This window comes from Eubalaena glacialis, chromosome 19, assembly GCF_028564815.1.
Source record: "Eubalaena glacialis isolate mEubGla1 chromosome 19, mEubGla1.1.hap2.+ XY, whole genome shotgun sequence".
Lineage (NCBI taxonomy): Eukaryota > Metazoa > Chordata > Mammalia > Artiodactyla > Balaenidae > Eubalaena > Eubalaena glacialis.
The window spans coordinates 29,236,805-29,308,893 of record NC_083734.1 but is presented as its reverse complement, the minus strand read 5'-3'; the positions used below and the strand labels follow the sequence as shown (position 1 = coordinate 29,308,893).

The 72,089-nt window shown below is 41.0% G+C and overlaps 1 protein-coding gene across 1 annotated transcript; it reads left to right on the top strand.

Annotated features, from left to right (window-relative positions):
• The first annotated feature begins 28,172 nt into the window (after positions 1–28,172).
• PCTP (phosphatidylcholine transfer protein) lies at positions 28,173–59,727 on the top strand. The gene is given in 7 exon segments (XM_061176076.1): positions 28,173–28,313; positions 52,080–52,191; positions 54,661–54,740; positions 57,224–57,263; positions 57,266–57,394; positions 58,276–58,343; positions 59,522–59,727. Coding segments are annotated over 7 exon segments (636 nt in total). The 3' UTR covers positions 59,588–59,727.
• Positions 59,728–72,089: the final 12,362 nt, after the last annotated feature.

Sequence of the window (72,089 nt, the reverse complement as noted above, 5' to 3'; positions counted from 1 at the left end):
TTTATTTGTTATATACAAAGTCTTTTCTCCTAAAAGAATATAAGCTTATTAGAGTAGAGGTGTGAATGTGATGCCTTTTGAAAATCCCAAAGCCCTTAGTACCATAATCATTTTCATTATAGCAAGCACACATTTGGGTCTTACATGTGCCATCATCTCCTCTGAGCACTTTTCACACATCTCGTTTAGTCCTGATAACAACAACCTATGCAATACTTCCTATCATTAATATTTTATGCAAGTGGAAACCGAGTCCTAGAGAGTTTTAAGTGATATTCCCAAGGTCTCCTGGTTTAAACCAATGAGATGTTAGCTTCTGAGTTCTCCCCAGGTCCTGAACAATTTCTCCCAGGTGTTTTTGCCTCGCTCAGGTGCCAAGGAAGTAGGTATAATGTGCAATCTGAATACAGCACCTGGATGGTGAGGGTTGTTGTCTGATGATTCACACTTTTAAATAAAATAATAAAGCCCTTGCCTGGACAACTTCACTGCCCCAGTCAAGCTGCGATGTGGCCACTGCAGTTCTAAAATACACTTGGGTGATACTCCAGCTTGACTAGCATAATTTGCATATTCTTTGGGAAGTTCTGCATGGTGGCCTTGTGAACACAGTCCTTGTTCCGCACCTGCCAAAAGTTGGCTCCTGCTTTGGCTCCCTCCCCGGTTGCTCTTTGCTGGAAGCAGCACAGGGGAGGGTGTGATGCCTTCTCCTTTAGTTACAAATCTAAACTAAAAAGAGACAAACTGGGTGAGTGGCCCAAACCGAAGTCTTGATTCAACCATTATTTACTGAGCACTTAATATATATCAGACATTTCCCTGTATCTTATTACAGTGGATCATCCCAGGGGCCCTGTAGGGTGAGTGTCACCATCTATGCTTTACAGATGGGTCAGTAGATTCAGATGTGCTAAGTACTTGTCAAAGTCATTCAGCTACTAGAATGGAAGGGATCCAATTCCAAGTTCCCTGCTCTTGCTGCTACCTCAGGGTGCTTTTAGCTCACTTTTCAGTGAATAAAGTGAAGAGTGGAGGGGAAATATAACAAACATGAGGATCATAATAACAAACATCACTGCTAACATTTATTGAGTTCTCACCATGTTCTGGGCACCATGGGAACACTTTACAAGCATCATTTCATTTCATTCTCACAACAACCATGTGAAGTAGGCTCCAGTACTTCCCTTATGTTACAAAGAAGGAAAACGATGCTTAGGGATGTTGTCATTAGACCAAGATAACAAACGATAGCACCAAGATTTGAGTCCAGGCATTTTGTCACTATAGCTTGTTGTGACAGCTATACATAAACATACAATATGTGGGTTCTGAATTGGATTCTTCCCCTGCCCTGGATCTTGAGGGTGAGCATCAAGAAAGGGGTGAGACAAGCAATTTCAGAAAATAGGTCATACTGCCAACATTGCCAACAGAACCCATTCAACCAAAGTCACAATTCTCAACCCATACCTCCATGTTCTAAGGCTGAGTTAGGAAAATTGCAGACAGACTCTGGGGCAGATGGTGGAGTTATTGAGATGCAGCGTCACCTGGCCTGGAGGTCAGGATGCCCAGGCCAGTTACCTGTGTCAGGAAGTCCTTCTTATCCCATTTGGTTGGGAGTCAACTGGGGAAGAAATGTGGGTGCATGCCTCAGCCTTTGAAAATTCACAACCCTGTTATTGAGATATGAGAAGGACCCTTAGGTTAGTAGCGTTCTGATACCCCTTCTGAAAATGAACCAGTGGTGTGCCCTCTGCAGCCATGGGGATTGTCATTCTTCCCCAAGAGAACAGTGGACTCTCCTTGCATAATGATTGAGAATAGAGTCATGCTTGACAAGAGAGAAAGGGAAGAAAGAGGAATGGCAGATTGAGGATTAGTTTTATGTTAGTTTTGTGTGAGTATATTATTTGTTACACATTTTACTTTCCCTCCCCAGTAAAAAAAAAGGCATCATTTAAACAATCTTATAACATCATTAGAAGTTTAACAAAGAAACTACTCACATTCTACTTTTGTTCTTTATGTTCTCTGTTAGAATTTGCTCATATATTGTCCATTTTTATGTGTCTGTAGTCATAGACTAGAATGAGTGTTTTTCCATGCTGTCCCATATTCTTAAAAATATTTATTAGAAAATAACTCAATGTGTGGATTACCCAGACCTATTACTTTTTTCTCTCTTCTCTTCATTGATATCTTTGATGTCTGTGTCTCCATTCTAGAATGAGAGTTTATTCATATCCACTCCAGAGGCTGCAAAAAGCCTGAAAATCAAGGAAAATATGAATTTTTCTACTCTGTCATATAGTCATGACTCCCACTAAAAATAAGACAGCTGTTAGATAGGAGAAGGGAGAAGTAAAAAAAAAGTTCAAAAGAGCTTTTCTTTTTGTGTGGGGGGGAGTATACATATATTTTTAAATTTTTTTTTAATTTTTAAATTTTATTTTATTTATTTTTTTATACAGCAGGTTCTTATTAGTCATCAATTTTATACACATCAGTGTATACATGTCAATCCCAATCGCCCAATTCATCACACCACCACCCCCAACCCCTGCCGCTTTCCCCTTTTGGTGTCCATACGTTTGTTCTCTACATCTGTGTCTCAATTTCTGCCCTGCAATCCGGTTCATCTGTACCATTTTTCTAGGTTCCACATATATGCGTTAATATACGATATTTGTTTTTCTCTTGCTGACTTACCTCACTCTGTATGACAGTCTCTAGATCCATCCACGTCTCAACAAATGACCCAATTTCTTTTCTTTTTATGGCTGAGTAATATTCCATTGTATATATGTACCACATCTTCTTATCCATTCGTCTGTCGATGGGCATTTAGGTTGCTTCCATGACCTGTCTATTGTAAATAGTGCTGCAATGAACATTTGGGTGCATGTGCCTTTTTTTTTTTTTTTTTTCATTTTTAAAAAAAATTTTATTGGAGTATAGTTGATTTAAAACATTGTGTTAGTTTCTACTGTACAGCAAAGTGATTCAGTTTTACATATAAATATATCCACTCTTTTTTACATTTTTTTCCCATATAGGTCATTACAAAGTATTAAGTAGAGTTCCCTGTGCTATACAGTAGGTCCTTATTAGATATCTATTTTATACATAGTAGTGTGTATATGTCAATCCCAATCTCTCAATTTATCCCTCCCCCATTCTCTTACTGACACAATGTATCAGTGCTCATACAACTGATGAACCATAATAACTTACAAATGTGTTAATGATATACATTGTCAATATTCTTTTTTGTTCTATAATACTGGTATAAAAAACAAGGTTCATGAAAACAGTGGCCCTTAGAAATTCAAAAGACAACTTCTGAAACTATACAGCCCTCAACTTTATACACATATTTCTTTTTTTTTTTTTTTTTTTTTTTTGGAGAGAAAAGTTTTATCTAATACAGATTGATAGTTTTTTTTTTTTTTAAACATCTTTATTGAAGTATAATTGCTTTACAATGGTGTGTTAGCTTCTGCTTTATAACAAAGTGAATCAGTTATACATATACATATGTTCCCATATCTCTTCCCTCTTGCATCTCCCTCCCTCCCACCCTCCCTATCCCACCCCTCTAGGTGGTCACAAAGCACCGAGCTGATCTCCCTGTGCTATGCGGCTGCTTCCCACTAGCTATCTATTTTACATTTGGTAGTGTATATATGTCCATGACACTCTCTCACCCTGTCACATCTCACCCCTCCCCCTCCCCATATCCTCAAGTCCATTCTCTAGTAGGTCTGTGTCTTTATTCCCATCTTGCCACTAGGTTCTTCATGACCTTTTTTTTTTTTTTCCTTAGATTCCATATATATGTGTTAGCATACTGTATTTCTTTTTCTCTTTCTGACTTACTTCACTCTGTATGACAGACTCTAACTCCATCCACCTCATTACAAACACCTCCATTTCATTTCTTTTTATGGCTGAGTAATATTCCATTGTATATATGTGCCACATCTTCTTTATCCATTCATCCGATGATGGACACCTAGGTTGCTTCCATGTCCTGGCTATCGTAAACAGAGCTGCAATGAATATTTTGGTACATGACTCTTTCTGAATTATGGTTTTCTCAGGGTATATGCCCAGTAGTGGGATTGCTGGGTCGTATGGTAGTTCTATTTTTAGTTTTTTAAGGAACCTCCATACTGTTCTCCATAGTGGCTGTATCAATTTACATTCCCACCAACAGTGCAAGAGTGTTCCCTTTTCTCCACACCCTCTCCAGCATTTATTGTTTCTAGATTTTTTGATGATGGCCATTCTGACCGGTGTGAGATGATACCTCATTGTAGTTTTAATTTGCATTTCTCTAATGATTAATGATGTTGAGCATTCTTTCATGTGTCTGTTGGCAATCTGTATATCTTCTTTGGAGAAATGTCTATTTAGGTCTTCTGCCCATTTTTGGATTGGGTTGTTTGTTTTTTTGTTATTGAGCTGCATGAGCTGCTTGTAAATCTTGGAGATTAATCCTTTGTCAGTTGCTTCATTTGCAAATATTTTCTCCCATTCTGAGGGTTGTCTTTTGGTCTTGTTTATGGTTTCCTTTGCTGTGCAAAAGCTTTTAAGTTTCATTAGGTCCCATTTGTTTATTTGTGTTTTTATTTCCATTTCTCTAGGACCTGGGTCAAAAAGGATTTTGCTGTGATTTATGTCATAGAGTGTTCTGCCTATGTTTTCCTCTAAGAGTTTGATAGTGTCTGGCCTTACACTTAGGTCTTTAATCCATTTTGAGTTTATTTTTGTGTATGGTGTCAGGGAGTGTTCTAATTTCATACTTTTACATGTACCTGTCCAATTTTCCCAGCACCACTTATTGAAGAGGCTGTCTTTTCTCCACTGTATATGCTTGCCTCCTTTATCAAAGATAAGCTGACCATATGTGCGTGGGCTTATCTCTGGGCTTTCTATCCTGTTCCATTGATCTATATTTCTGTTTTTGTGCCAGTACCAAACTGTCTTGATTACTGTAGCTTTGTAATATTGTCTGAAGTCAGGGAGCCTGATTCCTCCAGCTCCGTTTTTCATTCTCAAGATTGCTTTGGCTATTCGGGGTCTTTTGTGTTTCCATACAAATTGTGAAATTTTTTGTTCTAGTTCTGTGAAAAATGCCAGTGGTAGTTTGATAGGGATTGCATTGAATCTGTAGATTGCTTTGGGTAGCAGAGTCATTTTCACAATGTTGATTCTTCCAATCCAAGAACATGGTATATCTCTCCATCTATTTGTATCATCTTTAATTTCTTTCATCAGTGTCCTATAATTTTCTGCATACAGGTCTTTTGTCTCCTTAGGTAGGTTTATTCCTAGATATTTTATTCTTTTTGTTGCAATGGTAAACGGGAGTGTTTTCTTAATTTCACTTTCAGATTTTTCATCATTAGTATACAGGAATGCAAGAGATTTCTGTGCATTAATTTTGTATCCTGCTACTTTACCAAATTCATTGATTAGCTCTAGTAGTTTTCTGGTAGCATCTTTTGGATTCTCTATGTATAGTATCATGTCATCTGCAAACAGTGACAGCTTTACTTCTTCTTTTCCGATTTGGATTCCTTTTATTTCTTTTTCTTCTCTGATTGCTGTGGCTAACACTTCCAAAACTATGTTGAATAATAGTGGTGAGAGTGGGCAACCTTGTCTTGTTCCTGATCTTAGTGGAAATGGTTTCAGTTTTTCACCATTGAGGACAATGTTGGCTGTGGGTTTGTCATATATGGCCTTTATTATGTTGAGGAAAGTTCCCTCTATGCCTACTTTCTGCAGGACTTTTATCATAAATGGGTGTTGAATTTTGTCGAAAGCTTTCTCTGCATCTATTGAGATGATCATATGGTTTTTCTCCTTCAATTTGTTAATATGATGTATCACGTTGATTGATTTGCGTATATTGAAGAATCCTTGCATTCCTGGAATAAACCCCACTTGATCATGGTGTATAATCCTTTTAATGTGCTGTTGGATTCTGTTTGCTAGTATTTTGTTGAGGATTTTTGCATCTATGTTCATCAGTGATATTGGCCTGTAGTTTTCTTTCTTTGTGACATCTTTGTCTGGTTTTGGTATCAGGGTGATGGTGGCCTCGTAGAATGAGTTGGGGAGTGTTCCTCCCTCTGCAATATTTTGGAAGAGTTTGAGAAGGATAGGTGTTAGCTCTTCTCTAAATGTTTGATAGAATTCGCCTGTGAAGCCATCTGGTCCTGGGCTTTTGTGTGTTGGAAGATTTTTAATCACAGTTTCAATTTCAGTGCTTGTGATTGGTCTGTTCATATTTTCTATTTCTTCCTGGTTCAGTCTTGGCAGGTTGTGCATTTCTAAGAATCTGTCCATTTCTTCCAGGTTGTCCATTTTATTGGCATAGAGTTGCTTGTAGTAATCTCTCATGATCGTTTGTATTTCTGCAGTGTCAGTGGTTACTTCTCCTTTTTCATTTCTAATTCTATTAATTTGAGTCTTCTCCCTTTTTCTCTTGATGAGTCTGGCTAATGGTTTATCAATTTTGTTTATCTTCTCAAAGAACCAGCTTTTAGTTTCATTGATTTTTGCTATTGTTTCCTTCATTTCTTTTTCATTGATTTCTGATCTGATCTTTATGATTTCTTTCCTTCTGCTAGCTTTGGGGTTTTTTTGTTCTTCTTTCTCTAATTGCTTTAGGTGCAAGGTTAGGTTGTTTATTCGAGATGTTTCCTGTTTCTTGATGTAGGCTTGTATTGCTATAAACTTCCCTCTTAGAACTGCTTTTGCTGCATCCCATAGGTTTTGGATCGTCGTGTCTCCATTGTCATTTGTTTCTAGGTATTTTTTGATTTCCCCTTTGATTTCTTCAGTGATCACTTCGTTATTAAGTAGTGTATTGTGTAGCCTCCATGTGTTTGTATTTTTTACAGATCTTTTCCTGTAATTGATATCTAGTCTCATAGCGTTGTGGTCGGAAAAGATACTTGATACGATTTCAATTTTTTAAAATTTACCAAGGCTTGATTTGTGACCCAAGATATGATCTATCCTGGAGAATGTTCCATGAGCACTTGAGAAAAATGTGTATTCTCTTGTTTTTGGGTGGAATGTCCTATAAATGTCAATTAAGTCCATCTTGTTTAATGTATCATTTAAAGCTTGTGTTTCCTTATTTATTTTCATTTTGGATGATCTGTCCATTGGTGAAAGTGGGGTGTTAAAGTCCCCTACTATGATTGTGTTACTGTCGATTTCCCCTTTTATGGCTGTTAGTATTTGCCTTATGTATTGAGGTGCTCCTATGTTGGGTGCATAAATATTTACCATTGTTATACCTTCCTCTTGGATCGATCCCTTGATCATTATATAGTGTCCTTCTTTGTCTCTTGTAAGAGTCTTTATTTTAAAGTCTATTTTGTCTGATATGAGAATTACTACTCCAGCTTTCTTTTGATTTCCATTTGCATGGAATATATTTTTCCATCCCCTCACTTTCAGTCTGTATGTGTCTCTAGGTCTGAAGTGGGTCTCTTGCAGACAGCATATATATGGGTCTTGTTTTTGTATCCATTCAGCCAGTCTGTGTCTTTTGGTGGGAGCATTTAAACCATTTACATTTAAGGTAATTATCGATATGTATGTTCCTATTCCCATTTTCTTAAATGTTTTGGGTTTGTTATTGTAGGTGTTTTCCTTGTCTTGTGTTTCTTGCCTAGAGAAGTTCCTTTAGCATTTGTTGTAAAGCTGGTTTAGTGGTGCTGAACTCTCTCAGCTTTTGCTTGTCTGTAAAGGTTTTAATTTCTCCATCAAATCTGAATGAGATCCTTGCTGGGTAGAGTAATCTTGGTTGTAGGTTTTTCTCCTTCATCACTTTAAGTATATCCTGCCACTCCCTTCTGGCTTGCAGAGTTTCTGCTGAAAGATCAGCTGTTAACCTTATGGGGATGCCCTTGTGTGTTATTTGTTGTTTTTCCCTTGCTGCTTTTAATATGTTTTCTTTATATTTAATTTTTGATAGTTTGATTAATATGTGTCTTGGTGTGTTTCTCCTTGGATTTATCCTGTATGGGACTCTCTGCGCTTCCTGGGCTTGATTAACTATTTCCTTTCCCATATTAGGGAAGTTTTCAACTATAATCTCTTCAAGTATTTTCTCAGTCCCTTTCTTTTTCTCTTCTTCTTCTGGGACCCCTATAATTCGAATGTTGTTGCGTTTAATGTTGTCCCAGAGGTCTCTGAGACTGTCCTCAGTTCTTTTCATTCTTTTTTCTTTATTCTGCTCTGCAGTAGTTATTTCCACCATTTTATCTTCCAGGTCACTTATCCGTTCCTCTGCCTCAGTTATTCTGCTATTGATCCCATCTAGAGTATTTTTAATTTCATTTATTGTGCTTTTCATCATTGCTTGGTTCCTCTTTAGTTCTTCTAGGTCCTTGTTAAATGTTTCTTGCATTTTGTCTATTCTATTTCCAAGATTTTGGATCATCCTTACTATCATTATTCTGAGTTCTTTTTCAGGTAGACTACCTATTTCCTCTTCATTTGTTAGGTCTGGTGTGTTTTGACCCTGCTCCTTCATCTGCTGTGTGTTTTTCTGTCTTCTCATTTTGCTTAGCTTACTGTGTTTGGGGTCTCCTTTTCACAGGCTGCAGGTTCGTAGTTCCCGTTGTTTTTGGTATCTGTCCCCAGTGGCTAAGGTTGGTTCAGTGGGTTGTGTAGGTTTCCTGGTGGAGGGAACTAGTGCCTGTGTTCTGGTGGATGGGGCTGGATGTTGTCTTTCTGGTGGGCTCGTCCACGTCTGGTGGTGTGTTTTGGGGTGTCTGTGGCCTTATTATGATTTTAGGCAGCCTCTCTGTTAATGGATGGGGCTGTGTTCCTGTCTTGCTAGTTGTTTGGCATAGGGTATCCAGCACTGTAGCTTGCTGGTCGTTGAGTGAAGCTGGGTCTTGATGGTGAGATGGAGATCTCTGAGAGATTTTCGCCGTTTGGTATTACGTGGAGCTGGGAGGTCTCTTGTGGACCAGTGTCCTGAAGTTGGCTCTCCCACCTCAAAGGCACAGCCCTGATGCCTGGCTGGAGCACCAAGAGCCTTTCATCCACACAGCTCAGAATAAAAGGGAGAAAAAATGGAAAGAAAGAAAGAGGATAAAAAAAATAAAATAAAGCAATTATAATAAAAAATAAGAAAAAAAATTATTAAGAATAAATTTGTTAAGAAAAAATTTTTTTTAATTTTTAAAAATAGATTTATTAATTTTTTATGCTAAAAATAAGAAAAAAATTATTAAGAAAAAATTTATTAAGAAAAAAAATTTTTTTTAATGTTTTAAAAATAGAAAATAAGGAAAAAATTATTAAGAAAACATTTATTAGGGAAAAAAATTTTTTTAAGTAAAAAAAAAAAAAAAAAAACAGAAAAAAGACGGACGGACCTAACCCTAGGACTAACGGTGAGAGCAAAGCTATACAGACAAAATCTCACCCAGAAACATACACATATACACTCACAAAAAAAGGAAAAGGGGAAAAGTTAATATATCCTGCTCCCAAAGTCCACCTCCTAAATTTGGGATGATTCGTTGTCTATTCAGGTATTCAACAGATGCAGGCACATCAAGTTGTTTGTGGAGCTTTAATCCGCTGCTTCTGAGGCTGCTGGGAGAGATTTCCCTTTCTCTTCTTTGTTCGTACAGCTCCCGGGGTTCAGCTTTGGATTTGGACCCGCCTCTGCATGTAGGTCGCCTGAGGGCGTCTGTTCCCCGCCCAGACAGAACGGGGTTAAAGGAACAGCTGATTCGGGGGCTCTGGCTCAGTCAGGCCGGGGGGAGGGAGCGGTACGGAGGAGGCGGGGCGAGCCTGCGGCGGCAGAAGCCGGCGTGACGTTGCAGCAGCCTGAGGCGCGCCGTGCGCTCTCCCGGGGAAGTTGTCCCCGGATTACGGGAGCCTGGCCGTGGCGGGCTGCACAGGCTCCCGGGAGGGGCGGTGTGGAGAATGACCTGTGCTCGCCCACAGGCTTTTTGGTGGCGGCAGCAGCAGCCTCAGCGTCTCATGCACGTCTCTGGGGTCCGCGCTGATAGCCGCGGCTCGCGCTCGTCTCTGGAGTTCGTTTAAGTGGCGCTCTGAATCCCCTCTCCTTGCACGCCGTGAAACAAAGAGGCAAGAAAAAGTCTCCTGCCTCTTCGGCAGCTGCAGACTTTTTCTCCTGCACCCTCCCGGCTAGTTGTGGTGCGCTAGCCCCTTCAGGCTGTGTTCACGCAGCCAACCCCAGTCCTCTCCCTGGGATCCGACCGAAGCCCGCGCCTCAGCTCCCAGCCCCCGCCCGCCCCGGCGGGTGAGCAGACAAGCCTCTCGGGCTGGTGAGTGCTGCTCGGCGCCGAGCCTCTGTGCGGGAATCTCTCCGTTTTTCCCTCTGCGTCCCTGTTGCTGTGGGATCCGCGCTGATAGCCGCGGCTCACGCCCGTCTCTGGAGCTCGTTTAGGCGGCGCTCTGAATCCCCTCTCCTTGCGCGCCGCGAAACAAAGAGGCAAGAAAAAGTCTCTTGGCTCTTCCACAGCCGCAGTCTCTTTCCCGGACTCCCTCCAGGCTAGCACCGAAGCCCGAGCCTCAGCTCCCAGCCCCCGCCCACCCCGGCGGCTGAACAGACAAGCCTCTCGGGCTGGTGAGTGCCGGTCTGCACCGCTCCTCTGTGCGGGAATCTCTCCGCTTTGCCCTCCGTACCACTGTGGCTGCGCTCTCCTCCGTGGCTCTGAAGCTTCCCCCCTCTGCTACCCGCAGTCTCTGCCCACGAAGGGGCTTCCTAGAGTGTGGAAACCTTTCCTCCTTCACAGCTCCCTCCCACTGGTGCAGGTCCCGTCCCTATTCTTTTGTCTCTGTTATTTCTTTTTTCTTTTGCCCTACCCAAGTACGTGGGGATTTTCTTGCCTTTTGGGAGGTCTGACGTCTTCTGCCAGCGTTCAGTGGGTGTTCTGTAGGAGCAGTTCCACGTGTAGATGTATTTCTCATGTATCTGTGGGGAGGAAGGTGATCTCCGCGTCTTATTCTTCCGCCATCTTGCCCCTCCCTCCTGCATGTGCCTTTTTGAAGTATGGTTTTCTCTGGGTATATGCCCAGTAGTGGGATTGCTGGATCATATGGTAATTCTATTTTTAGTTTTTTAAGGAACCTCCATACTATTCTCCATAGTGGCTGTATCGATTTACATTCCCACTAACAGTGCAAGAGGGTTCCCTTTTCTCCACACCCTCTCCAGCACTTGTTGTTTGTAGATTTTCTGATCATGCCCATTCTAACTGGTGTGAGGTGATACCTCATTGTAGTTTTGATTTGCATTTCTCTAATAATTAGTGATGTTGAGCAGATTTTCATGTGCTTCTTGGCCATCTGTATGTCTTCTTTGGAGAAGTGTCTATTTAGGTCTTCTGCCCATTTTTGGATTGGGTTGTTTGTTTTTTTAATATTGAGCTGCATGAGCTGTTTATATATTTTGGAAATTAATCCTTTGTCCATTGATTCATTTGCAAATATTTTCTCCCATTCTGAGGGTGGTCTTTTTGTCTTCTTTATGGTTTCCTTTGCTGTGCAAAAGCTTTTAAGTTTCATTAGGTCTCATTTTTCTTTTTATTTCCATTACTCTAGGAGGTGGATCAAAAAGGATCTTGCTGTGATTTATGTCAAAGAGTGTTCTTCCTATGTTTTCCTCTAAGAGTTTTACAGTGTCCGGTCTCACATTTAGGTCTCTAATCCATTTTGAGTTTATTTTTGTGTATGTTGTTGGGGAGTGTTCTAATTTCATTCTTTTACATGTAGCTGTCCAGTTTTCCCAGCACCACTTATTGAAGAGGTTGTCTTTTCTCCATTATATATTCTTCCCTCCTTCATCAAAGATAAAGTGACCATATGTGCATGGGTTTATCTCTGGCCTTTTTATCCTGTTCCATTGATCTATATTTCTGTTTTTGTGCCAATACCATACTGTCTTGATTAATGTAGCTTTGCAGTATAGTCTGAAGTCAGGGTGTCTGATTCCTCCAGCTCCATTTTTTTCCCTCAAGACTGCTTTGGCTATTTGGGGTCTTTTGTGTCGCCATACAAATTTTAAGATTTTTTGTTCTAGTTCTGTAAAAAATGCCATTGGTAATTTGATAGGAATAGCATTGAATCTGTAGATTGCTTTGGGTAGTATAGTCATTTTCACAATATTTATTCTTCCAATGCAAGAACATGGTTTATCTCTCCATCTGTTGGTATCATCTTTAATTTCTTTCATCAGTGTCTTATAGTTTTCTGCATACAGGTCTTTAGTCTCCCTAGGTAGGTTTATTCCTAGGTATTTTATTCTTTTTGTTGCAGTGCTAAATGGGAGTGTTTCCTTAATTTCTCTTTCAGATTTTTCATCATTGGTGTATAGGACTGCAAGAGATTTCTGTGCATTAATTTTGTATCCTGCAACTTTACCAAATTCATTGATTAGCTCTAGTAGTTTTCTGTTGGCATCTTCAGGATTCTCTATGTAAAGTATCATGTCATCTGTAAACAATGACAGTTTTACTTCTTTTTTTCCAATTTGTATTCCTTTTATTTCTTTTTCTTCTGTGATTGCCGTGGCTAGGACTTCCAAAACTATGTTGAATAAGAGTGGTGAGAGTGGACATCCTTGTCTTTTTTTTTTTTTTTTTTTTTTTTTAATTTATGTTGTGTTGGGTCTTCATTTCTGTGTGAGGGCTTTCTCTAGTTGTGGCAAGCGGGGGCCACTCTTCATCACAGTGCGCGGGCCTCTCATTATCGCGGCCTCTCTTGTTGCAGAGAACAGGCTCCAGACGTGCAGGCTCAGTAATTGTGGCTCACGGGCCCAGCTGCTCCGTGGCATGTGGGATCTTCCCAGACCAGGGCTTGAACCCGTGTCCCCTGCATTGGCAGGTAGCTTCTCAACCACTGCGCCACCAGGGAAGCCCGACATCCTTGTCTTGTTCCTGATTTTAGAGGAATTGCTTTCAGTTTTTCACCATTGAGAATGATGTTTGCTGTGGGTTTGTCGTATATGGCCTTTATTATGTTGAGGTAGGTTTGCTCTATGCCCACATTCTGGAGAGTTTTTATCATAAATGGGTGTTGAATTTTGTCAAAAGCTTTTTCTGCATCTATTGAGATGATCATATGGTTTTTCTCCTTCAATTTGTTAATAAGATATATCACATTGATTGATTTGCATATATTGAAGAATCCTTGCATCCCTGGGATAAATCCCACTTGATCATGGTGTATGATCCTTTTAATGTGTTGTTGGATTCTGTTTGCTAGTATTTTGTTGAGGATTTTTGCATCTATATTCATCAGTGATATTGGTCTGTAATTTTCTTTTTTTGTAGTATCTTTTTCTGGTTTTGGTATCAGGGTGATGGGGGCCTCATAGAATGCGTTTGGGAGTGTTCCATCCTCCACAAATTTTTGGAAGAGTTTGAGAAGGATGGGTGTTAGCTCTTCTCTAAATGTTTGATAGAATTCACCTGTGAAGCCATCTGGTCCTGGACTTGTGTTTGTTGGATGATTTTTAATCACAGTTTCAATTTCATTACTTGTGATTGGTCTGTTCATATTTTCTATTTCTTCCTGGTTCAGTTTTGGAAGGTTATACCTTTCTAAGAATTTGTCCATTTCTTCCAGGTTGTCCATTTTATTGGCCTAGAGTTGCTTGTAGTAGTCTCTTAGGATGCTTTGTATTTCTGTGGTGTCTGTTGTAACTTCTCCTTTTTCATTTCTAATTTTATTGATTTGAGTCCTCTCCCTCTTTTCCTTGATGAGTCTGGCTAATGGTTTATCAATTTTGTTTATCTTCTCAAAGAACCAGCTTTTAGTTTTATTGATCTTTGCTCTTGTTTTCTTTGTTTCTATTTCATTTATTTCTGCTCTCATCTCTATGATTTCTTTCCTTCTGCTAACTCTGGGTTTTGTTTTTTTCTACTCTTTCTTATAGTCATGACTCCCGTTAAAAATAAGACAGCTGTTAGAAAGGAGAAGGGAGAAGTAAAAAAAAAAGGTCAAAAGAGCTTTTTAAGATGAGCTTTCTTTCAAATTATGAAAACCAAAGATGAAGAAACTCACCAACAAGCTGAGGAGCAGCTCTGCACTCTGCAGCCTTGGCAGTGGCCCAGCAGCTGCTCCCAGGGGAGGGCACCTCTGGCTGCACCAGCAGCCTTGCCAAGGCTGGCCAATGGGGAGGGAAAGAAATGCCTCACATTCCTTTGGCTGTGTTTAGTCACTGACTCGGGAAGTAGGTCTGTGTCACTCAGCTAGTAGCATCACTACCTTTGTCTGGGAGGCCAAGGGTTCAAGTCCCACCACAGAATCTTGGCAGCTTCCCAAAGGCAATACTTACCTTGTCATGGAAGGTGGATGGAGGCACGCACTGGAAAAGGGAGCTCTTTCTCCTTGGTTCTTCCAGGAAAATGGAGATCAGAGGAGCAGGAATGACACCACATCCCTCAGCTTAGTTTGACTCACAAACTCCAAAGAACTCCAGTATGAAACCTGCACAACTATAACCCAGTTGCAGGCACTTCCAAGAGGAGAGGAAAGATTGGGTTCCCTGCCCCACCATCTCCTTAACTCAGCACTCAGCTCAAACTTTCTTCCAACCACAAGAATGTAGGGACAAGAATAGCACAAAATGGTAGAGGGTCCTCATTGCCAGAGTGAAGAAGCAGAGGTCCACAGGTACAGATTACGCCAAACCTGGAACTCAGGGTCACACTCGTGAACAATAATCTCTTGATGAACATTTTCTTTAAAATGCTTATACACAGCACTGCTTGACAATTTAATATTACCCACAAAAGCAATTTATCACTTATAATATTTCTAATAAGTGTAAAAGTTTAAAAAGTATTATCACATTTGAAATTACTTGGAATTACTTACATTAAATACAGGTGATAATTTTGCTTTTGACTAAATACTGGAAATCAGAGAACAAACAAAACTGGTGGCGAGAGGGTGTATGTAGAAGGTGAAGATGGTGATGGATCTTTTTAAATAAAATAAGCCCACCCCAATAAAAAATAAATCCCTTAAGCATGTAATACAATTTCTTCTTCTGCCTAAAGAATTTCTATGACAGCCTGCATGGCCCGAAATATAGGTTTTGGTTGTTTGTGTGGGGGGCAATATTTAAACATATAAGTTGCTTCAGGGCTAGTTCTTATTGATTTATTTTGTGGGCAGACCTGATTTCAGAGTCCTTTGCCCCAGGAGCATGGGAACCTGAGTGGGGGTGGGAATGGTGCTTTTCTGGAGAACTTGTCTTTAGGATGGATAGGCTAAGGTAACAGGAGACACCTCTCAGCTGAAGAAATTACTCTCCCTCCTTTAAAGAAGACACTGTGCTTGCGACGAGCTGTCCAGGGGGTAGGACCTGCATTGGGAGCCCACTGATCCCGCCGAGAATCTCAGGTCTGGTATTTCTGTTCCCATGACATCCTTCACCATCTCCTCATAGGTTTCATCTCTAGTCAGTTATTAGAAGCTCTCTTCCTGCTCCTGTAAGTCCCTCTCTCCCACCCTCCCAGACCTAAACATGTGCCGAGAGAGAGTGACAGCTCCAGATGAAAGGAAAGCCCAAAGTCGGAAGGACGCTGTGCTGTGTGGCTCTCCCTCAGCCCCTGTGGTACCTGACTTTAGTTCTTCCTGCTTCCACCTGAAATTGTTAACATGTTTTCTCTCTTTGTGAGGGCAAGGTTTTATGTTTTCTTTAACAGCTTTATTGAGGTGTAAGTCACATACCATGCAATTTGTCCATTTGAAGTGTACAGTTCAAGGGCTTCTAGTGTATCCACAGTGTTGTGCGACCCTCACCACAATCAGGTTTAAAACATTTTATTATCCCCCAGAGAAACCCCACATCCTTTAAGCCAGCACTCCCCAGTTCCCCCATCCTCCCAGCTCTAGGAAACCACTAATCTAATTTTTGCCTCTATGGATTTGCCTGTTCTGAACATTTCCTAGAAATGGAATCAATGATCATTTAAAACTCCCACTTTTCTTCCAGAGAACCTGGCAAAAGACTTTGAACCCAGTAGGTGTTTGATTAAAGTTAAATTAGTTACTTGTATTAGGTATATTAGATTACCTGGTTTTAGGATTACTATAACCCATGGTGTGGGTAACTAGATAGTCTTAGTTAAAAAACCTCACATGCCGTACTCAGAGTGGGCTAATGGTCTGTATATCATTACAATGTAAGGACAGCCTAAGATTCGTAGCTTCCACTAGGTCAGCTCCCACAGACATGCCCCCTGTGCTCCCAGCCTGTTCAGCTTTACAACAGAGACGCCATAAGCTCAGCAATTCAGAAATTGATTCCTTAGAAGACTGATGTTCTTTCATGAGCTGGCACACCGCTTTGCCTGTTAACAGGCAATAACACGAAAATGCACTGAAGACCATGTAATTTATTCCCAACATGTTGTTATTCTTTCCAAAACATTAGCTTTGGAGCAGAATGTTTGCTAAATGTTGTCTTTTTTTCCAGAGCTTGGGGTAAAGATCATATGCAACCAATGACTGAGAAATAATTGGCCACTTTACAGTTTCCACCTCAAATGAAGTCCCCCGTCTGAGTAAATTCCTCAGTTTACAGAATGTGAAAGCTTTAAGAAAGATGGAGCTTATAGACCACAGTATGGTCTGTTAGATAAATGACCAGGAGTAATCTTTCTTTTTTTTTTTCTTTTGTTTTTTTAAATGTGGCTGTATTTGGAGATGAGGCCTTTTAAATTTATTTATTTACGGCTGTGTTGGGTCTTCGTTTCTGTGCGAGGGCTTTCTCCAGTTGCAGAGAGCGGGGGCCACTCTTCATCGCGGTGCACGGGCCTCTCACTGTCGCGGCCTCTCCCGTTGCGGAGCACAGGCTCCAGACGCGCAGGCTCAGTAGTTGTGGCTCAGGGGCCTAGCTGCTCCGCGGCATGTGGGATCTTCCCAGACCGGGGCTCAAACCCGTGTCCCCTGCATTGGCAGGCGGATTCTCAACCACTGCGCCACCAGGGAAGCCAAGGAGTAATCTTTCTTAAAACCACATCTTATAGACAAAGTTATCAGAAATCCCAGAAAAAAAAAAAAAAAAATACCCAGTGGTTCAGCATTCATGCTTAAATGAGGATAGCATGTGTGCCTTCAGCCCAAGATGTGCCCGGGCTTGGAGGGAAATTGGCGAGGACTAATACCAAGAGCCTTTTGGGGCTGTTAGGCATTGTCTTCCTGGGTCTGACCTCACAGCCTTCTCTTTGAAGAGAAAGCAAAAGGTGACTGCATTAAGGCTTTGCTCTCAGGGTTGTGATAAAGAGTCCAGAAATCTCCTCTATTGCAGCTGGCTTCTTTTCACTGAGTTGGCATTGAGTTGGAAGTAAAATGATCATTTTGCTTAATAGCTGAAGACATGAATGTCTTGTGCTTTTTAACCTAAAGATGGTCTCTGGCACTGACTCTAGATCCCTGGGTGTTGAGAAGTATCTAAGAACGTTCGGGTGCTCCTACCCTGTGTTTAATGTTAGACCCATGCTTTCTTCCTTTGGATCATCATCTTTCCTGAGATCTGCCTCATGGTGACCTGATGACATTGACTTGTGTTTTTCAGAGTGGATAGGTGGTTTTACTGTTTTAAGTTCAGATTTCACAGACTTGAGCCCCATGGTTTGGATTCAGATTCTGTGCAGTGGAAGGAAAAGTAAAATGGTCCCAGCCTCTCATCTACTTGAACAGAGAGGTGGTTGAAATCACCTACCAGAGAGGGCATTTGTCAATAGGAGCTCACTTAAGATTAAATTAGTAATTCAAGAAACATTGGACCTGGAACTATCCTGAGTCCTGGGAGAGAGGGGAGAACTAACCATGGCTACTGCCTTCAAGGTGCTTATGATTTATTGGTGATTGATTGTGGGGGAGAAGGAGGAGAACATGAATGTGGAGGACATAGGTGGTATGGGATATGATGGAGCACAGCCTGGGCTGAGTCAAAAACTTCCCAGGGGAAGTGATTCCTCTATTGGGTCTTGAAGTAGGAGTAGGAGTTGGACAGGCATCTAGAAGTTCTCAGTTGAGTAGAAGAGACAGGCAGAGATACAAGTCTATGAAAAAGCACAGCAATAGAGATAGCCTGACATGATTCATTGTGTCTTGGGTGGATGGGGGTGTGTTTTTTGGAAGATGGGTTGGACAAGTTGGCAAAGGTCAGAAAATAGAAGCCTTGTATTTGAAATGATACATAGTACTTTTCCTAGCTCTTCCTGGCTCCTCCAACATGGCAACTGTTGTCCTGAGTTCTATATTAGCAATTTTGACTCTACGCATGTCTCTCTCTTTTCCCTAAACAGACAGATCTGTAATCAATGTGTGGCTCTGCCAATTACTATTTACGTAATCTTAGACAAATTAGCCACACAGAGCCTCTGTTTTCCTCTTCTGAAAAATGGGACCAGACTAGGAACCAATATCCCATTGGTTATATCCACAATATACAATAGTCCCAATATCATGGGACTATTGTATTATCAGACTCAAAAAGCACAACTTCTGGTATTAAAAAGTTCACATAAATTATTTGTGGAATCAAAATGGGCATATGAGTTAAAAGGAAACTCTACTGCCTGGAAAACAGCCTTTAGCTTTCCAAACACCAGTAGCTGCCAAAGCAGCCTAGGACACCTGGAAAGAGATAGAAAGAGGATCTGAACCCTGAAGAAGAGTGACAGGAAGGCAGTGATCCAGAAACAGGAGACAGTAGGCCAGAAAAACAGATCAAAGTGGGAGGGATGCAGCTTGCCAGAACAACAGGGCATCATTAGGTCAGGAGTGCAGACAGGAGGGAGGAGGTGGCAGATACTTGCTCATAGGGCACTTCAGGGAATGGATGCACAGCAGCCCGTGGCTTCCTCTTTCCTGATGTCATCCTGATGTCCTACCAGGTTCTGGAAAGAAACCAAAAAAAGGGGAAAAAAGGGAAAAAAGAAAACAGGGGCAAAATAGAACACCTGCATTTTTGTATTATATAATAACAATAAAATTCTTTCATGATAAATACACTCAACAAACTAGGAATGGAACTTCCTCAACCCTATAAAGACCATCCACAAACAGAAAACAGCTAACCTCATTCTTAATAATGGAAGATTCTTTCCCCCTAAGATCAAGAACCAGACAAGATTGTCTGCTCTTGTCATTTCTATTCAAAAATTGCACTGGAGGTTCTGACCAATTAGGCAAGAAAAAGAAATAAAAGCCATCCAGATGGAAAGGAAGAAGTAAAACTATCTCTTTTTGCAGATGACATGACCTTCTATATAGAAAAACAATCTTGAAAAGAAGAAAAATGTTGGAAGATTCACAGCTTCCGATTTCAAAATTTACTACAAATCAACATTGATCAGGACAGTGAGATATTGGCATGAGGATAATCATAGATCAATGGATCAAAATTGAGCGTCAGAAATAAACCTTCTCAGTTAAAATCAATTGATTTTCCAAATGTCCATAGAAACAAAGAGTAGACTAGTGGTCGCCTAGGACTGGGAGGTAATGGGGAGTGACTGTAGTGGGTATGCAGCTTCTTTGGGGGGTGATAAAATGCCCTAAAATTGATTGTGGTAATGATGGCACAACTCCTTGAATATACCAAAATCCACTGAAGTGTACATTTTAAATGTATAGGTTGTATGGTATGTGAATTATATCTCAATAAAGCTGTCATAAAAAATAGCAACAACAATACTCACAGCTGTCACTAACTGAGTACTTTCCAAATGCCATATGCCAGGAAGGTTTTTATTATATTTATTTACAATGAAAAAACATATGTTCCAAGATATTAAGGGACTTGCCCAAGGTCAGAAAACCAGTAAGTACCATAATAGTTAGGAGTTAGGACTCTGACCCATTTTTGTCTCACTTTGAGTGTCAGGGGCTTACTAAAAGGTCTTAGGTGGATCTTGTGAGCCTTCTTGTGCTGCAAGTCCAGTGTTTACAATATGACCAACCACCAAAGAGCAGGAGTTAGTGAAACCTCTGCTTCCCAACTTTCCCACCAGGGAACTGTGGTGAGGTGTTGGGTCCCAGTTGCTGCTGGATATGGGGTGGAGAGGACTCTGTGCTCAGTTAGTTGTGTTCTCTGGCCTTCTTAGGACACATTTGTTGTAGAGACTCCCTTAACTCCCCCTCAGATGTGTCACAGCTGTAATTCTGGAAGTGAGACTCTCGACCCTCCACCCCCAGCACCTGATTTTACAGATTATGTCTGGTGTTTGAAACTGAGTTCTGTTCCTTTTGGATCTGTCTGCTTCCAAGTTCCAAGATATAAAACGTGAGAAGGAAGGTGTTAGGCTCATGAAGACAAAGACTTCAAATAGTTCTGACCAAGGAAAATTTGGATGAGTTTTGGGAAAATGACTCTGAAGCAGATGGATTACATTTTATGTTTGTGCTCAGCAATTAAGGGGAAAAGGGGGACCTGAGCCAAATGTGCTTGGGATCTTGTCAAATTCCCAATGTTGGAAAACATTTCAGGATGTTTGACTGAGCTTGGCAAAATCAGTACCTTGACCTTGCCTCTTCCTTCTTAGACAAAGGTGACTGAACAACTTACGATGATCCAAGTCCAAGCGAAGCCACAGGCACGATCACCCTTTTGTGGGAAGTGGCACAATGGCACCTCCTGTCAATGGAAATTGCAATGGGGGTATTAACTAAGAACACAGTTATGATAACAGAGATTTTGAGAAAAAGAGTGAAAATCAACTGAAGTAACAGAATTTAAGTCCTAAAGGGAAGCAACGTATCCTTCCATTCCACTCTTTGTGATCAAGAGCAGAGGCTGGAAGGGGAATTGCCTTTCCATGACTGTCCCCAATCTCTTACTCTGTGGATTTTGAAGTATTCTCAGGAATTTTTATGGCCTCATCTCATCCTTTGATTTTCCCACTGGATTCTTTAGAATCAGAGCAGAACAAAATGGTATGCTCAAGATCAGAGAGCCATCCTCTAGTTGTCAGTAAACCCAAACTCTCCATGATAGGTTGAGTGGAAGGAAGGGGAAGGCAAGGATGATGTCATGGGAACAGCTGAGCCCTTGTTGAAACACTGAAATGGGTGTGAGGCTGTCCATATGCAGATATAATGCATTCAAATTGGTTTCTCTCATTTATTCACAGTATTTACTGAGTGTTCACTACATTCTATGCATTAGAAAGACAGCAGTAAATAAAATAGACAAAATCCCCTGTTCTCCTGGACTTCACATTCCAATGGATAAAAAAAATTGTCATTTGGGACATATAATATTAAATTACTAAAATTTTTAAAAGTCAGTTGCTGAGTTGGTCAAAGAGAGTTAGAACTTATTTTATTTCTCTTATAAGAAGCTCTAATCCCCTGTTAGACTTTTTACCCTAGTACTACAAATATTTATTCTACTTCACTGATAAATTTTAACTTTGACCTCCACTGTTACCTCAGATGGAACATGTTGTCTTTACCATTAACATAATATCTTATGCCCAAATTTAAATTTTTGAGGAGAAGCAACTAGATGCATCTCTTAATTTTTTTTCCCAAATGACTAAAAAATGGAGATTGGGAAGTGGTTACAACAATTTGGAGCTAAAGCTTCCTCCATGGATATGTCTTTCCTTGTCCTTGTCTTCTCATCATCAGATATTCTTTATTCACTGAGAAAGCAAAATTTGAAAGTAAAGATGTAAAAGAGAATCTTATGAAAGAAGTACCCTGAAGCCTTGTATTTTTGCTTCAATGTGAAAGGATGGTTCCCAGTCTCCCCTTCCTTTCATTTCTGCATATCAATGTCATATATGAGTTCTTTTTGGTAGGAAAACTCATTTTTAGTGGATTTCGGTCCAGGCAGTTATTAAGAGAGCTCCGGTATGGTAACCGCTGTGGACACGTTAAAAGGTCCAACTTTTTCAATGCTGCATTAGCCCCAGCCTTGCTTTCACTGCTTCTGAGTCCCCAGCTGCTCACAGATGGTTCTGCGGATGCTCCCCAGCTAGAGCCTCAGCCCCCTCACCTACTCCAGATGGAGATGAATAATGCAGCATGACTCCCATTCCAGGTTGGGATTATATTATCCCAGACCCAAGACTCATGACCCCGGATGACTGAGTGGCTCCCACACTGCTTGCCACTAATTAGATCTGAGATCTACTAGCAGGATTGGTTACCAGGAGGGATGAGTAAGACTTGGTTTGCAGCTCACTTCTTCTACCTTCTTCCCCTACATTCACCCAGCCCACAGACCAGGGCTGCAACCTTGATGCCCTCTCCTTTGTCCAATTAGTTTATACTTCTAGTTCTCTAGTCCAGATTCTATTGTAGTGACCCAGTTACTGACTTGGATAGTTTTGTTTTGCACAAGACCTTGGAGAGTGTGTCCACCTGGCCTGTTAGACTCTCAGTATCCACCAGTCTAATTCTAGCTCCACTGACTGGATGCAAGTTGTTGGTACAGACATTTCCAAAATGAAGATGGAGACAGGTACAGCCCGAGTAGCACTGGGCATGACCTGAGTTCTAGTACCTCTGGAGCTGTCCCTTGTCTCCCAACTTGGTGTGCATGTTTCAAGCTAACTCCTTCTCCGTCCCCCAGCTCACCTAACAATACTGCAGGAAGCAGGAGTATCCTGGAAGTTCTCTGGGACTAATCCAAGGCCCCTTTAAACTCCCTCTTGGAACATCCTGGGATCCACAGTTCCAGATTCCTTGGTGTTCCCAGAGCATGGCATGGATTTCAGTCATCACCGGCCCCTTTTAATGTTTCTACATTTTTCTTTCATCCCTACTCCGGTGAGTCCTTGAAAAAAACCTGACTTTGGTTGTACAAATGAATTTGGGAGTGGGAAGGAGGAATTTGGAAGAGAAAGTGCAGTTAAGAAGAATCTTGTTTAGATAACCAGATGGCTCTTACCTTGGGAAAGTTGGCTACATTCCAATCAAGTGCATAGATATTTTTTAAAGTATCCTTTTTTCTTGCTTAAGAAAAATAACAATTTGGACGAGTATATGACTCGTTGTCAAGTACAGACGCTACTAGATGCTTATCTTTTCATCCAAGTCCAAACTTAGGGTTTAAGTCTCCTAATACAAACTCTGAGAACCTGTTTCTTACAGCTTGAGGAATGGACATTCCCTTCTTTTAAAAATTCTGTGATTCTCCAAGTCAAGTGCAAAATAAGGATGAGACAAGCTTAAGGCTGCTTCTATTTTATGTTGAATAAATGCTTGTGTGACATAGAGAAGCAAAAGGAAAAAAACAAAGGTGAAATGGTTTGATGAGTTCCTAGAAAATTAATTGTTGGATGTTACTGTCATCTAGTGATGATTTAACACCTGGTTTCCAAGGGAAGGTGAAGAGTCATCTTTTGGCTACAAAGACAGTGGCATCGCCTTACAGTCTATCAAAGCTTCACAGGCTCTGGAATGGAAGTGACATCTGGGCAAGCTACTAAAACCAGAGGAAGGTAGTTGGTGAAAAAGTCTACTCTTTACAACTCTGAGAACACTGCATGACCTTATATTAAATCTTAAACCTCTGTCTAGTATATTTCTGCTTTTGTTTTTAAACCGTCACTGGAACAAAAACCTGGCTTCTTTAAATACGACTCCACCTTCCCTAACACATTTCGCGTGTCACCAGAGATCAAGTTCTATAGCACCCCTCCCTGTGTCTTTCCACAGCCTTGTCTCTTCCCAGAAGCATCATTAAATCTCTAATTCCAGGCACATTCCTCCTCCCTCTGTTGTACTCACATGGTACCTGGGTTGGGGGCGAAGAGGGAAGAAGGGAAATACTATGATTGTTTGCCTACCTTGTACGAGGTGCTTAACTGTCATGGTGACTTTCACTTTAACCTCATAAGGTGAGGTCATCTCATTGTGAAAGATAAGGAGATTGAGGTTCAAAAAGTTTAGGCAACTGGCCAGAAGTCACACTGTTAACTGCAGGGGCAGAGGTGGTGTTTGAACCTAGCATGTCTGGTCTCAGTCTGGGGAGCTTTTTGTGGCTTGGTAAGCATAGCAAAACAATACTGGGAAGGACCACTGCTAATTCACTGGGTGGTATCAGCCAAACAGCCATTTCTCTGGGCATCAGTTTCCTTCCTCATCAATGAGAAAGCTGAACTGGGTCAGAATTTCCAAAAGCATGTTCCCTGGAACATTTTCTTTCAAGATACTTCTTACGAAAAATGGTTCTGTGGCCTTAAATAACTTCAGGAAATGCTGTGTACCAGGCCTGCCTGTGGTGCATGTAATGGATTGTCTTATTCAATGTCTTCCCAACAGTTGTCTAGTTTACTACCTAAACACTTGTATTTCCCAAATGGCTTTGCACTAGAGTCCAGACAGGATTTGGGCTCCCAATAAGATGCATTTGTGCATCAGGAACTGAGGTAAGTGGCCAGGGAGACATCCATTTAACAGGCATGGTATATGGTCATGGTGGCAATTTCCTGATTGTAGCTGGGTTCCCTTAGCAAGCCAGTTCTCTGCCGTGGTTGTGAAAGTTGAAGGAATAGAACAGAAAATATTGCTACCCTTACTTAGATTTATCAGTTGTTTACATTTTGTCACTTTTGCTTCTCTATAATTTACACAATTTTTAACTGAACAATTTGAGTGTAAATTGCAGGCATCATGTTACTTCACCCCTAAATTGAATGATTTATGCTATATTGCATGCATTACACATATATGTACATATATATGACTCATGCATATGCACACACACTTATATACACACATTTTAATCATTTAAAACTTTATTGCTGAGCAGTACTTCATTGATGGATATAACACAATTTGTTTTATCAGTTCACTCATTGAAGGATATTAAGTTGTTTCCAGTTTTTGGCTATTACAAAGTAAGATGCTATAAACATTTGTGCATACAGTGCTATTTTTTTATCTCTTGGGTAAATACCTAGGAATGGAATGGCTAGATTGTATTGTAGGTGTACGTTTAACTTTTTAAGAAATCGTCAGTATCCCTAAGTGTTTGTACCACTTGCATTCCGACCAGCAGTGCATGAGAGTTCTAATTCCTCCACATCCTTGCCCAAACTTACTTTGGTCAATCAATTTAATTTTTACCAATTTCAGAGCATATCATATCCCATTGTGATTTTAATTTATGTTACCTTAATGACTAAGGATACTGAGTATCTTTCACCAGTATATATTCTTTGGTGAAATTTCTGTTTAAATCTTTTGCCCATTTTTATTGGTTTGTTTGTTTTATTACTGCATTCTGAGAATTAATTCCATTAAATTTTAACATGCACAAGAGACTAAATTAATCAATATATCTTAACTACCTTCTACACAAAACTGTAACTTTGCCCTCCACTTTTTTGTTTTTTTCCTGTTTAGAATTTTAGTTCCACTTTGTTTCCATACGTGCATTTATCTATTTCCTCCTACCCATCCACCTCGCCTCCTAACCTCTCTGTTCTTTTCTTTGGAACTCCAGTCAGAAATGTTTTACCTTTTCAATGTATCCTTCATGTCTCTTAATTAGTCTTTCATGTTTTCCATTTCTTTATACCTCTGAAGAATTTTCTCACAGCCACCTTCTTATTTCCTTCTTGAACTGTGGCAGGACAACTATTTTACCTCCTCTTTTAACTTTCTAATTTTAGTGACTTACAGTTTTCATTTGTACAAGGTGGTTTTGTTCTTTTGGTTCTTTTTCAAATTCATTTATCTTTTTCTTGGTTTTCTATTTTCTAGACCTTCTTTTACCTCTTACATTATCATAAATACATGTTGAATAATGACTCTCATATTGGTCTGTTATCTGTGATTGTTTGGTTCTGATGGTCCTGTTTGCACATCTGCTAACTCTGACATGGAAAGTTGTTCCCTCAGGTCTCTGTAACTCACTTTTTTGTACATGCACCTTCTTGTGGGTGTTGTTTTCTCTTGGATAATTACACGTGTCCTAGTTGTGAAAGTGTCACTGGTTTTGATTCTGGCAGGGTCCCAGGCATTTCAATGGTCCTTTGTGTTAATTTATCTCCTTATGTCTCCCATTCAGTTGCAGGTAATGTAAATTTAAATTCCATCTCTGGCATAGGCTTGGAGTGTGGTTTCTTCCAGTTGCCTTTTTGTTTCTTTCTACCTAAGGCTTCAGGAAAAGCATGAGGTTCCTTGAGGGCTCCATGGTCTACAGGCTGGGGATTTTCTGGTTTCATTGGAAACGAAGGGGCAGTTCCTAGGGGATCCAGGCTTCATGAAGAAGTCCCTGGTCCAGCTTCCCACCAACTATGGCCCAGCACCACATCTTTAGTCTATGTGTGAGTATTAGAACTCCAACCCAAACCCATAGAACTTTTGTCTATTGGAATTTTAGGAAGCTCCAAATATATTATTCCTCTATTCACCACTTGCCATGTTGCTGCAAGTTCCTCTAGAGAGTTTTTCACAAAGGAAATAGGCTGGCCTATTATGATAGGCAAGCCCTGAAGAACAGGTCTTTCTAGACCCCTTTTCAACCCTTTTCCAGACTTTTGCCACAAAATAAAAATTATTTCCTAATATGATTCTTTCCTTCATTAGCTGTAATAAAATAAACATGGTTGTGAATCTCAACATACCTAAATATATACACATTTACCTTCTGAGTTTAGTATACTTTTAAACACGTGTAATAAATACAATATAAACTTCTTGCCTTATATCTTATATCTTTCATAATGCCATTTATACTCTCATGCTTGTCTTCATTAATCAACTGCTATAAAGTGATAAAGGTGCAGCTTCATCGAAGCTCACCTTTAAAATGGGATTCCTTTACAATATTTGAAAATACTTCATAGCCAATGGTTTTTGATGAAATTGCTTTTTTAAGCAATTGAACTTTAAATACATTTTTATAAATAAGAGAGAAGCTAAAAGGCATTATAAAACTGTAGTCTCTAATCCCTTGTGTATTTAGTGTAGGGAACTACCCCATCCCTCCTCCCATCCTCATAAAACAGAACAGAACCAGCCTTGAATTGAATACAGCAGTAACTTATCTATGCTGCCAAGTCTGATCATTTTCTCTTCTTGGAAACTGGCATAAATGTAGAGTTTGCCATCAACTTCAAGGCTTTTTTCAAGTACAGAAGGAGAAACATTTCAGTATAGAAATGTAAAACAAGTGGACATTTTAATGAACATTTACTTTGATAGGCCCTGTGCAAACACTTCCTATGTTTATTTTCTGTAGTCACCTCTTCAATTTTAAAGTTCTGCACAATCCTTACACCATTTTACGTGTTTGAAAACATGGGTTGCCAGAGTTTACTGGCACCATGTGATGTTACACTTATTGATGTTTAAACTGTCTATTTTACTCAAACCTAAGTACAGTCTGTTGGTAAGAAATATAGTAACAGCCAAGGGACTTGAAGGAAAGAAAAATCTTTGAGGTGCAAAAGATCTAAATTATGCAAGCTGCAGAAATCCTGGATGGACACCATGATACCTTTTTAGATCATCTTTCACCCTCCAGGTGGCAAATTACAATTATAGATTAGATTTCTTAATCCTTTTTGTGCCATGGACCCCTTTGGCCTTCTGGGGAATCCCACGGACCTCTTCTCAGAATAGTGTCTTAAAGTGCATAATAGAAAGAATGGAATATTGTTTTAGCATCTGACCCTTGAGATTTTCAAGCATTTCCCCTCTGCCCATCTCACCTCCCACTTCTTCCAAACCACTCAGAGACCTTCCCTAACCTACTTCAGAGAAGGTAAAGGAGAGACATGCAAGCAGGTTTGGAGAGAATGGTGTTGGGGAAGAGATGCTTTTGAGATGACATTGTTGTCTTCCTTTTCCCTTCTTTCTAGAAGCCTCCCCATTTCTAGCCCCTTCATCCTTCCCCAGATCAAGCCCCGTGTTCCTCTGGTTTTACTTCTTTTCCGTCCTCACTCATCTCTTGCTCAGCCCAGTCCGCTTCTCTAGACCCACCCCTCGCTGCCTCCTCACACTAGCTCCTTCTCCCCGCTAAGTCCCGCCTTCTACCCTGTCTCTTTTTGGGTTCCTGCCAATCACGCCGGACCACCCTCTTGCCCACACCCCTAACACACACCAAGCCTGTCCCCGGCCTCCCCTGCAGGCACAGTTGCTGTGGCAATGGAAGGATGGCCTCTGCTGCCTGCTGCTTCTCCGAGGAGCAGTTCAGGAATCTCTGCGCAGAGCTCCAGCAGCCCGGGGTAGGCGGGGCCGGCTGGGAGCTGCTGGTGAAGAGCATGGGCGTCGGCATCTATAGGCAGCTGAACCAAGTAGTGGTTGGTGGGCTAAAACCGCGTGAGGCAGCAGCGTGCGGGAGGGGAAGGCGCTCTGCCCGCGGGGAGTGGAGGGCTGCAGCCTGGTCCGGATCCCGCGGGTCTTCTGGAGCTCGGAGGAGTGAGAGCTGGGGGTGCCTCCAGCTGGCTTTACCCTTTTCGGGCCCCAGGGTGTGGGGAGGTCATCAGAATTTAGTCTCAGGTCTGAGGCCCGACAGGGCAAGTCGTTTGTTACAACTTACTGAAAGAGTTAAAAGGTGGGTCTGCTGATTCTTAGCTCCATGCACTTGCCTGCAAGGGACGTGGAGCCCCGCTCCCGGGTGGATGCCAGTGGTGTCTGTGGGGTGGGGAGTATTTTAGGATTGAATAGGTAGAAAAGAGACTGGACTTTTCAGAGAGTGGATGTGCAGGGTGCTATGTGTGGGGAGAGGAGTGTTGCTGAGAAGGGACCTACTGTCATCTCTAGTCATTTTACTGACTTGCTTCGTTTGGATGCTCCCCCCTTCCTTGTAAATTGGACTTAATAACTTTTGTCTGAAGCTTCCCGGGAGAAAGATTAAAAGGGTAGGAGGAATGGAGTTGGGGGCCTGCCTGGAGGCCTTTGGAGCCAGGTGGAATCATGGCCAGTCATCAGCTGCTCTGTGTGCTGGTAGCTGTATGGCAAGTAGCTTAAAAGTCACCTTTAGACAAGGTAAGTGAAGTTGAGGTTTCCTGGCAGAGGATCAGAGGATTAGAGTGTTCGAGAAGGGAGGAGCTCTGAATGTCTGTGAGTACTAGGTCACTGGGTACAACAGGATGAGCAGGAAGCTCAGTCTAGGGCAGGCAGAATTAATTTCCAAGTGTCATTTCAGCAGCTACGTTGGTACAGAAAGAGACATATTTTCAGACAACATCCTTTTATCTTCTGACCATTCGTTTTCCGCATCAGCCATGCCCAGGTATTTGCCAAGTGTCATTTTACGCTCAGATGTATCTGCTGTCTGGCCTGTTTACCTTCTCTTTTTTTCCCTTTCCCTTTGCCACGTTGGGTGGCACCTCTCACCTAGAATTGCTGTGGCTTCTTAACTAGCTTCTTGGCCTTCCACCTCTCTGATCCCTTCCATCCTATACGTTTACAGCCCAGTCAAGAACCTGAAAGAAAGGTTGTGATCTTATCACGCCCCTTCCAGTGGCCCTGTTGATTGCAGAATTAATAATAATAATAACTACTGTAATAGCTAACATGCATTGCATGCTTTCTTAGTCTCTGGGCACTGTCTAAGTGCTTTGCATGCGCTAACTTACTCAATCCTCACATCAGCCCTATATTGTAAGGTACTATGTATCATGTTGTAAGGTCCTATGTGTGCATATGTAAGGTACTATGATTATCACCTTTTTACCATTTTGGAAATGGGTATGTAGAAAGGTTAAGTTGATTGCTGAAGACTCAAACTGGGATTGGAACTCAGCTGTCTAGGTCCAGACCTGTGCCACAAATACGGTCCTGCATTGACTCTTTGAAAGAGGGCAAGTGCTGGTACGTGGGCTATGCATGCGGAACTAGGCTGGTCCAGCTTTACCTCCCATGACTCATCCATACCCCTCCTGTTCTCCAGTCACACCAATCGCTCCCCCCACCTCCCCCCACAGGCTTTTTGCTCTTTTGCTTGTGTGCCTTTTATCCACAACATCCACTGCCTGAGCTGAGACCAAGTGACTGGCTTTGTTTTGTATATTGTCTCCATTGTGTATTGTTATGTAGCAGGGCCCATCTTCCTCCTTTGGGGAGGATGTGAGTGGTATTCAGAATAGTTTGTATTGCTACCAACCTTATTATAAGATATGTCTTATTTCCACCTGTACTGGGCATGAGGGCAGTCATGGTACTTTGATATAAGCTACAAGTCTTTACAGAGAACGTTCATAAGTTGGAGGCCATACGATTACCATAGGCAATCAGTAGCTAGGACGAAGGGCCACTGCCCACTTTGATCTCCATCTGTATTAAATGTCAAGAGGCCCTGCTGGGTCAGGGTACAAGCCCTTTCCTAGAACCTTTACTGGATTCTAGCATATTGAGCATTATTTGCTGCCAGAGTCATTTTGCTAGAGCCTCATTTTCTTTCCAGGTTGACTCCCATCCTTTACTTTTCTCCTGGAAGAAAATTTCCTCTCATCTCCAGTTAATAAATCTTGTCGTCTGAATACTACTCTGCATCAAAAGTGAATTCAGCTTGTCCCACACTGCCTAGACCTGCACTTATCTCCCTTAAAGCCCTTTGCCCTTTTCTGTCTTATGGGCCAGTATGGTTTCATCCACCAAGTATGTTGTTGCCATTATGCACCTCTTCTTTCTCCTCCACCCAATTCCCTGCTCATTTTACCTACGCATGTGCATATGGCCTTGGGTCCCCAGGTCCCTGACTGGAGGTCAGACCAGAAAAGCCTGGCCCCTCTGGCAATCTCCAGGTCAGGTTTCTCATTGCAATCTTTTCCTTACTATCACATGTTTTGAACAGACTGAAATAAGTGTAAAGGCACTTGAAAGAGTTTGCAATGTAACAAATAAATTTTATTTTAAAATAAAAAAGATTGTGGCTTCTTTTTAGTAGAACCAAATATTTCTGAATCTTGTTCTTGGACAAATGGATACACATTTTGATACTTTTCCCTTTCTCTTTTTCTATTAAATCACAAAACTTTATTATTTTTAATTAATTTTTATTGGAGTATAGTTGCTTTCCAATGCTGTGTTAGTTTCTACTGTACAGCAAAGTGAATCAGCTATACGTATACATATGTCCCCTTTTCTTGGATTTCCTTCCCATTTAGGTCACCACAGAACATCGAGTAGAGCTCCCTGTGTTATACAGTAGGTTCTTGTTAGTTATCTATTTTATACATAGTACAAGAGTGTATATATGTCAATCCCAATCTCCCAATTCCTCCCACCCACCCCCTTCCCCATTGGTATCCATACATTTGTTCTCTACTTCTGTGTCTCTACTTCTGCTTTGCAGATAAGATCATTTATACAGTTTTTCTAGATTTCACATATATGCGTTAATATATGATATTTGTTTTTCTCTTTCTGACTTACTTCACTCTGTGTGACAGCCTCTAGGTCCATCCACGTCTCTGCAAATGACCCGATTTCTTTCCTTTTTATGGCTGAGTAATATTTCATTCTATATATGTACCACATCTTCTTTATCCGTTCCTCTGCTGATGGACTGTTAGGTTGCTTCCATGCCCTGGATTGTAAGTAGTGTTGCAATGAACATTGGGGTGCATGTGTCTTTCTGAACTATGGTTTTTCTCTGGGTATATGCCCAGTAATGGGATTGCTGGGTCATATGGCAGTTCTATGTTTTCTAAGGAACCTCCATACTATTCTCCATAGTGGCTATATCAATTTACATTCCCACCAACAGTGCATGAGGGTTTGCTTTTATCCACACCCCCTCTAGCATTTATTGTTTGTAGATTTTTTGATGATGGCCATTCTGACCTGTGTGAGGTGATACCTCACTGTAGTTTTGATTTACATTTCTCTAATAATTAGTGATGTTGAGCATCTTTTCATGTGTTTGTTGACCATCTGTATGTCTTCTTTGGAGAAATGTCTATTTAGGTCTTCTGCCCATTTTTTAACTGGGTTGTTTGTTTGGTTTTTTTTGTTATTGAGCTGCATGAGCTGTTTGTATATTTTGGAGATTAATCCTTTGTCAGTTGCTTCATTTGCAAATATAGTCTCCCTTTCTGAAGGTTGTCTTTTTGTCTTGTTTATGGTTTCCTTTGCTGTGCAAAAGCTTTTAAGTTTAATTAGGTCCCATTTGCTTAATTTTGTTTTTATTTTCATGACTCTAGGAGGTGGGTCAAAAAAGATCTTGCTGCGATTTATGTCAAAGAGTGTTCTGCCTATGTTTTCCTCTAAGAGTTTTATAGTGTCTGGCCTTACATTTAGGTATTTAATCCATTTTGAGTTTATTTTTGTTTATGGTGTTAAAGAATGTTCTAATTTCATTCTTTTACATGTAGCTGTCCAATTTTCCCAGCACCACTTATTGAAGAGGCTGTCTTTTCTCCATTGTATATTCTTGCCTCCTTTATCATAGATTAGGTGTCCATAGGTGCATGGGTTTATCTCTAGGCTTTCTATCCTGTTCCATTGATCTATATTTCTGTTTTTGTGCCAGTACCATACTCTCTTGATTACTGTAGCTTTGTAATATAGTCTGAAGTCAAGGAGCCAGATTCCTCCAGCTCCATTTTTATTTCTCAAGATTGCTTTGGCTATTCAGGGTCTTTTGTGTTTCCATACAAATTGTAAATTTTTTGTTCTAGTTCTGTGAAAAATGCCGTTGGTAATTTGATACAGATTGCATTGAATCTGTAGATTGCTTGGGGTAGTATAGTCATTTTCACAATATTGATTCTTCCAGTCCAGGAACATGGTATATTGCTCCATCTGTTTGTGTCTTCTTTGATTTCTTTTTTTTAAAAATAAATTTATTTATTTATTTATTTATTTTTGGCTGTGTTGGGTCTTCGTTGCTTTGTGCTGGCTTTCTCTAGTTGCGGCGAGTGGGGGCTACTCTTGGTTGTGGTGTGCGGGCTTCTCATTGCAGTGGCTTCTCTTGTTGTGGAGCACGGGCTGTAGGCACGTGGGCTTCAGTAGTTGTGGCTCATGGGCTCTAGAGAGCAGGCTCAGTTGTTGTGTCGCACAGGCTTAGTTGCTCCACAGCACATGGGATCTTCCAGGACCAGGGCTTGAACCCATGTCCCCTGCATTGGCAGGTGGATTCTTAACCACTGTGCCACCAGGGAAGCCCCTTCTTTGATTTCTTTCATCAGTATTTATAGTTTTCTTTGTACAGGTCTTTTGCCTCCTTATGTAGGTTTATTCCTAGGTATTTTATTCTTTTTGTTGCAATGGTAAATGGGATTGTTTCCTTAATTTCTCTTTCTGATCTTTCATTGCTAGTGTATAGGAATGCAAGAGATTTCTGTGTATTAATTTTGTATCTGTGACTTTAATAAATTCATTGATTAGCTCTAGTAGTTTTCTGGTGGCATCTTTAGGATTTTCTATGTATAGTATCATGCCATCTGCAAACAGTGATAGTTTTATTTCTTCTTTTCCAGTTTGGTTTCCTTTTATTTCTTTTTCTTCTCTGATTGCCATGGCAAAATCAAGGAATTTTATACTTAAAAAGTCTCTTTGAAATCATTCTGTCCAATTACCATCACCCTTTCTTTTCACTTTTTTTTCTACTTTCTTTGCCTACTCTGTTTCCTGTTCTCACCTTTTTTTCCCCCCCATTTTGTAATGCTAACTTATCTTTACATGGTGCTTTAGTATACAAAATGCTGTTGCATATAAGTTTTCATTTATCCCTCTGAACAAATCTGGAAGATAGGCAGAGATGGTTTATTTTCCTATTTTACAGATGGCAGTAAGACCCAGAGTTGTTAAGTGAGCCACACAAGACTTCATAACTAGTAACTAAACATGAACCAGTCAACTTCAATGAACTCAGTACCAAGTATATAGCTTGCTTCAATTCAGAACTACATTCTTTTTCTGGAAGCTAAGCAAAGCTATTGCAAAGCTGTTATGTGCTATCCCACATGGGATCCTGGGAAGAGCATTGGTTTTGGATAGTCTTGGGTTGAAATCTCTGCTCTGCCCCACTATCATTCGTTTATTCAGGAGATATTCATTGAATGCCTCCCATGTGGTACTGCCCTGGCTGGCACTGGGCATAAGCAAAGAGCAGGAAGTTGGAGCTGCTGCTTCAATGAATGAGCTTCTTGAACAATGAACCATATTCACTGATGAGAATAACCTGTAGTATATAATGAAATGGCAGCTGAAAAATGCTACAAAGAAAGTAAAGTGGGATAAAGAGATAAAGAGATGGTATGGCAGGAGGGTATCCAGAGGTGATGTGATGCATTTTAGATAAAGGGAATCTGGAAAGCTCCTCTGCCCAGAGGTAACATTTGAGTGGAGATAGAAGTGAAATGGTAGATACTGTTGGGCAAATATCTGGAAGAGAAATGTACTAGAGAGTGTTTCTCAAAGCTCAAGCACATTAGAATTGCCTGGGGAGCTCTAAGGACATCACCAAGCTCTACCCTAGAGCCCCATATTGAATTGAGCTGGGGTGAGGCTTGGGTGGTCCTTTTGAAAGGCTTCCCTTTCACATAGAGACTGATTATTCTGTCCTCTCTACTTTTGTGTACGTTTGAAATGCTGGTGCACCAGAATCACCTGCAGGGCCTGTTAAAATTCATAATAAGACCCAACTCCCAGTTTCTGATTCAGTGGGTCTGGGTTGAGAGTTGGCATTTGACTTCTTTTCTTCTTCTTCCTCTTCTTTTTCCTCCTCCCCTTCCTCCTCCTCCTCCCTATTCTTCTTCTTCTTCTTTGGGTAACACAAATGTTCTAAAATTAGCCTGTGGCAAAGGTAGCATGACTCCATAAATTTACTAAAAATCATTGAATTGTACACTTAAAATGAATGAATTTTATGGTACTTAAATGATACCTCAATAAAGGTGTCAAAAAAAAAAAACAGTTTTTGAAACTCACCCGAAGTCACACAAATAAAGTACTTGACTTGAGGTCATTAGTTGCAACAGAAACTGGACTTGAAGCCAGTGATGTGACAGCAGAGTTCAAAGTCTATGATATAGCCTCCAAATTGTCACTGACTTCTCCCAACATATCATTAGATAAATAATAAGCCCTCAGAGTGCATATAGCATTAGGGTGACCATATAATTTATCATTCCAATCAGAACATTTTTGAGTGAAAGAGGTGTTGTAAAGTGTTTCACCAGGACAAGTGTAAACCAGGCCTGTGGTGGGTATATTGGGACAAAGATCACCCTTGCTATAGCTCACAACCAAACACTATTCAGTTTACAAGGTGCTTCAAAATGTAACCTCTCATTGGATCCCTGTACAAATTAGGCAGGACAGGAATTATCTCAAGCTTGTAGATTGGGAAGCAGAGACTCAGCTAGGGTCTTAGATTCATAAATTCTAAAGTGACAGAGCAATTAGGTATCAAAACTGTACATTAGACCTGGGGTTGCTGAATCTGTCATGCTGGCTATTTTTCACAGTCTACAAGCTAAGAATGGTTTTTAAATTTTTAAGTGGTTGTATAAGTGGTTGTATAATAGCCTCCATTTTCCATTTTAGCCTGTAAAACCTAAAATATTTTTTATTTGGATCTTTACAGAAACATATTTGGAGATCCTGATTTATACCATTGCCACCATCAATTCCAAAACATACAACCCACTAAAGCTTTGAATTATTGCAGACTTGTATTGCAACTCCACATGTAAGAGAGGACTCTTTGTGTCATAAACCCCAAATATATATTTTTTTTGTTTTTGTTTTTTGCTTTCCCATAAAGGATTCTGATTTAATAACACCTAGGTTCCTAAATAATAAAATAGTTAACATTCTAAAAAGGTGTTGACAAGCTTAATGAGCCTCTATTTTTAAATTTTTTTTATTTTTAAATTTAATTTTATTTATTTTTTTATACAGCAGGTTGTTATTAGTCATCAATTTTATACACATCTATGTATACATGTCAATCCCAATCGCCCAATTCAGCACACCACCACCCCCAAGCCCCCGTGGCTTTACCCCCTTGGTGTCCATACGTTTGTTCTCTACATCTGTCTCTCAATTTCTGCCCTGCAATCCGGTTCATCTGTACCATTTTTCTAGGTTCCACATATATGAGATAATATATGATATTTGTTTTTCTCTTTCTGACTTACTTCACTCTGTATGACAGTCTCTAGATTCATCCACGTCTCAACAAATGACCCAATTTCGTTCCTTTTTATGGCTGAGTAATAATCCATTGTAAATATGTACATCTTCTTTATCTATTCGTCAGTCGATGGGCATTTTTGTTGCTTCCATCACCTGGCTATTGTAAATATTGCTGCAATGAACATTGGGGTGCATGTATCTTTTTGAATTATGGTTTTCTCTGGGTATATGCCCAGTAGTGGGATTGCTGGATCATATGGTAATTCTATTTTTAGTTTTTTAAGGGACCTCCATACTGTTCTCCATAGAGGCTGTATCAATTTATATTCCCACCAACAGTGCAAGAGGGTTCCCTTTTCTCCACACCCTCTGAAGCATTTGTTGTTTGTAGATTTTCTGATGATGCCCATTCTAACTGGTGCGAGGTGATACCTCAATGTAGTTTTGATTTGCATTTCTCTAATAATTAGTGATGTTGAGCAGCTTTTCATGTGCTTCTTGGCCATCTGTTTGTCTTCTTGGAGAAATGTCTATTTAGGTCTTCTGCCCATTTTTGGATTGGGTTGTTTGCTTCTTTAATATTGAGCTGCATAAGCTCTTTATATATTTTGGAGATTGATCCTTTGTCCGTTGATTTGTTTGCAAATATTTTCTCCCATTCTGAGGGTTGTCTTTTCGTCTTGTTTATGGTTTCCTTTGCTGTGCAAAAGCTTTTAAGTTTCATTAGGTCCCATTTGTTTATTTTTGTTTTTCTTTCCATTACTCTAGGAGGTGGATCAAAAAAGATCGTGCTGTGATTTATGTCAAAGAGTGTTCTTCCTATGTTTTCCTCTAAGAGTTTTATAGTGTCCGGTCTTACATTTAGGTCTCTAATACATTTTGAGTTTATTTTTGTGTATGGTGTTGGGGAGTGTTCTAATTTCATTCTTTTACATGTAGCAGTCCAGTTTTCCCAGCACCACTTATTGAAGAGACTGTCTTTTCTCCACTGTATATTCCTGCCTCCTTTATCAAAGATCAGCTGAACATATGTGTGTGGGTTTATCTCTGGGCTTTCTATCCTGTTCCATTGACCTATATTTCTGTTTCTGTGGCAGTACCATAGTATCTTCATTACTGTAGCTTTGTAGTATAGTCTGAAGTCAGGGAGCCTGATTCCTCCAGCTCCGTTTTTCTCTCTCAAGATTGCTTTGGCTATTCGGGGTCTTTTGTGTTTCCATACAAATAGTGAAATTTTTGGTTCTAGTTCTGTGAAAAATGCCAGTGGTAGTTTGATAGGGATTGCATTGAATCTGTAGATTGCTTTGGGTAGTATAGACATTTTCACACTGTTGATTCTTCCAATCCAAGGACATGGTATGTCTCTCCATCTATTTGTATCATCTATAATTACTTTCATGAGTGTCTTATACTTTTCTGCATACAGGTCTTTTGTCTCCTTAGGTAGGTTTATTCCTAGATATTTTATTCTTTTTGTTGCAATGGTAACTGGGAGTGATTTCTTAATTTCATTTCAGATTTTTCATCATTAGTGTATAGGAATGCAAGAGATTTCTGTGCATTAATTTTGTATCCTGCTACTTTACCAAATTCATTGATTAGCTCTAGTAGTTTTCTGGTAGCATATTGAGGATTCTCTATGTATAGTATCACGTCATCTGCAAACAGTGACAGCTTTACTTCCTCTTTTCCGATTTGGATTCCTTTTATTTCTTTTTCTTCTCTGATTGCCGTGGCTAGGACTTCCAAAACTATGTTGAATAATAGTGGTGACAGTGGACATCCTTGTCTTGTTCCTTATCTTAGAGGAAATGCTTTCAGTTTTTCACCATTGAGAATGATGTTTGCTGTGGGTTTGTCGTATATGGTCTTTATTATGTTGAGGTAGGTTCCCTCTATTCCCACTTTCTGGAGAGTTTTTATCATAAATGAGTGTTGAATTTTGTCAAAAGCTGTTTCTGCATCTATTGAGATGATCATATGGTTTTTATTCTTCAATTTGTTAATATGGTGTATCACATTGATTGATTTGTGTATATTGAAGAATCCTTGCATCCCTGGGATAAATTCCACTTGATCATGGTGTATGATCCTTTTAATGTGTTGTTGGATTCTGTTTGCTAGTATTTTGTTGAGGATTTTTGCATCTATATTCATCAGTGATATTGGTCTGTAATTTTCTTTTTTTGTAATATCTTTGTCTGGTTTTGGTATAAGGGTGATGGTGGCCTCATAGAATGAATTTGGGAGTGTTCCTTCCTCTGCAATTTTTTGGAAGAGTTTGAGAAGCATGGGTGTTAGCTCTTCTCTAAATGTTTGATAGAATTCACCTGTGAAGCCATCTGGTCCTGGACTTTTGTTTGTTGGAAGATTTTTAATCACAGTTTCAATTTCATTACTTGTGATTGGTCTGTTCATATTTTCTATTCTTCCTGGTTCAGTCTTGGAAGGTTATACTTTTCTAAGAATTTGTCCATTTCTTCCAGGTTGTCCATTTTATTGGCATAGAGTTTCTTGTAGTAGTCTCTTAGGATGCTTTGTATTTCTGTGGTGTCTGTTGTAACTTCTCCTTTCTCATTTCTAATTTTATTGATTTGAGTCCTCTCCCTCTTTTGCTTGATGAGTCTGGTTATTGGTTTATCAATTTTGTTTATCTTCTCAAAGAACCAGCTTTTAGTTTTATTGATCTTTGCTATTGTTTTCTTCGTTTCTATTTCATTTATTTGCACCCTGATTTTTATGATTTCTTCTTCTGCTAACTTTGGGCTTTGTGTGTTCTTGTTTCTCAAGTTCCTTTAGGTGTAAGGTTAGATTGTTTATTTGAGATTTTTCTTGTTTCTAGAGGTAGGCTTGTATAGCTATAAACTTCCCTCTTAGAACTGCTTTTGCTGTATCCCATAGGTTTTGGATCGTCGTATTTTCATTGTCATTTGTCTCTAGGTAATTTTTGATTTCCTCTTTGATTTCTTCAGTGTTCTCTTTGTTATTTAGTAACGTATTGTTTAGCCTCCATGTGTTTGTGTGTTTTACGTTTTTTTCCCTGTAATTGAGTTCTCATCTCATAGCGTTGTTGTCAGAAAAGATGCTTGATATGATTTCAACTTTCTTAAATTTACTGAGGCTTGCTTGTGACCCAAGATATGATCTATCCTGGAGAATGTTCTGTGCACACTTGAGAAGAAAGTGTAATCTGGTTTTTTGGATGGAGTGTCCTATAAATGTCAATCAAATCTATCTGGTCTATTGTGTCATTTAAAGCTTGTGTTGCCTTATTTATTTTCATTTTGGATGATCTGTCCATTGGTGTAAGTGAGGTGCTAAAGTCCCCCACTATTTTTGTGTTACTGTCAATTTCCTCTTTTATAGCTGTTAGCAGTTGCCTTATGTATTGAGGTGCTCCTATGTTGGGTGCATATATATTTATAATTGTTATATCTTCTTCTTGGATTGATCCCTTGATCATTATGTAGTGTCCTTCTTTGTCTCTTGTAATAGTCTTTATTTTAAAGTCTATTTTGTCTGATATGAGAATTGCTACTCGAGCTTTCTTTTGATTTCCATTTGCATGGATTATCTTTTTCCATCCCCTCACTTTCAGTCTGTATGTGTCCCTAGGTCTGAAGTGGTTCTCTTTTAGACAGCATATATATGGGTCTTGTTTTTGTATCCATTCAGCAAGCCTGTGTCTTTTGGTTGGTGCATTTAATCCATTCACGTTTAAGGTAATTATTGATATGTATGTTCCTATTACCATTTTCTTAATTTTGGGGGGTTTGTTTTTGTAAGTCCTTTCCTTCTCTTGTGTTTCCCATTTAGAGAAGTTCCTTTAGCATTTGTTGTAGAGCTTTGTTCTCTTAGCTTTTGCTTGTCTGTAAAGCTTTTGATTTCTCCATCGAATCTGCATGAGATCCTTGCCGGATAGAGTAATCTTGGTTATAGGTTCTTCCCTTTCATCACTTTAAGTATATCATGCCACTCCCTTCTGGCTTGTAGAGTTTCTGCTGAGAAATCAGCTGTTAACCTTATGGGAGTTCCCTTGTATATTATTTGTCATTTTTCCCTTGCTGCTTTCAATAATTTTTGTTTGTCTGTAATTTTTGCCAATTTGATTACTATGTGTCTCGGTGTGTTTCTCCTTAAGTTTATCCTGTATGGGACTCGCTGCACTTCCTGGACTTTCCCATGTTAGGGAAGTTATCGACTATAATCTCTTCAAATATTTTCTGTGGTCCTTTCTCTCTCTCTTCTGCTCCTGGGACCCCTATAATGCGAATGTTGTTGTGTAATGTTGTCCCAGAGGTCTCTTAGGCTGTCTTCATTTCTTTTCATTCTTTTTTCTTTATTCTGTTCCACAACAGTGAATTCCACCATTCTGTCTTCCAGGTCACTTATCTGTTCTTCTGCCTATGTCATTCTGTTATTGATTCCTTCTAGTGTAGTTTTCATTTCAGTTATTCTATTGTTCATCTCTGTTTCTTTGTTCTTTAATTCTTCTAGGTCTTTGTTAAACATTTCTTGCATCTTCTCGATCTTTGCCTCCATTCTTTTTCCGAGGTCCTGGATCATCTTCACTATGATTATTCTGAATTCTTTTTCTAGAAAGTTACCTATCTCCACTTCATTTAGTTGTTTTTCTAGGGTTTTACCTTGTTCCTTCATCTGGTACATAGCCCTCTGCCTTTTCATCTTGTCTATCTTTCTGTGAATGTGGTTTTTGTTCCACAGACTGCAGGATTGTAGTTCTTCTTGCTTCTGCTCTCTGCCCTCTGGCGGATGAGGCTCTATATTTTCATTTGAATCACATGGGGGTTTACCATTTTAGCCCAGACCACCCTTCAAAGTAAATCTGCCAATCTTGAGCACGCATACAAGATAAATACCAAAAAAATCTTAAATAAATCATGTTCAAACTCAGAAAATCAAAGAGAAAAAGAAAATCTTGAAAGAAGCGGTAGCAGGAAAGATGGGAGAGCACTTTACCTACAGAGGAATACAGATGAGCATTACAGCAGACATCGCATCAGAAACCACCCTGCAAAAAGAGGGTGGAGTGAAACACATAATGTTTTGAAAGAATAAACCACTGACCTAGAATGCTATATCCAAAGATGTCTTCTTCAAAAATGAAGAAGAAATAAAAACTTTTTCAGACAAATAAAAACTGAGGGAATTCATCAGCAGCAGACCTGCTCTGGAAGGAATATTAAAAGAAGCTTTTCAGGGAGGAAAAAAAATGTATAGGTCAGAAACTCAGATCTTCATAGCATAAAAAGTGCCTATTTTATTGACTTAAAGCTTATGGAAGGCATGAACTTTGTGTTATTCTTTAGGCACCACCAGGGCTTACCAAAATGCATGCACACAATAGGTCCTGAAAGTCTGCTTGAATGGGTACATGAACCAATATTCTGGAGTTTTCTTCTTACTAGGGTATATTCAGAAAATCCAAAGGTAGCTATGGAACGGTGTGTTTCCTAAACTAAAAGGCAAGATAAGGTAGCTATATATATCTGTAAAATTTTTTGTGTCTTAAAAACACATTAAAAGGGGTGGAGCTTCAAGATGGCGGAAGAGTAAGACGTGGAGATCACCTTCCTCCCCACAAATACATCAGAAATACATCTACATGTGGAACAACTCCTACAGAACACCTACTGAATGCTGGCAGAAGACCTCAGACCCCCCAAAAGGCAAGAAAATCCCCACATACCTGGGTAGGGCAAAAGAAAAAAGAAAAAACAGACACAAAAGAATAGGGATGGGACCTGCACCAGTGGGAGGGAGCTGTGAAGGAGGAAAGGTTTCCACACACTAAGAAGGCCCTTCGCGGGCAGAGACTGCGGGTGGCAGAGGGGGGAAACTTCGGACCACGGAGGAGAGCACAGCAACAGGGGTGTGGCGGGCAAAGTGGAGAGATTCCCACACAGAGGATCAGTGCCAGCCAGCACTCATCAGCCCAAGAGACTTGTCTGCTCACCCGCCGGGGCGGGCAGGGGCTGGGAGGTTAGGCTCCGGTTTCAGAGGTCGGATCCCAGGGAGAGGACTGGGGTTGGCTGTGTGAACACAGCCTGAAGGGGCTCGTGTGCCACAGCTAGCTGGGAGGGAGTCCGGGAAAATGTCTGGAGCTGCCGAAGAGGCAAGAGACTTTTTCTTGCCTGTTTCCTGGTGCGTGTGGAGAGGGGATTAAGAGTGCCACTTAAAGGAGCTCCAGAGACGGGCGCAAGCCGCGGCTATCAGCGCGGACCACAGAGATGGGCATGAGACACAAAGGCTGCTGCTGCAGCCACCAAGAAGCCTGTGTGCAAGCACAGGTCACTATCCACACCTCCCCTCCCGTGAGCCTGTGCAGCCCGCCACTGCTAGGGTCCCGTGATCCAGGGACAACTTCCCTGGGAGAACACATGGCGCGCCTCAGGCTGGTGCAATGTCACGTTGGCCTCTGCCGCCGCAGGCTCGCCCCACACTCCTTACCCCTCCCTCCCCCTGACCTGAGTGAGCCAGAGCCCGTGAATCAGCTGCTCCTTTAACCCCGTCCTGTCTGAGAGAAGATCAGATGCCCTCAGGCAACCTACACACAGGGGCGGGTCCAAATCTAAAGCTGAACCCGAGGAGCTGTGCGAACAAAGAAGAGAGAGGGAAATTTCTCTGAGCAGCCACAAGAGCAGCGGATTAAATCTCCACAATCAACTTGATGTACCCTGCATCTGTGGAATACCTGAATAGACAATGAATCATCCCAAACTGAGGAGGTGGACTTTGGGAACAATGAAATATATATATATATTTTTCCCTTTTTCTCTTTTTGTGAATGTGTATGTGTATTCTTCTGTGTGTGATTTTGTCTGTAGAGCTTTGCTTTTACCATTTGTCCTAGGGTTCTGTCTGTCCATTTTTTTTTTTTTATTTTGTATAGTTTTAGCACTTGTTATCATTGGTGGATTTGTTTTTTGGTTTGGTTGCTCTCTTCTTTTTTTTTTGTAATTACTTAAAAAAAATTTTTTTTAATTATTTTTTATTTTGTATTTTAATAACTTTTTAATTTAATTTAATTTTATTTTATTTTAGCTTCTTTCTTTCTTTCTTTCTTTCTTTCTTTCTTTCTTTCTTTCTTTCTTTCTTTCTTTCCTCCCTTTTATTCTGAGCTGTGTGGATGACAGGCTCTTTGGGTTCCAGCCAGGTGTCAGGGCTGTGCCTCTGAGGTGGGAGGGCCAAGTTCAGGACACTAGTTCAGCTCCATATAATATCAAATGGCAAAAATCTCCCAGAGATCTCCATCTCAACGCCAAGACCCAGATCCACTCAACGACCAGCAAGCTACAGTGCTGGACACCCTATGCCAAACAACTAGCAAGACAGGAACACAACCCCATCCATTAGCAAAGAGAGTACCTAAAATCATAATAAGGCCACAGACACCCCAAAACACACCACCAGACACGGACCTACCCACCAGAAAGACAAGATCCAGCCTCATCCACGAGAACACAGGAACTAGTCCCCTCCACCAGGAAGCCTACACAACCCACTGAACCAACCTTAGCCACTGGGGCAGACACCAAAAACAACAGGAACTACAAACCTGCGGCCTCTGAAAGGGAGACCCCAAACACAGTTTGGGATTAAGTTAAGTTAAGCAAAAAGAGAAGACAGAGAAGCACACAGCAGATGAAGGAGCAAGGTAAAAAAACCAACCAGACCAAACAAATGAAGAGGAAATACGCAGTCCACCTGGAAAAGAATACAGAATAATGATAGTAAAGATGATCGAAAATCTTGGAAATAGAATGGAGAAAAAACAAGAAACGTTCAAAAAGGACCTAGAAGAAATAAAGAGCAAACAAACAATGATGAACAACACAAAAAATGAAATTAAAAATTCTCTAGAAGGAATCAGTAGCAGAATAACTGAGGCAGAAGAACGGATAAGTGACCTGGAAGATAAAATAGTGGAAATAACTACTGCAGAGCAGAATAAAGAAAAAAGAATGAAAAGAATTGAGGACAGTCTCAGAGACCTCTGGGACAACATTACATGCACCAACATTCGAATTATAGGGGTCCCAGAAGAAGAAGAGAAAAAGAAAGGGACTGAGAAAATACTTGAAGAGATTATAGTTGAAAACTTCCCTAATATGGGAAAGGAAATAGTTAATCAAGTCCAGGAAGCACAGAGAGTCCCATACCAGATAAATCCAAGGAGAAACACACCAAGACACATATTAATCAAACTATCAAAAATTAAATACAAAGAAAAAATATTAAAAGCAGCAAGGGAAAATATACAAATAACTCACAAGGGAATCCCCATAAGGTTAAAAGCTAATCTTTCAGCAGAAACCCTGCAGGCCAGAAGGGAGTGACAGGATATATTTAAAGTGATGATAAAGGACAAAAACCTACAACCAAGATTACTCTACGCAGCAAAGATATCATTCAGATTTGATGAAGAAACTAAAACCTTTACAGACAAGCAGAAGCTAAGAGAATTCAGCACCACCAAACCAGCTTTACAACAAATGCTAAAGGAACTTCTCTGGGCAGGAAACACAAGAGAAGGAAAAGACCTACAAAAACAAACCACAAACAATTAAGAAAATGGTAATAGGAACATACATGTCAATAATTACCTTAAATGTAAATGGATTAAATGCTCCAACCAAAAGACAGACTGGCTGAGTGGATACAAAAATAAGACCCATATATATGCTATCTACAGCACACCCACTTCAGACCTAGGGACACATACAGACTGAAAGTGAGGGGATGGAAAAAGATATTTCATGCAAATGGAAATCAAAAGAAAGCTGGAGTAGCAATTCTCATATCAGACAAAATAGACTTTAAAACAGAGACTATCACAAGAGAGAAAGAAGGACACCACATAATGATGAAGAGATCAATCCAAGAAGAAGATATAAAAATTGTAAATATTTATGCACCCAACTTAGGAGCACCTCAATACATAAGGCATATACTAACAGCCATAAAGGGGAAATCAACAGTAACACAAACATAGTAGGGAACTTTATCACCCCACTTTCGCAAATGGACAGATCATCCAAAGTGAAAATAAATTAGGAAACACAAGCTTTAAATGATACATTAAACAAGATGGACTTAATTGATATTTATAGGACATTCCATCCAAAAACAATAGAATACAAATTCTTCTCAAGTGCTCATGGAACATTCTCCAGGATAGATCATATCTTGGGTCACAAATCAAGCCTTGGTAAATTTAAGAAAATTGAAATCATATCAAGTATGTTTTCCGACCACAACGCTATGAGACTAGATATCAATTACAGGAAAATATCTGTAAAGAATACAAACACATGGAGGCTAAACAATACACTATTTAATAACCAAGAGATCACTGCATAAATCAAAAAGGAAATCAAAAAATACCTAGAAACAAATGACAATGAAAACACGATGACCCAAAACTTGTGGGATGCAGCAAAAGCAGTTCTAAGAGGGAAGTTTATAGCAATACAATCTTACCTTAAGAAACAAGAAACATCTCAAATAAACAACTTAACCTTACACCTAAAGTAATTAGAGAAAGGAGAACAAAAAAACCCCAAAGTTAGCAGAAGGAAAGAAATCATAAAGATCAGATCAGAAATAAATGAAAAAGAAATGAAGAAAACAATAGCAAAGATCAATAAAACTAAAAGCTGGTTCTATGAGAAGATAAACAAAATTGATAAACCATTAGCCAGACTCATCAGGAAAAAAAGGGAAAAGACTCAATTCAATAGAATTAGAAATGAAAACGGAGAAGTAACAACTGACACTGCAGAAACACAAAGGATCATGAGAGATTACTACAAGCAACTATATGCCAATAAAATGGACAACCTGGAAGAAATGGACAAATTCTTAGAAATGCACAACCTGCCGAGACTGAACCAGGAAGAAATAGAAAATATGAACAGACCAATCACAAGCACTGAAATTGAAACTGTGAGTAAAAATCCTCCAACAAACAAAAGCCCAGGACCAGATGGCTTCATAGGCAAATTCTATCAAACATTTAGAGAACAGCTAACACCTATCCTTCTCAAACTCTTCCAAAATATAACAGAGTGAGGAACACTCCCAAACTCATTCTATGAGGCCACCATCACCTGAAACCAAAACCAGACAAAGATGTCACAAAGAAAGAAAACTACAGGCCAATATCACTGCTGAACATACATGCAAAAATCCTCAACAAAATACTAGCAAACATAATCCAACAGCACATTAAAAGGATCATACACCATGATCAAGTGGGGTTTATCCCAGGAATGCAACGATTCTTCATTATACGCAGATCAATCAATGTGATACACCATATTAACAAACTGAAGGAGAAAAACCATATGATCATCTCAGTAGATGCAGAAAAAGCTTTCGACAAAATTCAACACCAATTTATGGCAAAAACTCTCCAGAAAGTAGGCATAGAGGGAACTTTCCTCAACATTATAAAGGCCGGATATGACAAACCCACACTCGTCCTCAATGGTGAAAAACTGAAACCATTCCCACTAAGATCAGGAAGAAGACAAGGTTGCCCATTCTCAACACTATTATTCAACATAGTTTTGGAAGTCCTAGCCATGGCAATCAGAGAAGAAAAAGAAATAAAAAGAATCCAAATCGGAAAAGAGGAAGTAAAGCTGTCACTGTTTGCAGATGACATGATACTATACATAGAGAATCCTCAATATGCTACCAGAAAACTACTAGAGCTAATCAATGAATTTGGTAAAGTAGCAGGATACAAAATTAATGCACAGAAATCTCTTGCATTCCTATACACTAATGATGAAAAATCTGAAATGAAATTAAGAAATCACTCCCAGTTACCATTGCAACAAAAAGAATAAAATATCTAGGAATAAACCTACCTAAGGAGACAAAAGACCTGTATGCAGAAAAGTATAAGACACTCATGAAAGTAATTATAGATGATACAAATAGATGGAGAGACATACCATGTCCTTGGATTGGAAGAATCAACAGTGTGAAAATGTCTATACTACCCAAAGCAATCTACAGATTCAATGCAATCCCTATCAAACTACCACTGGCATTTTTCACAGAACTAGAACCAAAAATTTCACTATTTGTATGGAAACATAAAAGACCCCGAATAGCCAAAGCAATCTTGAGAGAGAAAAACGGAGCTGGAGGAATCAGGCTCCCTGACTTCAGACTATACTACAAAGCTACAGTAATGAAGATACTATGGTACTGCCACAGAAACAGAAATATAGGTCAATGGAACAGGATAGAAAGCCCAGAGATAAACCCATGCACATATGTTCAGCTGATCTTTGATAAAGGAGGCAGGAATATACAGTGGAGAAAAGACAGTCTCTTCAATAAGTGGTGCTGGGAAAACTGGACTGCTACATGTAAAAGAATGAAATTAGAACACTCCCCAACACCATACACAAAAATAAACTCAAAATGGATTAAAGACCTCAATGCAAGGCCAGACACTATAAAACTCTTAGAGGAATACATAGGCAGAACACTCTATGACATAAATCACAGCAAGATCCTTTTTGATCCCCCTCCTAGAGAAATGGAAATAAAAACAAAAATAAAGAAATGGGACCTAACGAAACTTAAAAGTTTTTGCACAATAAAGGAAACCATAAACAAGACAAAAAGACAACCCTCAGAATGGGAGAAAATATTTGCAAATGAAGCAACTGACAAAGGATTAATCTCCAAGATTTACAAGCTGCTTGTGCAGCTCAATATCAAAAAAAAAAAACAACCCAATCCAAAAATGGGCAGACCTAAAAAGACATTTCTCCATAGAAGATATACAGATTGCCAAGAAACACATGAAAGAATCCTTAACATCATTAATCATTAGAGAAATGCAAATCAAAGCTACAATGAGATATCATCTCTCACCGCTCAGAATGGCCATCATCAAAAAATCTACAAACAATAAATGCTGTAGAGGGTGTGAAGAAAAGGGAACCCTCTTGCACTGTTGGTGGCAATGTAAATTGATACAGCCACTATGGAGAACAGTATGGAGGTTTCTTAAAAACTAAAACTAGAACTACCATACGACCCAGCAATCCCACTACTGGGCATATACCCTGAGAAAACCATAGTTCAAAAAGAGTCATGTACCAAAATGTTCATTTCAGGTCTATTTACAATAGCCAGGATGTGGAAACAACCTAAGTGTCCATCAACAGATGAATGGATAAAGAAGATGTGGCACATATATACAATGGAATATTACTCAGCCATAAAAAGAAATGAAATTGAGTTATTTGTAGTGAGGTGGATGGACCTAGAGTCTGTCATACAGAGTGAAATAAGTCAGAAAGAGAAAAACAAAGACTGTATGCTGACACATATATATGGAATCTAAAACACTAAAAACAAAAAATGGTCATGAAGAACCTAGGGGCAAGACGGGAATAAAGACACAGACCTACTAGAGAATGGACTTGAGGACACGGGGCAGGGGAAGGGTAAGCTGGGACAAAGTGAGAGAGTGGCATGGACATATATACACTACCAAATGTAAAGTAGATAGCTAGTGTGAAGCAGCCACATAGCACAGGGAGATCAGCTCCGTGCTTTGTGACCACCTAGAGGGGTGGGATAGGGAAGGTGGGAGGGAGGGAGACGCAAGAGGGAAGAGAAGTGGGGATATATGTATATGTATAACTTATTCACTTTGTTATAAAGCAGAAACTAACACACCATTTTAAGCAATTATACTCCAATAAAGATGTTTAAAAAAAAAGAAAGAAAAGAAAAAAAAAAAACCCACATTAAAAGTCCCAGGCTAAAATTCAAACACTGGTATTCACAGGGATTCTCCCTTTCTTACAAAAATATATTCATTTGCATAGTTTCCATGAAGGGTAAAATAGCCTCCCAAAATAGTGTCAGGGAGTGGTGAGCTTGTGTCTCCCACTGGAGAGCCTGCTAGAACTCTCCTCCTGCCCTTAGGTGGTGATTTTGATATTAAAGGCAGGTTGGAAGGCCAAGCAAGAACGGTCCTCCATGTGACCCAGTTCAGTCCCCAGTTCACCCAGGTATTGGTATGGTGTTATGTCTAAACATCCAGAATGTCCAAATCCTTCATTCCCCGAAGTGAGTTTACCGATGGTCCATATCTCATATTACCATTGGGTAGTTAAGTGGGATGATCCCTGTAAAGCACTCTGCCCAGGGCCTGGTATTTAGTAAGCACTCCATAAACATTAGCTATCAGTGTTATCTTACCTAGCTCTCTGTAGTCCTTCAGGATTAAACCTGCCATCTGATTTTCGAGAGACCTCAAATATTAAATCAGATTTAGTCAGCTGTCTTTCTTCACACAGTCTTGGTACACACAGCCCAGTGGCACCTGCATCTTTGACACCTGCCATTAGAAGTGATTCTCCTCAGTGAAAAATGCTTACTTTTCATACCATCTCAGCCTGTTACTTGCCACAGAGTGTGGGAGTTGGACAGCTTCCAAAATCATAGATTGGGGAGGCTTCCTGGCCCCTGAGAAATGGAAATGACCTCTTCTATGAGAAGCAAAGAAAATTCAGTGCCCACTCGAGGTGCATTTACAGGATTAGAGAGATGTGATTCATCGAGGCTGTCTTGTAGTTAGTGATGTAAATGCACATAAACACTATAATTGAAGAGATAGAGTGCTGTTTTTCTTTTCTGCAATATTACAGGACTGAGGTCACTAAGGGCTGAAATTACATTCAGGAGGGAAGGGAACCAGGTCCAGACAACTGTCTTAATTCATCCAGATAACCAAAGGTAACTCATATGAAGTTAGGGAGATCATTATCTTTATACATAATTATCCCTTTTTCTCAGTATGTGTAGAAAATGGGGACCCACTATTCCTGAACAGAAGCTAATTGTCTCTCTCCTAAGGCATTAAAATATGTGTGGGTGTAGATGTGTCATGTGTACAATCCCTCACTCTCTCCCCATCTGTGAGCTTGAGGGGAGGAGACAGGAATGGAGGGAGTTGTTTCTCTTGAGTCTTGCCCTTCCTATGGGGCATCCATGGCACAGCACGTAAGGGGGTCAGACCTATCAACTTGTCATTTGCTGGTTGGAAACCCTTGGTATAAAGCCACGTACTTTTAGAGCTGAAACATCCTTATGAATTCAGTTTCAATTTTACCTTCCATTTCCTGCCAGGTACTTTCATATACATCTGAGATTCCTAAACTGGGATATGCTTATCCCTGGGTTATGCCACCTGAGTCAGGAGACCCTTGAAACCTCTGGATCTCTAGAAAGATTCCCCATGTCTAGCCAATAAGATTCTGTTAGCATGTGGCAGTATGAGCACAACTAAAAGCTTCACTTTTGTTTGTTTTGTTTGCTTTTGCACTGAAATTAATCTAAGAGCCGTTGGTTTAGTCTTAACAGTAGAGCCTTTAAGCAAGGTGAGGGTCAGGAATTGTTAGCTGCCATTGTATGGAGAGTGAAGTGTGTAGTGTCACCATCTCCAGCCCAGAACCCTCACAGAATATGGCTTAACATGAAAACAGGGAAAATCTCTTGTACTTAGGAATCTAGAAATGATCTTTTTCTTTTTTTTTTTTTAACATCTTTATTGGAGTATAATTGCTTTACAATGGTGTGTTAGTTTCTGCTTTATAACAAAGTGAATCAGTTATACATATACATATGTTCCCATATCTCTTCCCTCTTGCATCTCCCTCCCTCCCACCCTCCCTATCCCACCCCTCTAGGTGGTCACAAAGCACAGCATCAAAAAATCTAGAAACAATGATCTTTTTCTGAGTAAAAGAGACTAGTATGATTTGAAGCTGGTGTTTCTTCCTCCTTTCATTCTTTTATATACAAGTTATTTACAGAAAAAAGAAGCAGCTGGTGAAAAATTCTGTCTTGGAATTTGTAAAACGATGTGTTGGGTTTCATTACGCCCCTTGTGTATCTAAAACAGTAGTCTGAACCCTGAATGCTAGCTGCCTAGATGACACCCCCACATGGATGTTTAATAAGCACTTGAGACTCAACTTGCCCAAGGTAGGACTCTTGGTTACCCCACATCCCACAAATGGATCTTCCATCTACCTGGTTGCTCAGGAAAGGTTCCAAGAGTTATCCTCAATTCTTTGCTTTCTCTCTCCCCATGCCAGTCTGTCAGCATTCCTTTTGACATTACTTCTAAAATGTGTCCCTAATTCACTGACTTCTCCCCATCACTGTTGTTACCTCCCTGTCCAATCACCATCATCTCTTATCTGCACCATTGCACTGGTCTTCTAACCCATCTCCTTGCTCCCTTATGATCTACTTTCTATCAAGCAGCAAGAATCACCTTTTAAAAAGTCATTCTCCTGTTTAAAGTCATTCATTGGTTTTCCATAGCAGTTAGAATAAAATTTTTACATCTTTATCCCAGTTTACAAAGCCCTTTGGGCATGGCCTCTACTACCTCTCTGACCTCGGCTCCTACCACTCTCCCCCAACACAGTTCTCTGGATTCCCTGACTTTCTTTTCTGTGAGTAAGGCCATCCATCAACCTTAGGGCCCCCTCCCAACAAGGAATGGGCTTTCCTCATCTTCCCATGGCTGGATCCTTCTAATATTTAGACCAAACTGTTCTGATACATATTATCCCTCATAGAGGCCATTCCTGATCACCTGACAGTATTGCACCCCTGCCCTCTAAACCCAGGCACCATTTATCGCATAACCCTCTTTCATCCTACTTAAATTACCTGGATAGTATTTAAAGCTGTCACCACCACCAAAGCCTAAGGTCAAATATAAGACCCATGAGAGCAGTAGTCTCATCTGTTTTTTCACCATTGTGTCACCAAAACCACAGAGAAGGTGCTCAATAGTGGTTCTGCATGAACAGCTGTTTCTTCATATGCTGTGTAATCTCAACTTGGGAATCAATAGATTGTTTCTTCCTGCTCTGTTTTTACAGCCAACTGGACATTATAAGGCCTTTGGTGTTCTGGATGATTTCCCACAGGATCTACTTGCAGATGTCTATATGGACTTCAACTATAGAAAAGGGTGGGATGAATTTGTTAAAGGTGAGTGAAACCTACAACTTTAAAAATCAGTTATAGAGTAGAATCTATTGGTATTTACTGTAGGCAATAGAAAGCAATAGGTTTAATTTCTACAGTGTTACATTTCACTTTAAATTTTGGCTTAAATATCTGGAATGCTGGGCTGAAATGTGACTTGCTCCTTGCATACTCTTAGATTTACTCTCCAGTTTGCTCTGACGGCTACTTTGCTCTTACTGTAAGTTCATTGTCATCTCATGCACCTGGGTGGCCATGGAAGTCTTCTTGGAGGAGGTGGTGGCCAAACTTTGTTTTAGAAGTTGAATCAAAATTTTAGAGACTTGACACATGTGGGGAGGTGAGAGGGTGAGGGGGTGAGTGGTATAAGGACATTCCAGACGCAGGGAACAGTATGACTAAAGTGAGGAAGGCATGAAACAACATGAAATGTTAAAAAACTGTGATCAGTTTGGTGCTGTTGAGTTGCTGGGGTAGCAGCATCTGAAACTAGAGTGGGAGGAGGGTCCAGAGCCCCAAGGGCCTAGGCTAGCCACCCAGCTACACTTCTTAGATTTTCCCTAGAAGTGATGGAGAGTTATGAGAAGCATTAGATAAGGGCTCTTCCTGCCACTTAGAGTGGGGAGTGGCCTCAGCCATCCCAGTCAGAGTGGAATAGGTACACAGCAGCTAGCCCAGGGGCACAGAAACCCTGACAGACCCTTGCTGTGGTCAGGACTCTTGGTTGCAAGTAACCAAGCACTAAAAAATGCCAGTGTAAGAAAAGGAAAAAGTGTTTTTGGTTCATGACATTGAAAATCCATGGGTGTCTGGCTTCCAGGACAGCTGCATCCAATGCTTCATTTCCAGCTTGACTCTGTTTTCTTCTGTGTTGACCTCATTCTCAGGCAGATTCTTGTGTCATGGCAGAGATGCCATCAGAGGATGCAGGCTTACATTCTAACCATGTACATAACCCCAGAGGAACAGGACCTTTCCTACTGATGCAGCCAGAGTCCCAAGTTTGGCTTTAGTAGCCTCAACATGGATCATATATTTACTTCCTGGGGACGTTTATCATGGTTTTGGGTCACTTAGTGTTTTCAAATACCCTTCCTATCTAGAGGGAATTGTGATGCCACCTATTCAAGGGAGAAGCCAGACATTCTCTGTCCATCTCCCTAGCAGCCAGGTTCAGTCGTGTGCTACAGACATTGGCAGAGCCTCTGATGTGTGGTACTTGGCAACAGCAGTCCACACTATGGAGTACGGTACAGAGACAGAAGTAGTTTGGCTTCTCTGGAGCCATCCTGAGGTTCTAACCTAACTCTGGTCCTCCTAGATCTTCTGCAAGCTACCTGAGAGCCTTTACTAAACCACTTTTTGGGCTAAACTTGCTAGAGTGGCAAGCCAAGAGTGTCTACACGTGCCTTCCCTAAACTAATCACTGTGGCCATGTCTGGCTCAATTTCCCAGCCCTGAAATTAATGCAGAGTCAGTCCTGCATAAACCACATTGTGGAGAAGGAGGCAAAGGGTGATGCCTTGAAGAAGAATGAGATGCCGGTCCAAGAAGGGGAGAGTCAAAGCTGAGCAGGAAAAAGCAACAGATGTCCACTCCTTCCCTTCCTTTCAAGGGCATCTTCAGCCTCCTGTACCAATGGGCTGGCAAGCTCTTTACCCCATGGTCTGCTTCTAATAGATTTTTTTTTCAAAAGCTAAATTAATTAACACATTTCCGCAGTCAGCATCTCCTCAAGGGACTCTCTTGGTTCCTTCAGCAGCCTTAGCTTGGCTCCTTCCCTAAATGGTTAGATAAAAGCTTCCCACACAGCTTGGGGGGCAGAGGCTGTGCACTTCTTAGAATTTCTTTGCTACCTCCCTTTGAGAGCTGATGCTATTTGCATTCAATAGGATGGTGGATATTAAGGAGATTTGGTCCCTATAGCTGTGACATAATGTAACATGGGAGAAAGGCAAGAAACTTAGGGTTAGCACGGTTAAGCCACTTTCTAGCTGTTTAGGAAGGACACTGCCTTCTCTGGAACTTTTGTTTCCCAACTGAATGCACTAGGCTGGGTGGCTCAGTCTCAGGACACCTGTAATATATAGAGAAGTCTAAAGAGGGGCTTAAGGACACAACAGTAAAACTATTGGTACTCTAGTGACATCTGGTGGTTTCTCTGATTTTTAAACCTGAAGTTTTATTTTTTAATGCCTAATTTTATTTCACTGCATTTTACCTGAGAGTGTTGTTTCTGCTATATGATGAACAACTTTTGTTGGGTTCTTTTATTTTTACTGTGTTTTTATATCTGCTAGACACTGTCCCTGGGCAACAAGTTTTCAGTGGTAATGAATCTGTCTTTTTCTAGAATTCTGTGCCTTATAAGTCAGTGGTTTATCATTCCCTATGAGATCATCATTTCAAATCTTCTTGTTAATTGAAGCCAAATAGGTTTCCAGATGCAGTAACTTCTTTTGTTCTCCTTAGAAATTTATGAAACAGAATGCAGCAGAGAGGCAGTGGTCTACTGGGAAGTGGAGAGCCCTTCTCCCAAGTTCAACAGAGATGTATCCTTTCCAGAGAGGCACCATTACTCAGCTTTCGAAGTGTTTCTGTGCCTTGTGGCCGTCACCCAATGGTGGTATGTCCCGCAGGTGTGGACAATATCGTCTTTGACTCTTGCAGAGGCTTCTGCTAACAGCTGTTGCTTCCTGTGTGGCTTTCAGAGACCTCAGAGTGTGATTTCCAGGCCTGGCCACATTGCAGCATCTGTAATTGTGGTCATGGGAAGGCAGATAATACCTTCCTGAGAAGTTTTCTAGGGGTTGAAATTGTTGAGACACGGAATTGGGGACCTGAAAACAACTTTTCATAAAGAGTATTCAATACACTCTCTCAATCTATAGTGGAGGAAGTAGGGACCCAGAGAGGCAACGTGACAGAAGCACACACTCAGGTGGTTAGCAGCAGACTGGGGGCTGGGACTCAGACCCCACATTTCCAGCTCCCTCCACCTTCCCTCCTCCTCGAATATTGGACATGGACACTGTGTGTATTTTTCTTCCCCTCAGTTTCCTCTATTATGATATGAAGCAGTTGAATGGATGTGAGGAGTTTTAGCTGACACTCCAAGGCTCTATGAAGCCCCGTAGGACCAGCCTGGGAGGGTTTGATGGACATTTGCTGGGTGGGCAGATGGGGTAGAATATAGGCAGGGACAGGTGAGATTTCCACTCCACTGTTCTCTTCAATCATAGCAGCTGAGTGTTCTACTCACTGAATTTCCATAAAGGATTCTTTTAACAAAGGGTCTGTGGAATTAAAAAAAAAGGCTTGGAAACCACTGAACTGGATGATCACTGGAATCTTTTCTAGCTCTAACGTTCTGTAAGTCTGTATGTTCCTAAAAAATTGTTCTTTAGAAAGAGAGGGGGCATGGGGGTGGTTTGTGGGTATTGTTTCTGTGTGTTTTGTGTGTATGTGTCTACCCTGGCCCAGCTAGATTACAGACTCCATAAGGGATTATTTTTGGCCAAGTTCCCACAGACTGCTAGATACAGGTGGTAGTTAATTCAAGATTGTGGTAGATTTTATGTGGTTTTCTCTCCTCCTTGCAACAACTATGCAGGGTAGGAACCATCATCCCCACTGGTCAAGGAAGGAAACTGAGGCAAAGGGAAGTTCAGAGCCCTGCTCAGGTTCTCATCAGTTTCTCACCACTAGTGGGCGACAGAGGCAGGCCTGGGCCCAGGTCCAGCTGTGACCAGAGAAGGTGATCTGGACCAGGGCAACCCCAGTCTCTGACCTCACAGGGACACTCCTGGGGGGTGTTCTCAGTGGACACTTGGGGCTGCTTGAAGTCTATTTCATTGGCTTTCCAATGCCACACAATCCCATAAGAGTTTCTTAGTCTTTGTATATGCACATATGTCACATATATACACAATAGACTATCTGCAGTTCCTGGGGGAGGGGCAGCCCACCGTGGGTGCTGTAGAGACTCCGAGCTGGCCTGGGGCTTTGGTCGCGGCTATTGTAGTAAGTGTAACTGTGTTAAACATAGAGTGAGCTTTTGGATTGTTTTAGGCTTTAATTCCTTCTATTGTGAAATCTAAAATTCTGCCATTGAAAAGTTTAATGAACACATTAAAGAGTTGAGCCCTGTGTAGCCGTGAAGTCTCATCAGGTTTTGGAGCCTGATCTGAGATCAAATTCAGGTTACATCACTTCAGCTGGGCTATGGGATCTTCGGCAAGTTTCTTTACTTCTCTGAGCCTCAGTTTCGTCATCTGTAAGATGGAGATACTTATGGAGGATTCACAGGGACTTTCTCCGGATCAGTACTGATGCTGCATGTTAAGCACATGATGTATGTACATGGTAAGGACTCAATAAGTGGTGACTCCTGTTGTTTCTCAGGATCAAATTAACTTCCCTATAATAGCACCATAGACATAGTGGTCATTCTGTGAGTATTTATTGAGATGAAATGGCTTTGTTATTCTTGGTGACCCAGAACAAGCGAGGACATCTGCCTACTAAATATTCAGGTATTCATGTGTCTTCCTATGATCTCCAGGTGTAAGTAACCTTGCCTGACCATCCTCTGTGCATAGAGGTCAGTGATTGGGGCTTAGGGGGAGGACAGAGAGAAATGGCCCCATTGGGGCAGTGTGACCCCCCTTCCCTGCATAAGGACTGAGTCTCAGAAGACTTGAGTAACTTACCCAGGATCGCACAGCTGATAAGTTACCAATCCTCTGAAATCTCATTACCATCTTGGAGAAAGGAGAAGTGGGTTCCCCACATAATTAAAGCAGCAAGGAACCATTCACAGGTGGGTAACACATGCTCTCAAATGAGAACATCAGGTGGGAGGAGCCATGGTTTTGCAGAGCAAGTAGGCAGACAGGGCAGGAAGTGAAGTAACAGTGCAAGGGAGCAAATGCCAAGTGGAGGAACAGAATCATTTCCTTTTCTTCTGGCTTGCGGGCTTTCCTTCTGCCCATCTGAGATGGGCCTCAATGTCATGCCTTGACTGGCGGTGTAGTACGTCTATGTGAATCAGTGGCAGGAGCTGGACTTTAAGGGTAGAAGATCCATGTGATCCTGGCCCAGAGCACCTCCATGCCGCAGTTTCCAGAGAAGTTGGGCGTGATCCAGGTGAGGCAGTTCAAACAGAGGCTGGCGATCCAGAGCAATGGCAAGACGGGGAGCAAAGGTAAAAAGAGGGCAAGTGTTGGCGCACCAGCCAGGGCCACCCATGTGAAGGCCAGGCTGACTGCAAGGCACATAAAATGCAGGATGCTTTATTCCCTGAGGTCAGGGACTGGGCATGGGTGCAAAAATCAAGGGAGACTCAATTCACCCCAGAAGCTTGGCTACAATGCAAGGTGGATGTTTAAATCTGATCAATTCATTCTTTACTGACTCTTGCATTGTTCAGATGAAATCAGAACATCCAAGTGAACCAGAAGGTTGAGAAACTCACTTCAGGCTGGTCCTGTCCATGCACACACTGGCCAAGGCGGGGCAGGAGGGCTGGTGGGACCATCTCTGAGGAGGCAGCTCCTGCTCAGCAAAAACCCAGGGACTCAGGACCTGCCTGCCTTGAGTTCCAGCCTCAGCAGAGAGCCTGGGATGGGTCCATGCGGCCACCTGCTGGACTGGAATCAGTGTGGCCTTGAGGCTGTGGCAAAATCTGAGCTTAGTTGTGACGTGTGTTAGATCTGCCACCGTGGGCATGTCACCCCACTCTTCTGAGTCTCCATTTTATCATTTATAAACTGGGGTTCAATTTTATCAACTCAGTAGGATTGAGATGATTAATGAGAGAAATAATTAAATGAGAGATATATCCAAGTGTCTAGTACTTGTCAGGCATTAAATAAATAGCAGTAGAATGTTCCTTGGCTGTTTTCCAAAATGTTTATATGTAAGTCTCCCGTAAGGCAAGGCAGAGGGGCGAGTCCACTTGAATTCCGTGTTACCTCCCTCCTTACTTTCTGGGCCTGGATATAAAGATGGAAGGTTTGCAGTGTTTGTACTGTATCTTTCTAATGTTTTTCCTCCTTCTGAATTGTCCTTCTTTTCCCTCTCTAGTTTTCATGTATTACCTTGATAACCTGGATTGCCCAGTTCTGAACTGACTCTTTAAGTGGGCTGCCAAGGTGAGATCCCAGGAGGCAGGAGGGGAAGTGTGTTTGACCAATGTTGACTTAGCCTGTGGGGCTGTCAGCCTGAAGAGAAACACTGTCTTAGGCCTCATGATGCTCTTTTATGAAGCAACTCTGTTGAGTGACTATGGTTAGGACTGGGGTTGCCAACACCCAGAATGGAGGCTGGGACAAAAGACAAAGAATCTTTAGGAGGAATGCCAGCCCCTCCTTGCTTTGCCCCAAGACTCTACCAGGATCACTCTCTGGAACCTCCAGACAATAGCCTGCTCCTTGTAGGAACAATGGTGACTGTGGACCCTGTATCTGCTTATGGAGGAGTTAGGCCAAACTGGCTCAGGAGACAATCAGACATGTCCAAGCTTGGAGAAGGCAGTTTTTTTACGGTTATTTATTTATTTATTTTTCTGTAAGGAGAGAGAACTGCAGTGGTACTCAGATCACTAGGGACTGCCTAGGACCTGGAATCATGGCGACCATTCCATCTGCTTTGTAAGGTCCTACTTACTGGCTGGAAGGCTCACCAGTTCCCTGGGAGATTGAAAAAGCACATAGGTTTTTAGTCAAACATCATATATTGAATCCTGGCCCTGCTTCTAACTGGGTTATCTAGGGAAGCCATCAATTTTTTCCCTTTTAAAAACGGAGATGGATATTCTCACCCTGTAGAGAAGGAGTAAATAGAACAATGTTTGGGGAAAGTCTTGGGCAATGTTCAACACTGACTAAAGGATGACATATCCTGCCTCTTGCCCCCAATCCTTACCATTTTCTAAATCTGTAAAGCAAGTCCTTTCTCTCATTTCTTTGGAAGAATCCCACCGCCCAAGCCTATATCATTTCCTGTTTTTAATTTTTTCTTTTCCAAAAATGGTGTCTTAAAAATATCTTAGCTTTTTATTAGCAAAAGCCAAAATATACAACAAGGTCTTATAACAGTGGCCCCTACCATCCAGCCTTACCTGTGCCCTGCATCTTACCTTTTGTCACTATCTGTAGCAACATTCTGTTGAAATCTTGTCAGGGGCCCTATTGTCGTATGTATTATTCCCAAAGCCATCTTCCTTTACCTTTGCCACATCCCAAAGAATCAGGAGTAATTGCTGTGAGGACATAGAAGTGACAGTCTCCTTTCCTTTGCAGAAGAAGTGACAGTCTCCTTTCCTTTGCAGAAAGGAGTTCCTACCTACTTGAAAAACATGGTGAATACCTGTCATAACTATCCCAGGAGATCCTAAGAGAGAGAATTGGGAGCTCTGTGTCCATGGAATGATGTCCCTGGAAGTGCTACAACTACTGATGCTCAGCCTGCCTTTCCCTTTTCAGTCCTCAGAGGCCTGCATGCTCTCCATCACCTTATCCCCAAGCATGTTTGCCTGACTCCTGCCTTCCTTTCCCACTCTCCCCACCCCAGGACCCACTGCCTTCTTCCACTGTTGGGTGTGGCTCAAATTAGGGAAACCTTTGCTTGTTTATTTTTAAAAAAGGGAGTCCTCAGTAGGGAACAAAGTCATTTCATTGTGCCATTCTAGGGGGGTCATGTGTGGAGGACTGACAACACCACCTAAGACTGACTGATCCCAGCAAGCTGGCTCCTTCCCACATGTGAATTCTTGCAACCCAGGAGGGCGATTTCCTGCTGAAGTTGCTTTGCCTTCAGAGATGACTCTCAGTGCACCCAGACTGGAAGACTCATGTCCATTTGCCTTATGCTTTGCTGACTTGATTTGCCTGATTTGAGATGATAATCCACTGTCTCTCCCCATTCCTACTTGTGGAGGATCATGAGTTGTTTTGATATGAAACTATTTTGAAAAACATTGCAGGCCTGACCAAGCACACAGTGTGATAACGTTTTTTTCTCATCACCCATGTCCGGGTCTCTCTCTTTCCCATATGCCCCTGGGGAAGGCTGTCCATACCTCACTAGCTCTGCATTTTACTGGACACTGAGGCATCAAGACAGCTCTGGCAGTTACCAGAAGCAAATAAAATATTACTTTTTTTTTTTTTTAAACATCTTTATTGAAGTATAATTGCTTTACAATGGTGTGTTAGCTTCTGCTTTATAACAAAGTGAATCAGTTATACATATACATATGTTCCCATATCTCTTCCCTCTTGCATCTCCCTCCCTCCCACCCTCCCTATCCCACCCCTCTAGGTGGTCACAAAGCACCGAGCTGATCTCCCTGTGCTATGCGGCTGCTTCCCACTAGCTATCTATTTTACATTTGGTAGTGTATATATGTCCATGACACTCTCTCACCCTGTCACATCTCACCCCTCCCCCTCCCCATATCCTCAAGTCCATTCTCTAGTAGGTCTGTGTCTTTATTCCCATCTTGCCACTAGGTTCTTCATGACCTTTTTTTTTCCCCTTAGATTCCATATATATGTGTTAGCATACTGTATTTCTTTTTCTCTTTCTGACTTACTTCACTCTGTATGACAGACTCTAACTCCATCCACCTCATTACAAACACCTCCATTTCATTTCTTTTTATGGCTGAGTAATATTCCATTGTATATATGTGCCACATCTTCTTTATCCATTCAGCTGATGATGGACACCTAGGTTGCTTCCATGTCCTGGCTATTGTAAACAGAGCTGCAATGAATATTTTGGTACATGACTCTTTCTGAATTATGGTTTTCTCAGGGTATATGCCCAGTAGTGGGATTGCTGGGTCGTATGGTAGTTCTATTTTTAGTTTTTTAAGGAACCTCCATACTGTTCTCCATAGTGGCTGTATCAATTTACATTCCCACCAACAGTGCAAGAGGGTTCCCTTTTCTCCACACCCTTTCCAGCATTTATTGTTTCTAGATTTTTTGATGATGGCCATTCTGACCGGTGTGAGATGATACCTCATTGTAGTTTTGATTTGCATTTCTCTAATGATTAATGATGTTGAGCATTCTTTCATGTGTCTGTTGGCAATCTGTATATCTTCTTTGGAGAAATGTCTATTTAGGTCTTCTGCCCATTTTTGGATTGGGTTGTTTGTTTTTTTGTTATTGAGCTGCATGAGCTGCTTGTAAATCTTGGAGATTAATCCTTTGTCAGTTGCTTCATTTGCAAATATTTTCTCCCATTCTGAGGGTTGTCTTTTGGTCTTGTTCATGGTTTCCTTTGCTGTGCAAAAGCTTTTAAGTTTCATTAGGTCCCATTTGTTTATTTGTGTTTTTATTTCCATTTCTCTAGGAGCTGGGTCAAAAAGGATCTTGCTGTGATTTATGTCATAGAGTGTTCTGCCTATGTTTTCCTCTAAGAGTTTGATAGTGTCTGGCCTTACACTTAGGTCTTTAATCCATTTTGAGTTTATTTTTGTGTATGGTGTCAGGGAGTGTTCTAATTTCATACTTTTACATGTACCTCTCCAATTTTCCCAGCACCACTTATTGAAGAGGCTGTCTTTTCTCCACTGTATATGCTTGCCTCCTTTATCAAAGATAAGGTGACCATATGTGTGTGGGCTTATCTCTGGGCTTTCTACCCTGTTCCATTGATCTATATTTCTGTTTTTGTGCCAGTACCAAACTGTCTTGATTACTGTAGCGTTGTAATATAGTCTGAAGTCAGGGAGCCTGATTCCTCCAGCTCCATATTTCGTTCTCAAGATTGCTTTGGCTATTCGGGGTCTTTTGTGTTTCCATACAAATTGTGAAATTTTTTGTTCTAGTTCTGTGAAAAATGCCAGTGGTAGTTTGATAGGGATTGCATTGAATCTGTAGATTGCTTTGGGTAGCAGAGTCATTTTCACAATGTTGATTCTTCCAATCCAAGAACATGGTATATCTCTCCATCTATTTGTATCATCTTTAATTTCTTTCATCAGTGTCCTATAATTTTCTGCATACAGGTCTTTTGTCTCCTTAGGTAGGTTTATTCCTAGATATTTTATTCTTTTTGTTGCAATGGTAAACGGGAGTGTTTTCTTAATTTCACTTTCAGATTTTTCATCATTAGTATACAGGAATGCAAGAGATTTCTGTGCATTAATTTTATATCCTGCTACTTTACCAAATTCATTGATTAGCTCTAGTAGTTTTCTGGTAGCATCTTTTGGATTCTCTATGTATAGTATCATGTCATCTGCAAACAGTGACAGCTTTACTTCTTCTTTTCCGATTTGGATTCCTTTTATTTCTTTTTCTTCTCTGATTGCTGTGGCTAACACTTCCAAAACTATGTTGAATAATAGTGGTGAGAGTGGGCAACCTTGTCTTGTTCCTGATCTTAGGGGAAATGGTTTCAGTTTTTCATCATTGAGGACAATGTTGGCTGCGGGTTTGTCATATACGGCCTTTATTATGTTGAGGAAAGTTCCCTCTATGCCTACTTTCTGCAGGACTTTTATCATAAATGGGTGTTGAATTTTGTCGAAAGCTTTCTCTGCATCTATTGAGATGATCATATGGTTTTTCTCCTTCAATCTGTTAATATGATGTATCACGTTGATTGATTTGCGTATATTGAAGAATCCTTGCATTCCTGGAATAAACCCCACTTGATCATGGTGTATAATCCTTTTAATGTGCTGTTGGATTCTGTTTGCTAGTATTTTGTTGAGGATTTTTGCATCTATGTTCATCAGTGATATTGGCCTGTAGTTTTCTTTCTTTGTGACATCTTTGTCTGGTTTTGGTATCAGGGTGATGGTGGCCTCGTAGAACGAGTTGGGGAGTGTTCCTCCCTCTGCAATATTTTGGAAGAGTTTGAGAAGGATAGGTGTTAGCTCTTCTCTAAATGTTTGATAGAATTCGCCTGTGAAGCGATCTGGTCCTGGGCTTTTGTGTGTTGGAAGATTTTTAATCACAGTTTCAATTTCAGTGCTTGTGATTGGTCTGTTCATATTTTCTATTTCTTCCTGGTTCAGTCTTGGCAGGTTGTGCATTTCTAAGAATCTGTCCATTTCTTCCAGGTTGTCCATTTTATTGGCATAGAGTTGCTTGTAGTCATCTCTCATGATCGTTTGTATTTCTGCAGTGTCAGTGGTTACTTCTCCTTTTTCATTTCTAATTCTATTAATTTGAGTCTTCTCCCTTTTTCTCTTGATGAGTCTGGCTAATGGTTTATCAATTTTGTTTATCTTCTCAAAGAACCAGCTTTTAGTTTCATTGATTTTTGCTATTGTTTCCTTCATTTCTTTTTCATTGATTTCTGATCTGATCTTTATGATTTCTTTCCTTCTGCTAGCTTTGGGGTTTTTTTGTTCTTCTTTCTCTAATTGCTTTAGGTGCAAGGTTAGGTTGTTTATTCGAGATGTTTCCTGTTTCTTGATGTAGGCTTGTATTGCTATAAACTTCCCTCTTAGAACTGCTTTTGCTGCATCCCATAGGTTTTGGATCATCGTGTCTCCATTGTCATTTGTTTCTAGGTATTTTTTGATTTCCCCTTTGATTTCTTCAGTGATCACTTCGTTATTAAATAGTGTATTGTGTAGCCTCCATGTGTTTGTATTTTTTACAGATCTTTTCCTGTAATTGATATCTAGTCTCATAGCGTTGTGGTCGGAAAAGATACTTGATACGATTTCAGTTTTCTTAAATTTACCAAGGCTTGATTTGTGGCCCAAGATATGATCTATCCTGGAGAATGTTCCATGAGCACTTGAGAAAAATGTGTATTCTGTTGTTTTTGGGTGGAATGTCCTATAAATGTCAATTAAGTCCATCTTGTTTAATGTATCATTTAAAGCTTGTGTTTCCTTATTTATTTTCATTTTGGATGATCTGTCCATTGGTGAAAGTGGGGTGTTAAAGTCCCCTACTATGATTGTGTTACTGTCGATTTCCCCTTTTATGGCTGTTAGTATTTGCCTTATGTATTGAGGTGCTCCTATGTTGGGTGCATAAATATTTACCATTGTTATACCTTCCTCTTGGATCGATCCCTTGATCATTATATAGTGTCCTTCTTTGTCTCTTGTAAGAGTCTTTATTTTAAAGTCTATTTTGTCTGATATGAGAATTACTACTCCAGCTTTCTTTTGATTTCCATTTGCATGGAATATATTTTTCCATCCCCTCACTTTCAGTCTGTATGTGTCTCTAGGTCTGAAGTGGGTCTCTTGCAGACAGCATATATATGGGTCTTGTTTTTGTATCCATTCAGCCAGTCTGTGTCTTTTGGTGGGAGCATTTAAACCATTTACATTTAAGGTAATTATCAATATGTATGTTCCTATTCCCATTTTCTTAAATGTTTTGGGTTTGTTATTGTAGGTGTTTTCCTTGTCTTGTGTTTCTTGCCTAGAGAAGTTCCTTTAGCATTTGTTGTAAAGCTGGTTTAGTGGTGCTGAACTCTCTCAGCTTTTGCTTGTCTGTAAAGGTTTTAATTTCTCCATCAAATCTGAATGAGATCCTTGCTGGGTAGAGTAATCTTGGTTGTAGGTTTTTCTCCTTCATCACTTTAAGTATATCCTGCCACTCCCTTCTGGCTTGCAGAGTTTCTGCTGAAAGATCAGCTGTTAACCTTATGGGGATGCCCTTGTGTGTTATTTGTTGTTTTTCCCTTGCTGCTTTTAATATGTTTTCTTTATATTTAATTTTTGATAGTTTGATTAATATGTGTCTTGGTGTGTTTCTCCTTGGATTTATCCTGTATGGGACTCTCTGCGCTTCCTGGGCTTGATTAACTATTTCCTTTCCCATATTAGGGAAGTTTTCAACTATAATCTCTTCAAGTATTTTCTCAGTCCCTTTCTTTTTCTCTTCTTCTTCTGGGACCCCTATAATTCGAATGTTGTTGCGTTTAATGTTGTCCCAGAGGTCTCTGAGACTGTCCTCAGTTCTTTTCATTCTTTTTTCTTTATTCTGCTCTGCAGTAGTTATTTCCACCATTTTATCTTCCAGGTCACTTATCCGTTCCTCTGCCTCAGTTATTCTGCTATTGATCCCATCTAGAGTATTTTTAATTTCATTTATTGTGCTTTTCATCGTTGCTTGGTTCCTCTTTAGTTCTTCTAGGTCCTTGTTAAATGTTTCTTGCATTTTGTCTATTCTATTTCCAAGATTTTGGATCATCCTTACTATCATTATTCTGAGTTCTTTTTCAGGTAGACTACCTATTTCCTCTTCATTTGTTAGGTCTGGTGTGTTTTGACCCTGCTCCTTCATCTGCTGTGTGTTTTTCTGTCTTCTCATTTTGCTTAGCTTACTGTGTTTGGGGTCTCCTTTTCACAGGCTGCAGGTTCGTAGTTCCCGTTGTTTTTGGTATCTGTCCCCAGTGGCTAAGGTTGGTTCAGTGGGTTGTGTAGGTTTCCTGGTGGAGGGAACTAGTGCCTGTGTTCTGGTGGATGGGGCTGGATGTTGTCTTTCTGGTGGGCTCGTCCACGTCTGGTGGTGTGTTTTGGGGTGTCTGTGGCCTTATTATGATTTTAGGCAGCCTCTCTGTTAATGGATGGGGCTGTGTTCCTGTCTTGCTAGTTGTTTGGCATAGAGTTTCCAGCACTGTAGCTTGCTGGTCGTTGAGTGAAGCTGGGTCTTGATGGTGAGATGGAGATCTCTGAGAGATTTTTGCCGTTTGGTATTACGTGGAGCTGGGAGGTCTCTTGTGGACAAGTGTCCTGAAGTTGGCTCTCCCATCTCAGAGGCACAGCCCTGATGCCTGGCTGGAGCACCAAGAGCCTTTCATCCACACGGCTCAGAATAAAAGGGAGAAAAAATGGAAAGAAAGAAAGAAAGAGGATAAAATAAAATAAAATAAAGCAATTATAATAAAAAATAAGAAAAAAAATTAAAGAAAAAAATTATTAAGAAAAAATTTATTAAGAAAAAAAATTTTTTAAAAATAAAAAATATGAAAAAACTTATTAAAAATTTTTTTTTAATTTTTTAAAAATAGAAAATAAGGAAAAAATTATTAAGAAAACATTTATTAGGGGAAAAAAATTTTTTTTAAGTAAAAAAAAAAGAAAAAAAACGGACGGACCTAACCCTAGGACTAACGGTGTGAGCAAAGCTATACAGACAAAATCTCACCCAGAAGCATACACATATACACTCACAAAAAAAGGAAAAGGGGAAAAGTTAATATATCCTGCTCCCAAAGTCCACCTCCTAAATTTGGGATGATTCGTTGTCTATTCAGGTATTCAACAGATGCAGGCACATCAAGTTGTTTGTGGAGCTTTAATCCGCTGCTTCTGAGGCTGCTGGGAGAGATTTCCCTTTCTCTTCTTTGTTCGTACAGCTCCCGGAGTTCAGCTTTGGATTTGGACCCGCCTCTGCATGTAGGTCCCCTGAGGGCGTCTGTTCCCCGCCCAGACAGAATGGGGTTAAAGGAGCAGCTGATTGGGGGCTCTGGCTCAGTCAGGCTGGGGGGAGGGAGCGGTACGGAGGAGGCGGGGCGAGCCTGCGGCAGCAGAAGCCGGCGTGACGTTGCAGCAGCCTGAGGCGCGCCTTGCGCTCTCCCGGGGAAGTTGTCACCAGATTACGGGAGCCTGGCCGTGGCGGGCTGCACAGGCTCCCGGGAGGGGCGGTGTAGAGAATGACCTGTGCTCACCCACAGGCTTTTTGGTGGCGGCAGCAGCAGCCTTAGCGTCTCATGCCTGTCTCTGGGGTCCGCGCTGATAGCCGCGGCTCGCGCCCGTCTCTGGAGTTCGTTTAAGTGGCGCTCTGAATCCCCTCTCCTTGCACGCTGCGAAACAAAGAGGCAAGAAAAAGTCTCTTGCCTCTTTGGCAGCTGCAGACTTTTTCTCGGGCACCCTCCTGGCTAGTTGTGGTGCGCTAGCCCCTTCAGGCTGTGTTCACGCAGCCAACCCCAGTCCTCTCCCTGCGATCCAACCGAAGCCCGCGCCTCAGCTCCCAGCCCCCGCCCGCCCTGGCGGGTGAGCAGACAAGCCTCTCAGGCTGGTGAGTGCTGCTCGGCGCCGAGCCTCTGTGCGGGAATCTCTCCGTTTTTCCCTCTGCGTCCCTGTTGCTGTGGGATCCGCGCTGATAGCCGCGGCTCGCGCCCGTCTCTGGAGCTCGTTTAGGCGGCGCTCTGAATCCCCTCTCCTTGCGCGCCGCGAAACAAAGAGGCAAGAAAAAGTCTCTTGCCTCTTCCGCAGCTGCAGTCTTTTTCCCGGACTCCCTCCCGGCTAGCACCGAAGCCCGAGCCCCAGCTCCCAGCCCCCGCCCGCCCCGGCGGCTGAGCAGACAAGCCTCTCGGGCTGGTGAGTGCTGGTCAGCACCGCTCCTCTGTGCGGGAATCTCTCCGCTTTGCCCTCCGCACCCCTGTGGCTGCGCTCTCCTCCGTGGCTCTGAAGCTTCGCCCCTCTGCCACCCGCAGTCTCTGCCCACGAAGGGGCTTCCTAGTGTGTGGAAACCTTTCCTCCTTCACAGCTCCCTCCCACTGGTGCAGGTCCCGTCCCTATTCTTTTGTCTCTGTTATTTCTTTTTTCTTTTGCCCTACCCAAGTACGTGGGGATTTTCTTGGCTTTTGGGAGGTCTGACGTCTTCTGCCAGCGTTCAGTGGGTGTTCTGTAGGAGCAGTTCCACGTGTAGATGTATTTCTCATGTATCTGTGGGGAGGAAGGTGATCTCCGCGTCTTACTCTTCCACCATCTTGCCCCTCCCTCCTCAAAATATTACTTTTTATTCAAAGGATAACTGAGTTTTACTTCAGTAACAGGTATGAATGTTTTTTTGTTTGTTTGTTTGTTTAGTTCTCTCCTGTTAGAATCTTTGTCTACATGGGGTCTGGCAGCCATCATGGGCTTGTTCTAGGTTCTCCATGTTCAAATTATTGCCAATCATTCCTGGCTATTCTTACTCTAAAAAAGGATTCAAGGAGGAAAATTGTTCACCAGTAGTCACCTCAGCTGACATGCTGATGCCTTTGCTCTCCTGTGGCTGCTTTGCTCCCACCAGCACCTGAGGTGGCCAAGTTTGGTGAGAGGCAGAGCTGCGACGCAACCCTAGACAGTGGAATCTCAAGGTCTTACTCATGGACTTGAACATAAAAAGGAATCTCAGGCTCACTTACATGCAAGGCCAGGTGTAGAGTAGTCTCAGGTAGAGAATGGTACAGGTGCTTAAACTGACATTAGGAATCAGCTCTGTTCTTCTTCAGGTTATCTTTGATATTAGGCTGTGTTTGATTGCAGGATGGCTGCTAAGAGAAAAAAGTAGGCCTGCATCTTCCCAGGTTCATGCCAAGGCAAAAAAAAGACAGCATTTCTTTCCAGTTGATCCCAGACTATCCCATCGTTCCCTCGAAACCATGTGGCAATCCCTGCCCCAGTCATTGTGATCACATGTATAGAATTATGCAAAAAAGTGAATACTTCATAAATTTATCATTAAAATATCGCTATCAGTAATATAGCTGGAATTTTAGGTAAACTAAATCTAAATGTCTCATGTAATAAATGTCATGTTGACATTTTATGTATAGAGTCATTGAAACACAAGCACTAGGATTACAGTCTTTGGGCAAAGAACCAACATAAAATAATGTCATGCAAACCATATCTTTAAGCACTGTTTGATAATCTGTTAAGAACACTGAGTTTACTAAGAATTCTGAGTTTTTAGCTAAGGCAGTTTACAAAGTCACGTAGCTTGCTATAATTAGTAGGGTTAAGACCCTTTCACATTCATGCTTGCTAATTTGGAGAAAATAGTCCTACACAGCATTGATATATGAGATTACCTGGGAAACTGAGAACCCATGAGTCAATAGTAAATGCCAGAGGCCCAAAAAACATAGAACTGTTACTTTGGAGGTTGTGCTGAATTCTTCAAGGTCTGCCTCTCCACAGGGGGTGAAAGTATCATTGGAATTTGAAAGGTATAAATATATTATCATTATTCTAGCACTTTGTTTCACTTATTTCCCCATGTCTGTCTCTCTGAATAGACAATAAGATCTTTGTGGATAGAAACCCTATTTCACTTTTATTCCTGCCCCCTAAGGGAATGTATCTTAGGCATTCAAATGGTAACTAAATGAGTACCTTTAATGATTTGGAGAAGATTGACCAAATGACACACACCCAGAAGGCTCAATCCATCCAAATATAGAGGTTTGAATTCATTACATTAAATATTACTTTAATGTTTAATAACTTAATTCAATCCAAATTATTTCCCCAAGTCATTTTAGGGGTTCAAGATTCCTCAGGTTCCCACTGGCCTTTCCATGAGAGCACCAGGTCCTTTATTTGTTAAGGGGTGGCTTTGCTGTTGTGGCTATGGGTTATACTTTAATGTTACAGAAATGGCACAGTCTGGACTGAGTTCCACTGTGATTAGTCAGGATTTCAGGATTTTCATGATGAAAGTAGCACTACTGTTAGTGCTAAATTTTTTCCACAGGCAAATTATTCACGCTGCATAACAGTTCAAAGTTAATGACCACCTTGGAACTGAGGGATTCCAGCAGAGGGTCACTTCCTTGAAAATGTTCCTATTTCACAGTGAGGGTCCTGGCCTGGCTCCCTGGCTGAGATTCCTCTCCCAGAATCCCCACCTCTACTGCCTGCCCTTCAATCCTCCTGCTTCCCAGCTGAGTTTGAAAGAGAGAGAAAGCAGGAAGAGCCCATCTGGTTCTCATGTTTCTGGTAGCACCACCAACTCGGCTCAGAGAATTATCTTTAAAAGTTTTAAGATGTGTGTTCACTTCACAGATATTTTTAAATGGTCTGGTGTCCATCTGGCAAGGGGACAGGCATGGCAGTTCCTGGGATGAGTGAGACAGACGTGGTGTTCACCCTCATGGAGCTTATCCAGTGAAGAATACACAATGGACAAGCTGTTGAAAAGGTGATGAGTTGTGAGAAAGGGCAAGTAGAGGGGGCTGGAATCTAAACCTGGGGGCACTAACCAAATCTGAGGGATGAGGGGAGTGCAAGTTGGATTTGGCTGGATGAAGGTTGGAGAAGAAAACTTCCATATGGAAGAAACCATTTCCACAAAACCCCTCAAGCAGGAGAACCAATCACATCTGAAGAACTACCAAAGGCCAGTAGGTCTGAGCAATGAAAATGAAGGAAGGCATCTCACATGTGTCTGAAGAAGGAGGCAGTGAGGCCGTGGGAGACCCTGAGAGGTATGGCAAGGATTTTGAACTTCATACCCAGAAAACCAGTAAGCTTTGAAGGATTTTAGGCTGAACAGTGACCTGGTAAGACATATTCATTCCTAACAGCAGCTCATTTCCCCCATGGTTCTTCACCGTCTCTAACATCCCTCCAACATGGCATGGGGGTGCTCTCCAAGGTGCTCTAAGCCTTGTCACTTTGAATCCTCCTCACTCTGAGGCAGCACGCTAAGTCGCCCACACCCAAACCTAGTTTCCAAAGTAGAGCATCAGCCTCTGAAGTTTGACCAGAGATAAAAGGGAGCAGGGAACACCCATGGACACAGCCTCTGATGCTCCTGGCCCACACTATTGTCAACATGCCCTTCAGTGTGACTGCATCATGCACCCTGTCAGAGCAGAACCACTGCAGGAGGCAGAAGTGGCAGAGAGAAAGGAAAGGCATACAAAATGTAAGCAGGTCTGCCTCCCCAAAGTTTATGTTTCTACACTCCTCCCCAACTATGAGGAAGAATATATATATATATATTTTTTCTTGAGAACACAGAAGCACATTGTTTTTTGAGGTTCTCAGAGTTTAGAACCAACAAAATAAGAGGGCTTCATAAAATTATTTATATTGCTTATCTATTTATATGTATTTTTGTGTATGTCTGCTTGGATACATATGATATATGCTCCATTTCATAAGATATAATAATGGAAGAACAACTAGGCAGCATGTTATGTGAGTGACTTTGCAAGTTCTCTACATGATGTGCCAGGCTCAATGCTAGGCGGTGGAGTTCATAAAAGTGAACAAATTTTTCCCTTAGGGAATTAGCAGACTACAGAGGACATGGAATATGTGCACAGTTTATAATGAGAGAACGAGATCACCACCTTATATAAGGAAAATATGTAATATTTTAAAAGTCTGTGGCTAACTGCTCTTAAAAATAAGACCACAGGCCCCAAATGGAGTCACTTATGCTAAGCCCCACATCCAAAGCAAGACTTACATACAGTTTCAGCTCTCCCAGAAATGGAATCTCAAACCAGTCCATCAGGAATTGTCTGATCAGCACTAGTTAATCTTCCTGATAGACCCCTGCCCTCTTCTAAAGGAAAGTAACCTTGCAATAACCAACCTGCTTTTTTAAAATATAGCTTCCTGTTCTTGCTCCCTTCTGCCTATAAAGCTCTCTCATTTTGTACAGCTCCCTGAAGCTCCTTTCTACCTGATAGGTTGTATGCTGAATGATTCAAATTGATTTTTAATATGTCTCAGTTTATCTTTTAACAGTTCTGGTGTCAGAAAAAGGAACTGAAGGAGACACTTGAAGACCCCCAGGAGCAAAAGGAACCAGACTTTTCTTTGACAGTCCTCAATCTTGAGGAGAACAGGTGTTGGTCAAGAAAAGGAATAATGGTTTAGATAGAGAGGTTAATCATAAACTTGGCAGAGGAGCTCAGTTTTAGTGGGACTTGGTTTCAAGCCTCACTCCTGTTTCAACCTTCTTCAAATCTTTCAGGGAACAACAGGCCAACTGCTGTGGCTACTTCCTGCTGAAACGGGGCATAATCCTGCCTCAGTTTGGAGAATGGACACCAAACTGAAAATATTCTTGACTTCCAGGTCCTGGGATCTTGTATGATCGGGATCTCAATCCCTTGATCTGCCATTTTGGTGCAACAGGCCCAATTAGAAGTAGGAGGAGTGACAA